We start from the raw sequence: 60,948 nt of genomic DNA on the forward strand, positions 1-60,948 counted from the left end.
TCTCACATTACAGCCTTGACGTCATTGAATTTCATTCAGAGTTGTGCGACAGTCAATTAGTGATGAGAAGTTCGGATCATTTTACTGACTCGGGATCTTTCATTTTGTTCATTTCAGCAGAAAATAATTAAATGTTAATAGCCAAATTTCCTAACACATCTACTTACACAAACGTTGATTACATTTCGAATAAGAAAAACTAATGCAGCCAAGGTCAAATTATGAGAAACAGAAATGATTAATTCATTGCTTAGCTGGGTCATCAGGCTATGCAGTCTGTTAGTTCACCTCACCTCCCGATCCAAGTTGTTCGTTCTTTTGTCACGTCACATCTCCATAAGCTGAAGCTAAACGATCCCAATCTGACTTCTGACCTGTAATGCGGCCTGAATCATAATCATACTCTGTTCGTTCGTTGGCCAGAGGAGAACTGGCACTCCCACTGAGCCTGGTTTCTCCCAAGGTTTTTTTTTTCTCCATTCTGTCACCTGATGGAGTTTTGGTTCCTTGCCACTGTTGCCTCTAGCTTGCTTAGCTGGGGACACTCATTAGTCGTAATATTTTTGATCTGCCTGCTTTGAAAATATTGTAGAGAACTGAACTGAGCTGGAGAATGACATTTTTCTCCAGAGCTGCTGTATCGATAAATTATGTTTTATTAACAAAGTTCGGGAGGAGCACGTTCAGATAATTAGGCTAACCCTAATTAAACACCTGTGGAGTTCATTCTTCAGATAATCAAAGTTAATTAGGCTTAGTGGATCAGATTCAGTTAATCAACCCAATCAACGAGTTAAGAGGTATATATAGCCTACAGCAGACTTACCTCCGTTCGTTGTCAGTTTAACAGCATTTGGCCCCGTCCTACCTTCCTAACATGTCCGACACGAGCTCTCCCGTCCGATGAAGAATCTTTCGTCTTTCATAATTCTCCGTCTCTGGCGTTCCTCTGGTTAACCTTCTTCACTGTCACAGCAGTCCATTCTGCTCCCACAGGAGTCCAGTTTCTCTAGCTAACCTTGCCTTCACTGCCGCAGCAGTGATGTCCCGTCACGCTCCTGCAGGAGCTCAGTTTCTCTAGCTAATGTTCTCCTCTGCCGCAGCAGTGATGTGACCATCGGTTCCCCGCAGGAGCTCAGTTTCTGTCTAACCTTGCCTTCACTGCCGCAGTAGTGTATCCGCTCCCGCGGAGCTAAGTTTCTTTGTAAAGTTCTCCACTGCCGGGGCAATGTCACCTCGGCTCCCGCAAGAGCTCTGTTCTACTGGCAAATTTTCTCCACTGCCGCAGCAGTGATGTCTCCTCTCCAGTACCATACTATTCAGAATTAATATTCCTGTAACTCCCTTGTTAAAACCCCTACTCCACGCATTGCTCGACACCACCCTCCAATTTCCCCCAGAACCATCCAATCCTACGTGACTGCATGGAGATGTTTCAAAGGATTCCACTTTGCATATAACATGCAGTTCCACGATTTTTCTCTCCTTTCAATCACCTAATTCATCTCCCATATCAACAGCATTAAGGGCCTCCAGGTTGGGTCCAATTTTTCCACAAGTTGATTTACGGTGCCCCCTCCCCAGAGATAAATAATTTACAAACCTCCCTCCTAATCAAAGGGATCCAACGAATCCAGCTCACCCGCCCTGACACCAGACAACCTCTCATCGCCAATTCAACCATACCAGTCCGTTCTGGCATATCTTCAATGGAGAAGCTCTCAGGCTAAATCTTTTGGTTCCAGAAACACCTCATATCCATTCTCCAACAGTCAGGCGTCCCAAAAAAACAAAAACAAATCTCCAGTCACTCTTTCCGCATCGGGGCAGCAACCTCAGCAGCCCAAAAAGGCCTCTCCCAGCAGCAGATCTAAGCTCTCGGAAGATAGTACTCAAATGCTTTCCAAAACTAGATCAGGACCAACTGGTTCCACATTAAAAAAGTCCACCAAACCCTCATCGATTAAAACCCTCCGGGTCGTCCAGCGAGCATTGGTCTCCCAGCGGACGTAACATGCATCTGTTTCCTCTTTCTCCACCCTGCGAGCAATGGTTTCCCAGCGGACATAGCATGAATCTAGGTTTCCTCTTTCTCCGTCCAGCGAGCATTGTTCCCCCAGCCAGACTTAAAAAAATGTGTCAATCCGTAGTCAGCTGGTAGGGCCCCAGCCCGATGCCGTGAGCTGCTCCCGTCGGAGGCTACATGGGCACTCTCGGTCGGTCGTCCTTGATCTCGCTGCTCCCCGCCAATTGGTCGGCAGAGCTCACCCCGTTTGATGCCGTGAGCCCTCCCAATCGGGCATTTCCAAATATTGCTGCTCCTCATTCATCAGCCTGTAGGGCCTGTCCGCCCGGTGCTGTGAGCTGCTCTCACGGGCCAACCTGGTCAGGCGGCTTAAATCACGCTGCTCCTCATTCATCGGCCGGTAGGGCTCGCCCATCCGACGCCGCGAGCCCTCCCGACTGGTTGTTCCAAACTACGGCTGCTCCCTGTTCGTGGGCTAGCAGGGCCCGTCCGCCCGGTGCTGTGAGCTGCTCCCGTCTAAGGCAACATGGGCCCTCCTGGTCAAGCAACCAGGCTTATTCTCAAAACTCCAGCCCGCCAAATCTCTGCATTTTGGGGGTCTTTAGTCTGGCGGCTGTCCTTTGCTCTTTTTGCCTTTGGAGGAGTACTCTGGGTTCGTGCAAAAATTCCGAGCTCGGAGCCCTCCCCCCGGCCAGCACGCCAAATACGCATAATCTTTACTCTGTTTAATTTGATGTAAGTATGAAATCGTGAAAGGGTAAAAAAAAAAAAACAACAGAAAAAGTTATTTCTTCTGTATAGATTAGGGCTGCACAATTAATCGCAATTTACATGTAATCGCACTTAAATCGATTTGGCTTATCGCGATTTTGAAATCGCAAAGGCTGCGATTATTTGTTATGCGCAGCTTGTCAGTTATGTACGGCTCTGTAAACGCTGCTCCATCTGAAAGCACTGTGAGTTTGAGTCACTTATAACGTGCATTTGAAAAAACAACACGCGTCAAACATCTTTCCAAACACGAGAATAATTTATGAACCTCGTCCAACAAAAGACAACATTTGCATAAATATTGCATATTTATCGTGTTTGCATGAGAGCGCCCTCTGGCGTTCAGATGGAGCAGTATTTGCTACCGATCAGCCGCACTCCACTGACAAGCTGCGCATAAGATAATCGCAGCCTTTGCCAAATCACGTGCGGTTTTATTGCGATTAATTGTGCAGCCCTAGTATAGATGACAACATTATCAAAATGATTCCCGTTCACATGGATTCGCGAAAACTACTAAAAACACTGTATTATGCATGCCAGACAAGTAATTGGCAATGTCACATTGTAAAGATATACGCACCTGCGCACATACTGTACGCACTCAAATACGCATGCCTATAGACTAAACACGTAATACGCATGCTGTCACCGTTTTCACAGATTCATGTTTTTGAAGTTTACACAGAGATGATAACGATATCGTTTTGTAACTTGATTTTTGAAATCTATTTCAAAGTTTGTGTTCTCAGGCCACCAAAACTGTGTTGATGTGTAAATGACACAACCCATAACCAGAACGCATATAAAGTTTTCTGTTTTCAGTTGAAAACAGTGTCGAGTAAATGGCCCCTAAATGAATAACTAATGATTTTTACAGCGGAAATGAATCAACGCTGAACTTACTTAAACTGGACAATGACTTTCTGAGCTGCTGTACAGCCAAAACAGTCTTTGTTGCATTCATTTTCTGTTATCACTGTAAAGCAGCTTTGAAACAATCTGTATTGTAAAAAAAGCGCTACAGTATATAAATAAAGGTGACTTGACTATGCCGTCTGTACATGTAACAGAAGTGAATAGTTCACCTCCCGAGTCTTCTGTTCATCATGTGACATCCAACTCTTTATTAACACATTCAATGTTATTAAAAAGAAAGGACCATCATGACAGAAATTAACAAATTTATATATTTCTCATTTATTGCAGGGCACATGCAGGAACTGTAACACCTCATACGTTAGCTGAGCAGTAACGTGAATGACTGACTAACATTAAAGTTTGCAAAACAAATCTAGCTCAATCCTTCATAATTTCTCAAAGTAGTACAAACAACAGACAGTACATTAATTGACATAATTTTAGGTAATAGTGGCCCATAGCTGCTTTGCAGAACTATTTCAGTAAGACAGTAATAACGTGAGTTAGCCGTTTAGCCGGAAATGTACACAATATAAAACACAAAACTACGCATTTTGAACATCCTGTTGAAAATATTTACATCAATAATTAATCATATTTACAGGTTGTGATTCTGAGGAGCAAGTTGGTCCAAATAAACTGGGTTCTGACCCATCTTTCAAGAGAAAGTGTTTTGCGAATCCTGTGTTGAACACGAGAGTGTTGTTGAACACATCCAGTTGTCAGTAAAATGACAAGAACACAACAAAAGATTGGAATTGTACTGCTGTGGTATCGTTGAAAAAATTATTTTTAACCACTGATTCTTCGCAGCCTCATCATTCAGAAGTGAAAATAAAACAAATTTTACTTCCACAGCCTAGGACACAGTGTCTTCTCGACATAATGTTAATCACACGACAAAGCTACAGTGTTTGTGGGCGGGTCAAGTTGTTTGCTAGTGGACAACGTAGAACATAGGCGGGCATTATGCAAATGTGTTTCCCAGTGATGTGTAGCCATAATGCTGTTCATAGTCAATTCTTTCTTTTAGGAGACAATAACTTTATTTATCGTGTGCTTTCAACTTTACACAACTTTGCAGACCGTTTACATTTACAGACAGCTATATTACACACTGCATGAAAGGGAATATTTGAAAAACCATAATATAGGCACTTTAATACTAAATGAACCAAACTAATTGAGAAAACACGCCAGGTTCCAAGACAAATGCTCCATACGAGGCAGGTGTGAAAACACTAACTAAACACTTTTGGGTCAATGATGTAAAAGAGTGTCCACTATAAGGAAAATCGTTTAAAAATCTAGTTTAAAACACGTGTGTCAAGTTATTTACTCATAGAAGTCACGTTGGTTTCATATGGTTTTGAAAATGGCACCACATTACCATAAAAGACTGACCTTAACATTTTTTTATTTTAGTAAGTAGTGAAGCAGTTTTGTTAGAATATTTTTTTTCTAAGAAATAATAATAAAACATTATTGAAAGCTACTAAATGTTTTCTTTTCAAGAATATATTTTTATTCAGTGAGGGTTTTCTTCATTATGATTTCTGGATAAATGTTTTACTTTATGCACTGCAAAAATATACAGTATATTGCTCATCACAGAAGAGGTGTATTCGAGTCATTGTATGTATGAACTGCTTTTTTATTTATTATATTTTTTGTACAAAAAAGTGAGTGTCACGTCATTGATCCAAATTTACTGGATAAGCTTAACTTAGTGTTTAGCTTAACTAAACACTTTTGCCAAGAAAGTTCTTACTATAACAATGTCCTCATAAACTAACTGTTCTTGTGTGAGTGGAAAGCCTTAATTCCAATTTTAGACCTCTCTAATGGAAATTCCTGATATGACAAATTGTGTTTAATCAGCATGTAAAAATAGAAATGTTTTGGTTATGATGTAATCTAATTGTAATATTCTTTACAGCAATTCACCCCAGTCTTGGCTGCATGCACCTCTTTGAGTGCTTGATTTACATTGGCAATAAATCAAATCCCACTCCTGATTAAGTTCAGAAAAATCCAACTAAAAATAAGCAGCTTTGAGTGACTTGCCCTGGTCAGTATCATAAAGTCAAAACAGCCTTCACCAATATGAGACATTCCAGAGTTTTACAGTGATATCGGTTTTCCTGTTTTACACCCGTGCCGAGTTAAAGACACAAAAAGCTGATGAAAATACAGGAAATAGACCCAGTCAGAGTTGAGGGTTTTGCGGCTTGTGGAATTGTAACTCTTGCCAAAATGTAAATATACATGATCTGGATTATAATTTTTGGCTCATACAGTATGCAAGAAATTTAGAAAAAAATCTGAATGTGTGCAGAACGCTGTAATCATGCATGCAGACCAGTCAGTCTTTTCTGATTGTAAATACATAGTGTTCGAGTAAACAGCACTCATGACTATTGATATGAGGTGTTCACTGAAAGATTCACTGCTCATTGTCTGCACTTCTCCTTAAAGTTAGATGTTTGCATACCCTACCAAGTCGACTGTTTCCTTACGCTAACGCAGAATGCTTGTAATTACACTGAACTCTTCTGACAAATGCATTTCTTGTAATCTCTCTTCCAATTTCCCACTTACAACATAAATTAATCATATTACAACTGAACGAGCTGTCTGCTTAATACGCTCATTTTTTTCCCTCCATTTCACCGTTGCTTTGCAACACATCCGTCTCTATGATTATCTCAACTGGTGCCAGCAAATGACTGTGACCTCTTTAATTTGGCCTGTGATGAGGGCCCCTCCAATTCTCCACAGTCCCCTTTTAAAGCACAAAAAAAGTAGAGAGTGAAAGCAATGTTGTTGCCATGGCTACCTGCTGGCAGCCTCCTCCGTGTACCGAAAGCCCCCACAATGAACAGCACTGGCTGTTCCCAACCCTGAGCCTGGGTGGGAGGGGTGGAGCTGCTTGGAAACAAGGGGAGGTCTCTCTTCAACCAAACCAAGGCTGCTGGCTGGGGAAAGAGCAACAAAAGGTTCAACAAACCCAATGCTCTCCCTTGTGTCCGTGTGGCTGGGTGATGGGCGCGCTCTGTATACAGTATTTGGCCGCTCAGATGATGCCAGGGGCTGTTATCGGTTCTCATGACAGGTTGATTAGCGCTGCGTTTACATTCAACTCTGCTGAAACTCCCAAAATGAATCCTTATGAAAACGGCCTATAGTTCTTGCATAGCAACTATAGTTCAACTGTGGTATTTGTGTTAATACTACAGCAGGTAAAACCATGGAGGAGTCCTTATTGCAATGCTTTGACCCAAAGTAACTATGGTTTCTGCAGTTAGTGTTACTATACTTCCTATAGTAAAACCAAGGTTAATGTTTTATAAGGGAAGGGGAAGTATGTTTTATATAACCATATTTGATGAACTCTGGGGAGACACACACCTCGCATTTGATTTCAGTAGGTTAAGGTTAGCATGCTGCTAAGCTAAAATACATAATACGCATATATTTGGTTAAATAATCAATACACCTTTAAGGTGTGGTCACATTTACCATTGTTCAGAGATTTTTCTTGAGCAAAATCCATTTAAAAAGGAATCCACACAATTGGGAATTACCCACGCAGATTTCACAACACGTTCAAATTGTTGACTTCTGTCATCAAATTGACTTCTGTCATCATGAGCTGTGGTCCATTCATCGCTACACTATTGGTGATAATAGATGAAGACAATAGACATGACCACACCTTTAGTCTTTTGCAGTAAATTCTGAATATGCCTTCTTTGCAAAGGGCATATGTGATCCTGTCTTAGAATATGACTAAAACAAGGTATAGGTAAGCATAATTACAATGACTACCATTGAAAGCATTACTGTGATGCCTTAAACAGCTGCCTTGGTAGAGAGTCCACTAGGTTTCAGAACATAGCATTTATCTCAAACCTTGCTAGCAAAATTAACCACTGTAGCCTGTGAAATTCCCAAAAAGCAGAGAAAAATGGCTGAATGACTGTATATTATTTATTAATGAAGTTGGGTAGTCGTATCTACGCCCATCGCAATGCTCAGGTGACTTTGGTAGCAGGTTTGCTGGGGGTTAAATGTCAGCCCCGCCTTTGCTAAGTCAGACCCTGTGAGGGAAAACGATCCAGGTAATGGATCTGAGCGGAGATCACATAATACCCAGCCTGGACTCTGAGAACACATCGCTCTCGCTTGATACTTTCACAGCTGTACTTTGCAAAGGTCCATTTCTCAAGTAGTTTTGTGTGTTTGTAGGCTACATATCCATGAAAATCAGCTGTTATCTATATGTTTTAGTGTGTGTTTGTGCCTGTGTTGGCAGTTGCCCACAGTGTGCACACTTCTTCCTTTTGCAGATGCAGTTGCTATTGGACACAGAGGAGGTAGTGGTGGTGTTTAGGCAGCCGCCCCCACTCCTGCCCCTGCTCCTGCCTCTGCTTCTGCCCCGCGGTGATGCGCTGACCTTGGCCACAGCACATAGATGCAGACCCGATTCAGTCCCTGTAGCCACACCAGCCAGAGCCCCCTCTTTCTGTGCAAGTGGACACACACAAACACACACAGTGCCTCCTGAAGAGCCCTTGCCCCCGAGCATGCACAGGCCATGTGCTTCTGAACTCCACACTGAAGAACATTTACTGGAATAATACACTTGTTAGCTAGAAAAAGACTGCCTGGTTAAGCACAGACTTCACCAATGAACATTTAATGTGCCTTCATAGTTAAAGAAAAAAAAATGGACCCCAACAAGTCCCTGATCCTGTTTTTACAGTCATTCTATGGTTTGTGGTCCTTTCTTGGCTTGATGTGGTCAAATTGGTGGAAATTACACTGTAAACCTTCCATAATATTTGAAAGAACTGAATTTCTAGATTTTAATAAACAGTATCATATCTAATAAAATCGCTAAAATTTACGTCGATAATGAAGATAAGCTCTGGACTTCTTTACTTAATATGGATTTTTTCTAACAGCCTATCACACACCAGGAATAAACGCGACAACAGCCATTCAGTGCATGTCGCAAATAAGTGATTTCTGCGTGTCACTATGTGAATGAACGGCGTGGTTTCGTCTGATACACAAACTCACACAAATGTGACGCTCATGGCGTTTTCAGCATCTGCCGTCTCAATATGTAAGCATATGAACACATGAACTTAATCTCCATAGCCGCTCTGAAAAATCACTTCACAAGCTTTTCACCGTTTTATTTGATAAAAACTACCGATAAAAACACTAAAACTGAAACCAAAATGAAAGATCTGCGCAAAAAAAAGTCAGAATAAAAGCGTCGGTTTAATTCTGAGAAATGATGACAGAAATGTGTCACTTCTGTATACTAAAATGTACTTCTCAAAGTAGTAATAGTAAAATGATTATTTCTAAGGAATATTATACAACCAAGATATGTTGTTCATACATGTTTTAAATCTATACAGTTCCGTTGTGCAGCATCTTATTTACCAAAAAAAAAAAAAAACTGTTTTGTTATAAATTGTTATATTTTATTTTTATTATTTTTAAAAGCTTGTTTAAAGTTTCTATTAAATTCTATCAAATCATAAAACACAGAATGGCAAATGTATGAAAATGTTTTTGTGTTATAGATCCTAAAAAGAGTAGTATTTAAAGATTTGAGACTAATCTTGTGTTGAATTAGCATGCCAGTGAGCTTTCTGCCCAGAACCGTAGCATGCTGTTCATCACACTTAAGATATCAGAGCCCATACAAGTGAAGTGACCAGACAGCATGGAGGAACACCCTGTTATAAAAAACCCATCTTTCTCAGATCTTCTGGCTTGATTGGAGCAGTGAACCACTGAGCATGACCTCATCGACAAAAGTTCCCATATTGTTTTAATAACTGAAGCAGGTCAAATTCATTCAATTGTGTTTAACAGAAACAACTTATTCTGAATTAATTACAGCTTATGTCTCACATCTAACAGTTGATGGACCTTGCATTAAAAATATAATTTTGCCAGTTAGTTCTCACATGATTCATTTTGGAATTAATTTATTTTTATGAATTAGATCCTTATGTTAAAAAATATTTATATACTATGGTGATGCCATACTGTGATTGTGTCATATGGCAATAACATGGTACTGTAAAATTTGCATTTTTTCATATACCATTTATTTACATGCAGTACTATAGTATAACCATGTTACAAAAAGAATGCTACTGGATTCAGAATCTAAAACTTTAAAACTGAGAAAGAGCTTTGTCATACGTACATCATTGGTGTTTGATTTTATTAAAATTCAAAGAATATAATCCCCTAATTTTATAATCCACAAAGAATATAATTTACTAATTAGCTGCTAAAGTTACTGTAGATGCTGAACCTACCTCTGTGTAATCTAATTTCTTATCAAGCAATTTGACTATTCACTTTGCATCTCTTTGCGAATGATTTCATTTTGAATTGAACTATAAATAGACTCCTAGTCAGTATGCAAAAAACAAAAATCTATTATTGTAGTGACAGTTCTCATTTACAGCAGTAAAGGATGTGCACATAATGTCATGATGTTTATATTCCAGTCAAATTTGACTGAAATGGTGTGAAGTAATTCCTTTTCTTGTTCTGCGCAGAACGCACAGGGCAGGCTCACAGACAGCGGCAAGTTACCCAGCGGGAGATGCATTTATTGCGCCGCGACGGGTCTCTCATGCAGCCGGGAAATCTGTGTGGCTAATGCGCCATCAACGCATTTCCCAGCTTCTGCACTCTGCCGTAGATCGCTAAGTACTTTGTTTATTGATGGCCCACCATTGCCCTCATCAAAAGCTAGTTCTTCGCACTGGGACATTTCGAAGTCACCTCATTGAGTATTTCTGTCACATCTAAACATTAAAAGGTTGTTTGCTCTAGAATACAAAAAATAATCTCCCATGACATTTTTAAACCTTTTTTCTATTGTGCAGAAGACAAAAGGAGATGTTCAGCATTTGGACCAGAGACAGATGTGGTCACCATTCGCTTTCATTGTATAGAATAAAGCAGCTTGGATAGTCTGCTAAACATCACCTTTTGTGTTACATCCAAGAGAGAAAGTCATACAGGTTTGAACAGCATGAGAGAGAATAACTTGACATACTGAATACTGACATCCCTGAAATGGACCTTGTAGACATGTCTTTTTTAATGGTGAAATAGATTAGGATTGTTGGAGGGACGACAGTCACGGTTTTACTTTGAACAGTGCTGGTGGAACGGAAATCTTTGGTAGCATGTAATTTATGGTTGATGTGTAAATGTGTATATATTGGCCTACATGGGCTTGGTTAATCTTATCACCTTACAACAACTGTTTGCCTGCTGTGCAGTTAACCATGGTAAACACGGACATTGTAGCCCACCTAATCGCCTTGGGTCCTCTCTGTGCCACAACTGTAATCAAGGGTGTTCACTCTTTTTCTATCTATCTTTCTTTCTCTCCGCTTTGCAGGGGAGCTAAGATGGGGCCATGTTCCCTGGCAGAGTTCCATGCACGGCTCACCCTCCCACTGGAACGCCTGATTCCAGTTCAGCCCTTTACAAGACATGCCAGGACCCTTTGTGTGCCAGGCTGGGCTGGGTGTGCGGGCAGAGCGGGACTGCTTCCTCGAGATGTCATTATTGCTGGGTAAATTGCCACTCTTGTCAGAGGCTGCAGCTGGGTGGCATAGCTTTTCATAAAGAAGCATCAGGGCTAATCAGCATTAAAAGCGCGAGCAGAGCGGTATTTCAATGCCCATTTTAGTCAGACACAAGGATAAAGGTCTTTGTTTTTTCTCGTGTAATTCACCGGCATGATCTTGTATTGATATGTCTTATACTTATCTTGTAGTTCTTATGACGATATGGGTTGTCGTTTGCGGGAATCAATATTACATCATTCTTTTTTAGATCTGAGAAATTTCATCTGCATGTCTCAAGTGCAAAAATCTATGATGTGATACACCTTGGCGTTTAAAATTAATCTATTTAGGTAATGAACTTAGGGATGCCACTATACAGCTTTTAATTGTCGAAGTCCCAAATTCAGGTTTCCATCACACACTGTATGATGAATTTCAAACATGAAAACATAGATAATGCAACATAAATAAGCCATTAAGAGATTTTTCAGAAAGAGATTAGGTAAAAGCTAAGATGGGCAGAGTATTCTTCAAAGCACTATCAACCCCATCAGCTTGTGTGTGCGTGGAACACAAAGTCTATCAGAGATGCAAATTAGCTCTTTTTCCTATACATTAATTAGGATTCCCAGAAGAGCGAATCTGCATCTTGAAAACCGTAGCTGCCTCTTCCATCGCCGAGCCTTTGCAACATTCCCTTGTGCATGCTTTCATAAACAGAAATAAATGGCTTTTAGGATTGAATTGTAGTACAGAGATGCGTTCACAATCTAACGGAGAGCAATGTCTGGTGACTAATAGAAATGGAGCCAATTAAGAGCTGTGTGTGGCAGACGGTTTCTTACTAAAACATCTTGTAATACAGACATGAAATGTACTGCTTTATACGTTAAATACATACAGAGAAGTAGCTTAATATTGTTAATAAATATTTTCAAATATTGAGATAAGTGTGATAAATATTACAGTAGGTCAAAATCTGATTTTCCACATAATTGCCAAAAAGAAAACTAAATATAGTAGTAAATATAGTATACTATAGTAGTAGTATATAAAGTAGGGTACTTTTTGTGAGAAAATATACCCTCTATCTCTCTCTCTCTCTCTCGACACGAACAAGATGATGAAGAGGAAAGTCTCTTTAATTAATCCACAGTCATAAATCCAAAACAGAGCGAGAGCTACTCACACACGTAACGTAGGCAATACCCGACAATGAACACAAACAGACCTGAACTTAAGTACACGTGATAACGAGGTAGATAATGAGTGCACAACTGAACATAATGAGTGACCAAGACAACAAACGACTAACTCAGGCAGAAGGTGGAGAAACACAAAAAGTCCAAACTAACAGAACCGTGACACTCTCAGAACGTCTCTCTCTCTCTCTCTCTCTCTCTCTCTCTCTCTCTCTCTCTCTTCCCCTTTAAACGGGGAGGTACTCTAGTGTTTCTCCGCTGCCTGTGCTCAGAGACATGTCGGAAACCTCCCACGAGGGGCCCCGTGTAATTCGATGCATGCTGTTAAAGCTTAGAGTATATTGTCTTCTCTTGCTTATGAAGCCTCCACCCACCGGCCCACCCTACATTTAGCGGATCATGTGACCGTGGTAAGTCATTTGCAAGTACAACAGTTCTCTGTGAGCTCCCATTCATTTCCTGAGAACTGCCCTGAGCAGCTGAGAGGAGCAGAGAGGGGAGGGAGTCACACACAGTGAGAGAGAGAGAGAGTGAGAGAGTGAGAGACAGACAGACAGAGAGGACTGTATAAGGAAGACAGTTTCTGTCGCTCTGCAGCTCCTGGTCAGGTCTGTGTATGTTTTATTCTCTTTCGCTTTTTCTCGCTGTTTTTTTTTTGCCTTTTCTTCTTTGAATACTTCTGTCTCGCTTGTTTGTCTGTGCTCCGTGCATCTTGTTCAGCTGTCACTGTAGAGTTACGCTAAAAAAATGACAAGTCTGATGCTGTCCAGCCTTCTAAAATAATCGTACAATGCAGGTGGTCAAAAACATGATTAAAAAAAGCATGATGTCATTTTTTTTTTTCCCTGTGTTGTCCACTGAGTTTGAAATATGTAGTGCAATGCACAGTATAAATGTACTGTAAAGTGGTTTGAAGTGTCTCAGTAGAGTTTTATTATTTCTCTGGTTCATTAGGTGTGTGTGTATTTTGGAGAAGGTTTAGTTAAAGTTAAAGACAAAGTGGTTTTCTGGGTTAAATATTGACACACTGTCAGAGTAGTGTATGCGAGGAAAGTGAGCCGGAGGTTTCTGAGCAGCCACTGTTCCACTCTCAAAAAAGTTTCATCCCCCCGTTCGGCATGAAAGCATGAGCGTAAGTGAGTGCGAGCGCGTATGAGTGCGTTTGCCGATGGCACGTGTATCTCTGAAGCGATGACAGGCTTCCCGGTGAGTGGAGTTACCGTGGTGACAAACTGGGGTAGGAATCAGAGACTCAAGTGGTGGAGGAAGGACAGCGAGGGGGCGGGAGGCAAGCGTTCGTATGTGTGTGTCGGGGTGTTGCATGGGTGGTGTCGTGGATGTCATCTGCTCCTCAAGGAACAGTCATTGGTATTGATGGCTGGCTGTCAGTGGCGGGCTCCTGGTCTGTGGGCTGGCCCGTGGCTGTTCGTTTCAATTACGCCAGACCTCCGCAACTGACAGCGAAGGCATTTGTTCACGGAGAGAGTGGTGTGGAGGTCGATGTGCATTTGTGTGTGTGTAATTTTATGTGGAGGTTGGATTCCTTATGTGTGTGTGTACTTTGGTACTGTGTCCTGATCTGTGTGACTCTTCACAGTGCTAATGTTGGTCACTCAGCCTTAAACTGTGAGGCAGCCACTGCTGCTTAAGGCTGTTCTGCCAGAGAGATGAGGTTATTTAATGCTTTTCTGGTTAAGACCCTTGATTCAGGACACACTGAGTGTATTGCCCAAAACACTAGTAAACTATACTATTGCTGCTGATACTATAGGTCATGTTGACCAAAAATGGTATTTAATGGCACTTAGTAACGTACCATTATTGTTGTTATATATTGCTACATTTTTTTGGTTAAAGGTTTGAATAATGCCTCAAATTGCTCAGGAGAGTACTGAGTGACCAATTTACGGTTTTCACCTGGCAGACCATAAAACGGGTGGGGGAAAAATCTCTTAGATTTACATTGAAAGAGGGATCTTTGAAGGAGTGTTTCATTGAGGTGGCCTCTCATGTCTTGGGTCAGTAAGTAACCACCTAGCAACCACACAGAACACCTTAGCAACTGCATAGCAACATACTACAAACCACTCAGAACATCCTTAGCAACCGCAACCAAAGCCCTGGCAACCACCCAGAATACCCTAGCATTGTGGCAGTCAGTTTTGCACAGCAGGGAGCTCTTACATTCTTTAGAGAATCAAATGGATCAGTTTTTTATTTTAGCATGTCTATGTTGGTGTTCAAATCTACATTTATTTATAACTGTTCATCTTTAAAACGTGTTCTATTACAATATGTAAGGGATAATGTATAGCGAGGCGGTTGTTATAGCGAATAACAACCCCGACAGGCTGAACGGGATAACCGCCTCGCTATACATTATCCCGCTTATTACATGGCTACCTACAAAATAAATAAATAATTTGGCACAAAGTTTATTGATTTAAAAACGATTGTATTGCTTCCGCTAAAGAAAATAGTCCGTTCCGCGTCCATAGCAACGCGCTGTTTTTCATGGCAACGGTGTGTTATACTTCGCAGCGGTCTGTTATCAAGAAATAACAGACCGCATTCTACATTGGAATTCAACCAAGCCATGTAATATATATATATACATATATATATATATACATATATATATATATATATATATATATATATATATATATATATATATATATATATATATATATATATATATACAAATATATATATATATATATATATATATATATATATATATATATACATATATATATATATATATATATATATATATATATATATATATATAATATAATATAATATAATATAATATAATATATATATATATAATATAATATAATATAATATATATATATATATATATATACAGTATATATATAAAATCACTTTTTAGGGTCACAGTTTCGGTACGGTTCGGTATGTGCTATGTTCAGGGAAAAAGGGTCTACTGTCAAATAAAATAAAGAAGAACAAATACAATAGAGCAAAGATACAAATAAAATAAACCGTGCTTTTCAGGTTTTTCAGGTATAATAGTAGTTTCTAGGTATAGAAATTTAATAAGTAATCTAAAGTTAAACAAAATTGCATATAATCTTCACTGTATAAATTAAATAAAGATGAATCATTATTAAAGTTACACAAGCTATTCGGTCAAGAGCAGTGAGTAATTTTTTTTGTATTTTGTTGTTTGATTAACATTAACCACAGACAGCAGGAATATTAGGCTGCTGTCACTTCAAGACATAATTCACGGATCCAGTACACTGATACTGAACACATGCGTTGTCTTTCTCGACTGTTTACGTTCACTTCACTGTGTTTACAACACTCGTATGTCACGTTCACAGACATAATACTATGTTTGCTAGGATACTTATACCAAGACGGGCATGTTGACAATTTTTGTGTGAATTTGTCCGTTCAAGCGCTAGACTCGAAAGAGTACTCAATATTTGCGTGCTGTCTGAGACGCGGCTTTCTGTGTGCGCTATATATGTGTAAAGCATGTTGGACACTCTCTGATAAAAAATCCAATCTTTAATTTGATTCATTTGATTCAAGTTTAATTGTTTGACTCTATGGTCCCTGTCAAAAGTGTATTGGAGGATTTTATCGGTGGCTTCGAGATAGCAATCAGCCAGATAGAGGGCTCAATAATGGGACCCAATAATCACAGGACAGCGTATCTGCTTATCACCTCAGCTTTACGTTGCGCTGGAGGATTCCATTAAAACGGTCTCTCCAGCCACACAAGTGGGCCCTGATGGCCATGCGGATCGAGAATTAAAAGGTTAGCACCCTTCTGCTCGAAGGAGCTTCACACAGGTGGGCTGGGGATAGTGAATTATTGATGGAACTTGCCTGAGACTGGACACCTTGCTGAAGGGATTATATGGGAAATCCTCAAAAGACACCCCCAGAACACCCCACCCCAGAGGAAGTGGGCAGGGATTGAAACCCAAACCGGCCCCATCTGTACCAGGCTCAGCCCAGGGGACTCAGGAATGCCCCTGTGGTCTACATAGCTGTTGGCTCCAGCTGATCAAATGTTCAGCTTTGCCCCCAATCCCGCTTTAGTGACAAACAGCTAAAGAGCACAGCACATTCAGAGCGGACATGTTGAGTTAATGTTGGGTTTGTCACCGGGCCTGTCCAATGACACAGAGAGCGTGTCGGTTTAATGATACCCTTCACTGCACTGATGGATCCAGGTGTGTGTTTTGTGTAGCCAGACTAAACTGAGCGATTCTGTGGTGCATACTACGAAATATGAAAAATAATTTGTCATTCCTTATTGGATCATGACATACAATATGTGTCTGCGCAAAGGCTGGCTTCATGCATGTCTGTGAGTAAACTGAAGCATGTGACAGAAACAGAGTGTGTCCTTCAATAGTGTAATGACTCATAAATGTTTGCCAACTCAGAAAGTAATGTCATGATTGTTTGGTAATACAAGAGGGATGTGGATGCCACTACTCACTCACTTTCTATTTGATTATTTCCAGATTATTTATTTATTTATAATTAATTCATTATTTCAGAAAACAGCTTCAGTCCATTTTTCATTTTAAATATGTTACGATCATACATTGATTTATTATTTATTTATTTCATGAACAATTTTGGGCCGTTTTCCATTTGCGCTAAGAAAAGGGACAATCTGAGATTATCATTAATATTATTTATCCATTTCATTAACAATTTCAGGCCGTTTTCCATTTGATATGTTTCTGAAAAAAGGGATGGCCTGAGGTAGATTGATTGATTTATTGATTTATTTAACAATTTAAGGCCATTTTCTATTTGATATATGTTTCTAAGTAAGAGGGCGATCTGAGATTATCATGATCATTCTTCAACGTCTGTGAAGACGATCATACAAAAACTAACTAAGAGAAGAGTAGGTGAAAGAAGGAATTGTGGGTAACTACGTGGGTCTTATGATCTCTCTCTTCCTCCTCATTTCAACATTTCGCTAAGCTGACAAAATGTTCTAGTGTGTCCTCTGGTGTGTTCAACCCTTGACCCTCTTGTCCAGCCCTGGTTTGTTTACTGAAGCTGTGTGTGGTGAGGGGGAGGGATGATTGTTGAACACTCTGGCATAGAAAGCAAAACGTGGAATTCTACATCTACTTCAAGTACACATATTATCAATGACACATGACACATTCAGTATCAATAACTCTGGATATACCCTACACTCTTTATTTATGTCATGTATTCAGAGTGGTCTTTATGGCATGAATATCTGTACTGATGTTTACATACGCCTCCTTTCAGTTATTAGTTATTATTATTATTATGGCTCTTCATGACAGTAAGAGAAATCGAAGACGACTAAACCTGCGCTGTACACTATCTATGTGCTGTTCTCTGCCTGTCGTCATGACAACACCGTTAGCGCACCTATCTGCCGTCCCTTAACCTAAGATGACTTTTGGGAACTTAATGGAAAAAAATTGAATCAATATAATCCCTCAAAACGTAACAATACATCCAGGATTTGTTGTGATTTTTTTTTTTAATTGCTCAGTCAGAGGACTCAGAAACCATCAGTAGGACATTCTGAGATATGCATGAACTTTGTTAGCAGTTTTAGGTCCAGCGATCGGGGGGTTGAGAAATTATGCAAACAACATATGGAGTCAATTACGATCCAAAGGCAAAGCACAGCATGCATGGCTCAGCTTTGAGAGACTGGAACGTGAGTCTATGTCATATAGTATAACTTCCCTCTGGCGACTAGCTCAGACTTGTACCTGGCACTTAATGTTGGATATAAGCAGAAAACGTGGAAAAGTAAACTGAAAAGCAGACGCTGCATTTGAAGCATAAATAGAAATCCAGCTGCTTATTCTATTAAGTGAGGCTATGGGTGCCAGAATGGGTCTTTATTTTATTTTATTTTACACTCTAACGAAAGGTTCAATCTAAGATTATCCTGAGTATTTATTTATTTATTTCAAGATAAGTTTCTGGCCATTTTTCATTTGAAATATGCTCTAAAAAAATTACAATCTGAGATTATCACAATCATAATTCTTTTATGTATTAATGCCATGAACAACTTCAGGACTTTTTTTCATTTTATATATGTTAGGTTACAGCCTGAGATTATTACAGTCATAAATATGTATTTCTTTATATTTTTATTATATACACATACATATTTATCTATTTATTTATTTATTTATTTATCTGGATATGCCCAGACTGGGACCTAAATCTGGATATTAGTAGAAAACGTGGAAAAGTAAACTGAAAAGCAGACACTACATGTGAAGCATGAATATAAACCCAGCTGCTTATTCTATTAAATGAGGCTATGGGTGCCTGAATGGGTCAAATTTCAGGACAAAAACACCCTCATGAGGACTTCCTGTTTTATTTAATGTTTGAGTGAGTTGAACTCTTTTTGCTCTGTAGTTGTTATTTTACTTAATGTGGCAAGAGTGCCGGTTATAGATTTGCAGAAAAAAATCGAGAGTGCAAGCGACTGTGTGCTGTGCTTCGTGCATGTTGTGATAGTGTGTTTTCTTGTTTGGCACAAATGCCATTGCGCAATCAGAGAGCGTGTGTAGGAGGTTCTACAAGAGGATGTGAGCTGTGTAAATATGCACGTTCTGAAACTGTGAATCTGTGTGAATCTGAAATTGTGAATCTGGGAGATTATTATGTAGGTCCATCCTGTTCCCATTTAACCTACCAAAATTCTGCTGGAGTTTAGTTTGCAAACTAGTAGCAGGTAAGTTTGCGTTTGTGCATTGATACCTGGTCTTGTTTATCTCAAATGTATGTATTTATGTGTGTAGTGGGAGGGGGCCGGTATGCAAGGCATTGAAAAGCAACAGAGAGGCGTCTTAAAGAACCTCTTCACCATTAAGGCTGGAGGATGCAGCCAGCCCCCCCGAGACATGAGGAGTGGGTTATTGTACTGATGATAATACACTCCACCACCTCCACCCACAGACCTCCAACCCTCCTCCCACCTCCGCAAACACTTAACAGACTCAATACGTTGTATAACCTGCACTGCTATACATAGTACGACTGCACTTATTTCCACATGATGTATGGTGAAAAGTAGAATGACATGCTGTGAATGAAAGGCCTGTAGCTGATCTCCTTATATAGCATTGATGATAGTTGTGTAACTGCAAGTGGCATTCAAGTGCACATTTCAATTGCTATTATTTACAGAAAATCACCAGTCCTGATACAAAAGCATGTGGTATAACTAGACCTCATTTTCTGAAGAGAATGCGAGTGCTGCTAACCTGTGCTAAGCTAACGACTTTGATGTTAACTTAAGGTTTTGCCAGGGCATTGCTTACACAGTTGCTAAGTGTTTTTTAGCTCACTGCTATTCGGTTCCTATGATGTTTTGGGTAATTCCTTACTAGGTTCAGAACCAACCCTTAATGTAAAAAATACTAGTACTGCAAATTGTCATATTAATTTAGTTACATAATTGATGTTGGCTGGTCAAACAGACCACTTTCTTAAATTCATATGGTTAATGTGTATTATTATTGTTGTTATTATTGTTATTATAAATACACTACCGTTCAAAAGGTTTTTTTTTCAGTAAGATTTTTTAAAAGAAATGAATACGTTTATTCAGCAAGGATGCATTCAATTGTTCAAAAGTGACGGTAAAGATATTTATGTTACAAAAGTAACAGTAAATAAATGCTGTTCTTTTGAACTTTATATTCATCAAAGTGTCCTGAAAAATCTCCTCAAAATATTACAGCACAACTGTTTTCAACATTGGTGATAATAAGAAATGTTATTGAGCATATATGAGCAATAATGATGCTGAAAATTCAGCTTTGTCATCACTGGAATAAATAACATTTTTAATAACATAAATAAATAACATTTAAACAAAAACAAAAAACAGTTATTTTACATTTGTAATAGTATTTCACAATATTTCTGTATTTTTGGTCAAATAAATGCAGCCTTGGTGAGCATAAGAGACTTCTTTCATAAACATTAAAACATTTTTACTGAACTAAAAAAACGTTTGAACAGTAGTGTATATAATTTGAATGTACATTTTATAAGAATATGCATCAAACATATGAGTTTAGATGAGTAAGTCACACTTTACTGCTGTAAGTATAAAGGTGGATGTTTGCCCTAAGCATCTGACAGTGCACAGCTCGAGTGTGAAACAGTATTGTTGTTTGCTCATCTGTGTGTGATGTTTTCTTTGGATGGAACTTCTACCTTTCCAGTAAACAGAGCCACCCTGCAGTCCACAGCTGGTACGAACACATATGGCCCTTAAAAGTTAGCTTTGGACACCTTTAAATGGATTTACTTGAATGCTGGGGACAGCTGTGAGCGTCTTCTTAGCAGGCGTAGGATTTGAGAGGAGGGGCAATCTTCTTAAAGGCAGGGTAGGTAGGACTATAAAAAAAAAAAAAGATCCAAATTTGTTAAAACTTTCTATATATATCAATACATAATTAAAATGTAAGTACTCTGAAAAAAAGAGTATAAAAATCAAGTGACTCTAGACCGTTTAATCTGTATTAAACACAGCTCATTATTTCGATTCGGGACGAATCAAAGGATTGGCTTAGGCGACTGTCACTCTCTCTCGCAACCATGGCAACAACCCTTTTGCCACGGGATCTGCCCACTTGCGCGCGGCCGCGCGCACGTTTGATTTGAGGAATTCGAGAGGCACTGAACCTAGGAATAGCAAAACAATGGCAGAGAAAGAGCAATCAAAATTCACATTACCGGCATGCAGTTAGTGAAGGCAAACAAGGCAAAAAAAAGAAGACAGTACAAGAAAAGGTAATGAACAAAAAGTCTTTGGATAAACAAAGAAATAAAACGCGTGTCAATATCAGCGTAGCTTTCCAGCGACCACCCCGTCCTCAGCCTCTACTTCCTCGGACCCTAGTTGCACGCCACGGCTTCTTGCACGACCTCCTCTGCTTCGCCCTAAAATTATTTTTATTTTACAAAAGGACATTTTACAAACCTACATTTTGCGCATGTGCTCCTGCATGCACTTTTCCAGTCACAACACAGCAATCAAAGGAGGACGCGCTGAAAACTGTAATGCTGTTCTCTTCCTTCGAATGTTTGAGTTGCAGAGGAATTTGTGACTGTTTCAGCTGTTCAACCACATCAAAGTTTCGTAATTAGTAAGTCCGTGCTTTTTCTCTTTTTGTTCTTATGTGCTGAAGGGCTGCTGTGCCTTGGTGAAACGGTGTTTGTACGTGAAGAGCTCTTTTCCAAAACGCCATAAACCTAAAAAGCTGCCTCAAAGAACCAGCAAAAGTAATGATTATGAATGTGTAAAATATTGCAATAAGACATTTTAATTGTTTATTAATTTCTGTGTCGGCTGCAAAGATGAAGTTGACGATATTTGACTCGCGATCTTCGCAGTAGGCTAGTGAACGCATGCACCGGAGAAATGCACATTTAGGCTACATAGTTTTATTTTGTTTTGGATGGTTTTGTTTAGAACCAGATTTCTGTAAATATATTCCACATTTTTTAGGCCTGTGAGGCGAGGCTACGGTTCGGTTCACGATGATATAATCTCCAGTTCAAGCACCTTATGTTGTGATTGATAGCCTATATTTACTTTATGTATTTAATGCAGGAATGAAAATATTAATGAATTAATGAAAAAAAAAAATATTAAAATTAAGATACAATTAATACAAAACGAAATTCGTTTTAAAGAAAGGCTTTGTGCTTTCTGTTTTGAGGTCTCTGTTAAAGTTTGAAAGTCTCAGTGCAGCTTTCAGAGCGCTCGCGTCCATAATGGAGAACTGTCAAGTAATATTGTTTTTTCCTCATAAATGCAAACACGAAAAATAAAAGACAAAAACTTTTTTAAAAAGACAAACCATAAATTTAGAAAAAAAAAAAAAAAAGATGGATTTATAGCGTTTTGGGGGAAAAATGAATGGATTTATACCGTTTTGAAAATGTTAATTTTTTTTTACTTTGAATTGATCATCAACAATATTGTTGTTTGATTTAATAATCACTGTTGCAAGAAGTGCCTAGTTAAGTTTTTTTTTTTTTTTTTTTTTTTTGTAAGTGGAAAAAGTAGGGGGTGCCACAGATTCTGTTTAGTTAGCTCCTTTATTGTTTTTTCTATAGCCTAGAATAATATAGGTCAAATGCAGCAAGTCAAAAGACCAACTGGACCTTCTTTGCCAGTTTGCTCACATTTCTTTGAAGGATGGCAAAAATATCGCCTGAATATCTATATCTAGATATTGGAAAAAAATATCGAGATATTCATTTTTGTCAATATCTCCCACCCCTACATGCAGAACACCATATATGTTATGAATCTTACACGAAATTCATCTTCATCACAATATAACTGATGGTAATGTAAAAAAGTGTATCAATGCAACCTGTTTTTAGCTTATATAACTAGCTCGTTAGCGAATCAAAAAATATATATTTTAAATTTACCAATATCAATATGCTAGCTTGATAGTGAGTACTAAAATACATCTTATTTGTTTATATTCATAAGCAATTAGCGTTAGATTTTTTTATTACATGTGATTCTGACATGATGTCACTACATGCACTGTGCTCCTTCCTCTCTGCTTGTCTCAGGTAAATAATGCGTCTTCAGCTCAGCGGTTGGAGTCGCGCGTTCATGTGTTTTGGGGGCGTGGCTTTGGAAGGAGCCCAGAAGGGAGGGGGTGGAGTGAATGGAAATAATGAACTGTCTTTAAAACAGTCCTGAGAGGTCTACAGACACTCGATTTTTATACTTTCTTTTTCAGAGTACTTACATTTTAATTATGTATTGATATGAACATAAAGTTTAAACAAATTTGAAAAAGAAGTTTTTTAGACCATTCCTACCTACCCTGCCTTTAACTGTCAATCACATCACAAGCAATTGTGGTTGGATGACAAAGGGATGTGCGTTTCTAATGGGGAGAGTTTTTTTTTTTCATTTTATGCATTTAAGTAATAGCCAGAGAATAACTTGGCTTTCCCAAATATAGGACTGTTTAACTAGAGCTTATAATTGTAACGGTCAAAAAGTCACACTCTGAGAAAGTGGAGGGGTTTTTTTTAACAGCAAGACTGTAAATATATTGGTCACATGTCAGTGACAAGACTGATTATAATGGGCTGGGTTCATTAAAAGTGTATTAATGGCATGTGAATCAATGTGACATTACCACTACATGACTACTCGTTAGTCATAATGACTTGTCGAAAGAAAAACACAGAGGTTCGATTTATGTTATTTTTTTCACTTCTGTGATTACAGTGCAGCATGCTGTAACACAGGCAGTACTCGCTTTCTGTGGACAGACCATTGTCCATTACCATAAGTGTGTAATTACTTCCTTTTTTTTTTTTTTTTATAATAGGAAATTTTAGACTAGAACAGAATAAAATCTTTACCTTTATAACTCAAATTCATTAAGGCTGTTAACTGTCTGTCAAACTGCTATGCATTATATTGCATAGCACAGCTTTAATTTTTATTTCAGTTTTAGTCATTTTAGTGCTTCAATTTAAACCTATTTCAGGTAGTGGCCAAAACAACATTTCTAATTGTATTCATAATGTATAAAACAGATGTATGTAACTACATTGCTTAGCATAAGGATTATTATTTGTTGTCAATACGTTTTTTAAGTTTTGTTGCTGTGTGTTTATTTCATGAAATTTTGCCGGCTATATGTAGTAACCATTTGATAAAAATAAAAAAAGTCCCGTGAATCCCATTGGGTTACAATGTTTTTAGATAACCCCTTATAGCTCTAAAATACGGCTTCTTGAAGCTTATTCCTCTAATTCCTTCTTCATCTAATATTTGTATTTTGTTTTATTTGAGCTTTATTTCAGTTGCTAAAAATGATTTTTAACAGTTTTTGTTTAAGTCAACAATACTTCTACTACTAAACTAGAAAGGCCCCCGGTTTTCATTTCAGAAATCTGGTCACTTTACAGTACACCAACTGCAGACTTCTGACGTGACACATTCTGAGAAGGAGAGAAAGAAAGCGGGAGCTGTGAGGCATTGCTGGTCAGAGGCAGTTCATTAGCTCTCTTTTCTGAATTGGAGATGAGGTTGGGTTTCCAGTTCCTGTGCAAACTGAAGGCTTGGAGGGAGAAAATAGGGAGTAGGAGCAGCATATCAGCACATGCACATTCTTTATTGATCCAGCACAGATCATCATCAGCATTTAAGTCCACCTCTCCCCAGCTAAATCCCTCTGCGGTGACCACTCCGCCCATTCCATACCTCTTGGAGCAATTGAGGTTTTTGTGTCAGGTCTATTTTAAAGCATGGACCACTGAGACCACAGCACTTTAACTAAAGGGGGAAGGGAAGAGGTGTGCTAGCAGTGGCCAGGGTCTTGTGCAGCCTACAATTTCAGATTATAAGTAGTGTGTATGTAACAGCAGATTTCTTTGTATTTAATGTCAGGTCTAGGCAATATAGCAAAAAGCAAAAAAAAAAAAATCTCATTATTTGAAATGTTTAATATATTGTTAGAAAATCTTGTTAAAGTAATCATATGCATGTCTCCACATCCACATTTCCACAAATTGTATTTTGTTAAAATAAAATAATTTCATTCCATTGTTTTATTTTATATTATTTTTAAAACTCGGTTTTGCATATTTTTATAATTATGTAAAATAAAATAATTGCAAATATATTGTAAATATTCAATATATCGCTCAGCCCTATTTCTACTCTACGCTACTGTTAAAACGGTGTGTCACTGCAGATCATAGACTGTAAAAAAATATGGACGTAGTGTCCGTGACGTCACCCGTAGGTTTCTGAAGACCGTTTTTGAAGCCTAAAGTGGGCGTGGCCGACCGTCGCCATCTTGGTAGCGCGTCACTCCCGAATTTATTTATTTTTACAGTCAGACAATGAGCTGAGGTAACGTGACGGCTAACAAACAGCAGACAAACGGCTAATGATGACTAATGACCACTGCAGCGGGAATCCACCGGTCACTCAAAAGTGGACACCCTTAATTATGCAGAACTTTAAGGCTTAATATAATGTAAACGGATGAGTTATAAAAAAATTCACCCCCCTCACAGTTGTCATGAAGGGAAAAATAAGCTATATAGACCAAAGCCACTTTTTGCACCAGGCTGTAAACGTGTTTTTTTCTGCTGTAAAGTTGGGAATTTTAACATGGGGGAGATACAGATTTGACTCACTTCTGCACCCAGCCCCAAGCGGCCAGTCGATGAATTGCCGTTGAATTCACTTCCGTGTTGGTTTCAAGAGAGAGAGAGGGAGGTTGCCGCTTGAGTGAGATGGACATATAGTACACTGTTAAAAAAATCTGTAGAAATTACAGTATTATTGGCAGCTACTTGCCAGTAACTTACTGTAGATTTAAATTGATGTTATTTACTGGCAACAGTTTGTTCAAAGTTAAATGAACATTAAACATTAACAAGTCTTTATCTTTACAGAATAAAACTAAAATAACAGCCTCATGCAAAGCATTCTGGGAACCAAAATCTGAAGGAAAAAAACAGAAAAAGGTTGATGAAGATTTCTGGTTCCCAGAATGCTTTGCATTAGGTTGTTATTTTATAGTTTTATTCTGTAAAGAAAAAGATTTGTTAATGTTTAATGTTCATTTTACTTTGAGCAAACTGTTGCCAGTAAATAACATCGATTTAAATCTACAGTAAGTTACTGGCAAACAGCTGCAAAACTACAGCAAATTTTATGTGTGAGAACTAGGGTGAATTGGAAATTCATGAGAAATATTTCAGAGGTCATAGAACGATTTGGCTGAAGAACCACAGCTTATGAAGCCAGACTTGTTTACTAGAACCTGCAAAACCACGTAAAAAAAAAAAAAAAAAACCCCTAAACAATGCCTTTGCTTTAGCTGTGAAGACACCTCTTTGCTGAGTTGAAAGCCCATCACTCTGCATCCTGATACTTCAAACTAAATAGCTAAGCTGTGACTAAATGTCCCATGGGTGCGTTTAGCGAAACTAATCCCTTTAATTCTGTTTTCATACACTTTGACAGATTTTTCAGCTGAAAATGCTGATCAGGACCAGCTGATCAGGATGCAAGTCAAGTCACCTTTATTTATATAGCACGTTTTACAATACAGATGGTTTCAAAGCAGCTTTACAGTGATAACAGGAAAATAATGCAACAAAGTTTGTTTCTGCTGTACAGCAGAAAACAGCATCATAGTTCAGTGATGGTTTGTTTTTGTTGTAAAAAAGTTATTAATTTAGTTAATTTATATATAAAGCCGCTCTGAAGAAAACAGTGATGTCATCGTCCAGCTCAGTTCAGTTCTCATTTAATGGTGTCAATGTAGGCAGATCGATAATATTGTTGAATATTAAGATATCGTCAGATATCGTTCTGTGTAAGTAACTGTGTAGGTGATGCATTAAAAAACAAACAAAAAAACAGTTAATTTTAAAATATTAGTATTAGTATTTTTCTTAGCATTGCATTCTGCTGTATGGATTCCACTAAACATTAATTTGAGATGTTTTTATGTTTTAAGTGAAGAATGGACTCTGACTCCTCTTTTCTCCTTTACTCCCTTTTACACAACTCATGACCTCTCACCCCCATAGCACTGACCAATCAGTAAAATAAACCTGGCTGATACTTTATCTCCTAATATTATAGGAAAGGATTTGAGAATAATAGTTTTATGCACGCGTTTTAAATCATACCGGAAGTTTTTATACCAGATTTCATCTCTTTTCTAAATTTCAGAGGAAATAAATGGCTTAATTAGGCATGATTTTTCTTGCTCCATTAGGAAACGTACAACCGTACCAAAGTTTGACTGTGTGCAGCTTTTTATATGCGAGCAGTGCGGACTAGGGCCGTATCTCATGGACTAAGCTGTCTTATCCTCATTGAATCACTGACACAGGATCTCCCTGGGCAGAAATAGCCAGAGCCCAAGGGCATTTTGCTGGACTACGGGTGCTTCCGTCAGCCTGTGTTTTGGAAAGTTGGCCTAGTGTTTACAAGAGCCTCAGCGTTCTATTAAAGGTCTCTCACTTCCTATCAGGTGTGTGAGGCCTAGTGATGGGGGTAGTAGGATAAAATTGATGTACAGTACAGGAGTCTTTTTACAGCTGCCATCTTGGACGGGTCCCAGCATTTGACTCTGCTGATGGTGTTTAGGGCTTGCATGTTTTTCCCTCTTCTGAGTGAACTTTCATCTTGATTGGATTGACATGGCTCTAAAACTGGCATTCGAGAGTAGCGCATTCCCTTGTGACCTCATTTTTTGTTCAGAGGAGTTTATCTGGTCATGTCTTTCAGCACTCCTTCTGTTCGTCTCTGAGTCAGAGTACATTTGTCACACTCAGAAAAATAAAGAGAGCTACAAGACAGCAAATCTGCTTGGTTGGGGGCCCGAGTGAATGACAGGCATTGTTGTGTGGCTGTTTTTAGACAGAGGAAAATGGCAAAGTGGGCTCCCTGAGGTGAAGCGCTACCGTCTGGATGCGCAGGGAGGAGAACATGCACTCAGATTACTTATCCACAAACTCAGCTGGTACTGAAGCAGCACATCTCTCTAGAGCTCGAATCAAAAAAGGTCCCAATAGCGGCCAAAGTCTTAGGGCACAGACTAGCCTGCCAAGGAAAATGCGCCTTATGAAATGGAAAGTCTGAAGTCATTCACAGTATGCCAGAAAAGATTAACCAAAAAAATATAGTCCACTCCGAAGGGTGGGGAGCATTGGGGTTAGAATCCACGATATCTACCAGGAAGAGATATGGATGTGGGTGTGATTGTATTGTTTTCTGAAATTCATTCGCTGTTCAGTTTGTGTGAGGGCAGAAGTCAAGAAGTAAATTCCTCTTAGTGCTTAGTACATACTCTGACACTACCTGAGATGACCTTGACGTTGCACCAGTGAAAAAGTGTTTTTTTGGTAAGTTTATTTGGATTATTTCAGATGGTAGTGCTATGGTACTTGGTTATTTCCAAAACAGTTACTTATTTATTTATTATCAGTTTATGACAGCAGATGTTGGTTAATACACCAAAAAATCTCATGACTTGATACCATGTGCGAAGAAAAGATTCATGATACTTTCCACTAAATACCATCACATCTCCCCCTGCCCCCCGAGGTTGAAGTTACTGTGTCCAGCATGACAGTAAATGGAAAGGCGGTATTTAGCCTGCATGTTCTCTGCTGGTCATGACAGAGTGCTGACTCGTCATATTTGCTGTTTACAGGGGCTCCAAAGTGGGAAGTGAGCTTGAGCTGAGCTCTGTCTTGCAGACATTGTCTGGCAGTGGCGAGAGGAAGCCTGATTCTTATTGCATCATGTGAACTTGTTGAATTTTTGACTATTGTGGTTACAGGATTTTTATTCGGTAGATCAGCATAAATGCATAAATGTAGATGTAAAAAAGTTTGAGTTTGGGCTGGAACTATCTCTTTACAGACAGTCACTTTTTTTTTTTTTTTTTTTACAAACTAGCACTAGTGGTTCAGAAATTGCACACTTCACCTTTAATATTTCCAGAGTGTTAGTTTTTTGCAAATCAAAAGCCAAGGTAATCTATTTACAAGAGCTCAGCGGGAAGCAGCTCTCAATAGCTCTTCTTCTCAGTGTGGAGTCTGATGTTACATAAAATGCTGTTCTTTTTCTCTGGTTGAGTCTGAGGGGCTCTCTTGGCATGTTTGAGTTCAGTGTTCTTGTCTGGTTCTTGGCTGGGCTCCAGTGCTTAAATCTCTACCTCCCTCCTCAATCACCTCCTCCTCCTCTCTTCCCCATCTGCATTTCCCCCTTCGGCCCATGGCAGCAGGACCAGCCTCTGTGCCACAGATGACTGTAGTTGCTCTGGGCTCTCGACATGGGAACAAAGCATTGGCAGGACCAAGGGAACCCGTCTGTTAGTGTGCTACTCCTCCAGTGCAGATATGAATTCAGATATGAAACGCCTCCAAGCAGTAGCATGATCATCCTGCTCCTCTTTCTTTTCTGCTCATGTTCCAAATTTTGTCTTGTTATTTATTCTGAAATTTCTTGGTGTTTTGGAATATTTTATACTAGGATATATTGCTGCCGGTTAATCGGTTTATCGGTTAATGGCTGATATTGGAGATTTTTTCATGGATGTTTAATACATATACAAAGTTTAAGATGAAGTACTAAGATTACTGAAATAAACTAAAATAAATAAATAGAACTATTAATATATAGAAATAAAAAACACTTGCATGAAAGACACTGTTTATTGAAGAATTTTCAGGCCAGTGCTGCTTCGTCAGAATCGTCACAAAGGTTTATCATATGCATGTGTTTTTAAGTCTAGTATATTTAAACATTCAAGTAATTTTTAACTATTCAAGCACAAGAAGATGTGAAAAAGAACACGATTCGGTATTTAAGAGAGGCTGCGAAAGAAGAAATTGAGTTCTCTTTTGCGTCTTGTTGTGCTTGAAATACACACAAAATTATGTTAAGATACCTGTCTTGGTGAGTAAACCTTTGCGAAAGAAAACGCATGTTTAACAGTATATTGGATCCATGCATTAGCTCTTAAAGTGACAGGAGCCTATTACCTGCTGCTCTCTGTGTTCTTAATGTTAATCAAACAACAAAAGACACAGAAAATCACTCACTGCTCTTGACTGAATACCTTTTGTAGCTTAATCTACATTTAATTTATACACTGAAGTAGTGTTGTCAAAAGACCCGGTACTTCGGTACCAAGTCGGTACTAAAAAAACGTAAACGTCACGGTACCAAGTTTTCTTAAGTACCGGTGGTACCGAGGACCCGTTCAAACCCGGTTCCTTGATGCGCACGCATGCACTGAGCGCGTGCTGTTGCGCGTCCTCTTTATTAAAGCGCTGAGACACACACACAGCGCATTGCGCGTGGCAAGCGCGCTCATAATGTAAGAGAGGCCGGCGCGACCACAACATTGCCCAACATCAAATGGCAAACGTAATGCAAGCGGAACGAAACTGCTCGTTATTTTGTGGTTGAAGGACCGTTTATCAGTTTGGACCAGTGCAGCGCGAGACGATCGTGATCATGCGACACTGTTACTACACAGCACTAAGAGATCCAGTAAAGAAAGCATTTGAATTCGCCACTGAAGTAATAACATCGCTGCGAGATCTAGTGAGAAACATTCACATTTCTCCGTTTAACGGATCAAACAGCGCTGACGTGGAAACCAGGAAGAAACATTGTGCCATGAATGAACTATCCAGTGTCCACAGATCAGCAACATTCACCATGGATTTACTGTAGTAACACTAACTGCAACCATGGAAGTTTGGCAGGAATAGTATGCATAATGCCTTCAAGTAACATTACGTCAGTTTTATTTTGACATTATGAATACAATTTATGCCCTCAAATGTTAATCTGAACTAAAATAAACCTTTGTTTATAACTACTACAATATTACATTTCATTTTTTCCAAGGAGCTGTTTTGTTTTATATGCTCCTAAGAAGAGTCAATTATAGCTCTAGAATTGCTCAAAGTAAAAAAAAAAATCATACTTTATGATTTTAGTTTTAATAAAATTAAATCAAGGAAATTTCCCTGGCATTTCTTTCTTTTTGCTGAATCAAAAACGTACCGAACCGAACCGTGACACAAGTGTATCATATATATCGAACCAAACCGTGAATTTTGTGAACCATTACACCCCTAGTAATCATGCAAATTTCCTGCACCTGTCATAGACGTCCAAAAAATTACCCAGTTCAAAGGTCCAATGTTGAACGTCAATATGACGTCCAAGTTGGGTCATGGTTGGACGTCCAAATAGTGGACCTAGTTTGGACGTCGAATAGATGTCCAGAATTGGTCATGGACCGACGGACCCAATATAGACATGATCTGCACGTCTATCCGACGTCCAATGTTTAGTGGGTAGTTCCATATAAGTTCATGGATAATTTGTTGTTTTGACGTTAGTGAAAATCAATATTGACCTTGTATTTGAAAAAGGATCCTCATACTGTATAAAAACAATACTAATTCAGACTAAGTTCAATCGTATTCGGAGATTAACTATTTTTGAAACGGTGCGAACTGCGCTCTCCATGATGACGAGGAATATCAGCAAATAACTTATTGATTTCTAGCCCTTTGGTACCGAAATTGGTACCGAGAACCGTGGATTTTCACTGGTATTGGTACCGAATACTGACATTTTGGTACCGTGACAACACTACACTGAAGACTATGCAGTGTTACTTTACTGCTGATCCTTTAATTTCTGTACATAAATACTACAGTTAGACCTACCTGAAAACCTTTTTCTATTTCATTTTCAATTTTGCACCGTCATTCATCTTGGTTCTATTGTATTTATTTGTGCTGTTGCTTTTAATTTGTTTATTTGTTCGTATTTATTACTGACTGTTCACTTGTCTTCAGTAATAACTAGTACTTTGTATTAGTTAGGCTAGTACTTTTTGCTGTGGCATCGAATTTGAAATCAAGAATTGTGAAATTTCACTGCTAGCCTATCTAAAATGTTGGTTGTCTTATTAGAATATAATGTTACATGGGTCACAACAATGAAAACAATATTTATTTATGCAAATAAAAATTTAAACCAGTGGCCCAACCAGTAAAAAAACCCTTAGCGTTGAGCCCTGCTTTTTCTAATGTAACTTAGTAATTAATCTTTAAAAACACTACTAATTTAGTTAAATGTAATCCTTAGCAAATCTTAAGATGAATACCCACTTTATATTATAATGTAATGATGCCTAAATTCACTTGACACTATTAGTTTTAGTTGCTTTGTATTTTTATTTTCAACATTCAGACAAAAAGTACACAATTTAAATATCTGCCATAACACAAAAATGATTATCGAATTATCGGCATCGGACAAAATTTAAATGTCAGTGCTTCCCTATTTTATACCCCTTGACAAATTGATAGGCTATTACTTTATAATTACTTCAAAACCACTTAAATAAAGGTTCCCACTATACACTGTAACGCCCCTCACATCAATGCCACACCAGGCTTGGCGAGGCAGAAAGTTATACAATGAGGTATGCAACCGGCTCCAGGGGGCAAGTTGAATACTCTTTAAATCATTGTGTAGCAAGGTCAGCGTGGGGTCCAGGAAGGTCAGGCTTTTCCACCCAGGCCTGTCACCTCATATTGATCCGCTCGTCATTCTTTGGGGTCTGCTCGCCGGTGCTCCGTCTGCACCCACGTCCATCGGGGAGTTCTGGAGCTACGGCTGGGCATGGGAGTGCCAGCCAATCCCCTCCCCTGGCTCCCCCATCCTCAGCCGGAATCAAATCCCAGGCGGGCCCCCTCCCTGTTGCCCCGTTTCCAGTTGAATTGCCCTCATTCTTCTCAGGGAGCCTCTCGGGGGACGGCTCCAGCCGTGCATGGCAATGAGATGCCTGAGCACTCAGTTACTGCACCTTCCATGCTCATAACGCTCACACCTGGGATCACCATTTCATTTCGGCGTCCCGGTGAAATGGAAAGGTGATCTTAATCTCTCTCGCTCGCTCGATTGCTCTCTTTCCATTTCTCCAGTTTTTTTAAAGGGATAGTTCACCCAAAAATTTAAATTCGGAAATGCATTACAATAAGGTCTTATTAGTTAGTTAATGCATTATCTTACAAAGAGCAATACATCTGTTATATTATTCATTCATCTTTGTTAACATTACTTAATACAAATACAACTGGTTATTGTTAGTTCATGTCCATTAAATAATATTAGAATGCAACTTTTGATTTTAATAATGTATTAGTTGCTGTTGAAATAAACTTGAACTAAGATTAATAAATGCTTTAGAAGTATTTTCATTGCAAGTTTGTTAACTAGTCAACTAACGTTAGTGAATTGAACCTTATTGTAAAGTGTTTTCGAAAATTCTGTCACACATTTACTCATCCTCATCTTTCTTCTGTGGAACACAAAAGATATTTTTAAAAATGTCTGTTTTTTTTATACATAGAATAACATTTAACGGGGTCCACAGTTGTTTTGGATCCCATTGAATTTTACTGTATAATTAAAAAGACTTGAAACATTCTTCAAACTATCTTCTTTTGTGTTGCGCAGAAGAAAGAAATGCAAAAAGGACCCCTGCTCGGTGTGCTTGATCACACTGAATGCAGGTCAAGGCAAACAAACACACACCCATGGGTCTGTTTTGGAATTAAAACTAAACTTTACATGCTCAAGATGATTAATTATCCATAAACAATATCATAAGATACAAGTCCTAATGTGAAAATTCCTTTGTTAGCGTCTGCTAGGGTAATACACTGACAGTATACTAGACTAGATAAATCGCACAATCTGACCAAGAGCATTTATGCTGTTTGGAGAAGGCGGAGGAAGATGGATCTAGAATTAGTCATCATTACTCTTGCCTCTAGTATCACATTGCCACTGTTAAATACAGTTGGCGAAACACCATCCTCCATCACAACCTCTTGATTAAGTGTTAATCAATTGGAGCTAAGATAGACAAATTGTGCCTAAATGTTAACCTCATGGTGCTGTACTCAATTATGCTAATAATCTGTTCATTTGATGGTTAATGAAACAACTGAGACCTTGCTCTTGGTATTGATTTCCCATTTGGAGCTCTCTTAAGGGACAAGGTTAGTTAGGCAAGAGGTTGGCTCATTTATCTGATCTAATGATCAATGTCTCAGAGTGATATGCTTACACAATACACAAGAGTGTGATGACAGCTCCTTGGACACACACGCACAAAAAATAGCTGGCTGTTGAACAGCGAGTGCCCTGGTCAACTGTGAAATCTCGCATGTCAATCCAGAAGGACAATAACCCTCTGAGCTCCAACTTGAGTTGCCATGGCAACATTATCTCAGCCCACCACTACCTGGAGCCATTGGACATCCTGATCACAATATCAATCCAATGCACACAGATTAACTTGGAAGCACGCTCAGTTACAATTCACACAGAAATTATATTTTGCTTCATATGACTAAGACCTTTGTTTTTTAAAGCTAGAAAGCTTTTTAAATACAGTTCAACTGTGCTACTGCTAAAGGCTAACATGCATGCTAGTGCTGATGTCTGAAATGAAATACTGTTAAATGATGTTTTTTTATTCATTTATTTAGCTATATAATTACAAGACAATATATTAAAGAATAACACTGCAAGATATTAAAGGCACAATATGTAACTTTTTTGCTTTAAAAATAGAAAAAATCACTATATCTATGTTATATATATTTTTTTTTAGTTGTGTACTTACATTATCCCGACTGTTTCCAACAACTTTCAAACCAGGAGAAATTTGTAATTTAATTCGAAGACACGTCCCGTTTCTTTATTTCCGTTTTGTCGCCGTCAATGGCGTAATATCCACGTTGTCCCTGGTTTCCGCTCGTACTGCCATACCAACCAGAGCTATGAACCAGAGCCCTCTGATAGTAACCAAAGCGACAGACGTGGACAACTGTGTAGTTCGCAATGTTCTTACTGATCGTAACCCTTCTTTTAAAGTTATATTGACATTTTCCTCTTTTGTATTTTCTCCGCCATCTCTCTCTTTCTATAGTCGTTCTACTAATGTCCGTCTTGTGCACTGAGCTCTCTCTCCGCCCCCATCATGTGTGGACACGCCCCTTACTGCTGATTGGCTACAGGTGTGTTTTGGTGCTTGGTCTGAAACACTTTTCAACAGCGTTTTTCAAAAACCACTTACAGATGTGCTGCGTAATATTTTAGTGGAAACAGTGATACATTTTTTTCCAGTATATTTTAGCGAATAAAAAGTTCAAAAGAGCATTTATTTGAAATGGAAAATGTAACATTCAGCATTATATGTAACATTCAAAATGTCTTTACTCTCACTTTTAAAATTAATGAATCCTTGCTGAATAAAAGTATTAACAGTATTTCTATCAACAAAAAAAGGAGAAAAATGTTCTGACGTCAAACTTTTGAATTTAAATTTAATTTAATTTTTTTTTTAATTTGGTTATAGTTTTTTATCACTTTGCATATGTTTTTGCCTAATTGTTTTAATTGTATTTGTAATGACTAAAATTAGTAAAGACTAAAATGCTTGAATATGACATGACAAAATATTAACAGATCTTTTTTCACAATAGCTGTGTGAAAATGTACACTGGCTATTTATGCATAACAATGTAGATTCATCCAGTGGACTGTAGTGTTGTCTCATCTTCACCAGAATGGGTTCAGCCCAAGTGCTGAGTCGAGATCTGGGCCTCATTTCGTGCTGCCCATGCCAAGACTGAAGTGTAATAGAGATGTTTAAAGCATATCTGCTTTGCTTGCATTCCATCATGTGCTGCTGCTAAAATAATAAGTGCACAGGTTACTTCAGGACAACTCCCTCTGAGCCACAATCGCATTGTTGTGATTGGCTCTTTTCTGAGGTTCCCCTTTGCTAAGAGTCGTAACAACTCCGAAAGCCACACTGACCGTATTTACAACACCAGTGACAGATGTTCCTACGAGCCGCACACTTCAAAGTAAGTCATTTTGACAGGAAGAGATTTATGTTCACTCCTTTCAATCCTCAAGACAAGTCACCTGTCTGTTTGTGTGCAAACTCATCCCTTCCAAAAGGCGAAACCCAAACAAACACGAGGACACATGAATATTACATTTCCCAAGATGCCCATGTGTCTATTACTGTGCGTTTATGGTGTTAAACATGGTAAATTGAGTAGACGGGGGAGAGAAACTGTCTCTGTGGGAGTTCTGGAGCCCATCATGCAGTGCTCTAAGAGCTATATTAACTTGTAATCAGATTCCACCAGTTCATTAAGGCTGTCTCCTCGTGCATCCCTTGGATGTTGAGGGAGGTGGCCACTTTTTTTATTTGTGAAAGAGTCTGGTAGAGCAATGCCCACTGTAAAGCACAGAGCTGTAACAAGCCTGTAGTCTTTATTCCGAGACTCAAGACGCCTGAGGGGAGTTTGCACAAAGACGTGGATTCTGTTAGAAAGTCTTGTCATTTGTGTGGATATACAAGAAGAGAAATGTCAGGAGACTCTGATAGCAGAGGCAGCCTTGGATGTGTGAATGCACTGTATGTAGCTATACGTATGTGTGTGTGTTGTACGAGTGAGTGCATGTGTTTGCTAGCACAGCTCTACCCTATAGACATGCAGCAGGTCGCCTAGGTGATGCCGAATGTTCTTTCCTATCTACAGGTCCCCTTTACACCCGACATGAATGCATTTTCAGATCTCTGAAATTCGAAGATGGTCTGGAATGGTTTTTGTCCGTATTAAGGACATACATCCTATTATTCATTCAAGTATTTTAGGAATTGCAATCTGATTAACAGAGCTGTATATATGCTTTTTACCTGTATTGGTTTTCTCTCTTTCTCCTTCATAAATAAATACACATTAGGCTACTTATAAGTTAAATGTAATGATGTTACTTTGCAAAGAAGTTGTTCGAGCAGTGGTTTCACAATGTTAAAAAAGAACAACAGATACTGTGGTCTTGTGATTTGCTCAGCAATATCTGATTATTTATGAATTATTATGACTCATTTTGTCTTTTCAAAGAGAGTTAGCCTATACTTAGAGCTATGCTAAGCTATAAACATACTAAACTAAGCTATTAGCTTGAAGGCTAACTGAAAACACAAAAAGGTAAATGTTTTGCTTTAATAATACAATATGTGATATCTAACTAAATAAACAAAAAATAAAAAGAAACATGAAAAATGTTAATTGATGTCTATTTTTGATTAGGCACCAAGAGTACTAAGTACATCATAAAGTGTATTCTTCCAGTTGGAGTAGCTTTGGGATCCAAGGGGGATAGGATTCTGAAGGGAGATTTTGGATCTCTATAATGTTTACCAAAAAACTAAGGGCAAATCTGTATTTTTCCTCTCTAAGTTACTTATTGGTGTTTATTCACAAAAAAAGCTTACTTGATACTGTATTTATCCTGGATTCTCTCAGCTTTCTCTCAGATTTCTTACTACGCTACATTCTGTGTCGCTCACTCTTCACAGCCCTTTTGGTGTAAGATACCAGCCAAAATACAGGCCAGATGCGTTTGTTTACCCTCAGACATAAACCTGAACTGCTTACTGACTGCATACCGTCATGACATCATTGCCTGTTGCATTGTAGCCTGCGCTATTGTTTTGAAGCATGCTAGGTATGACGCAATCACTGAAAAGGTGAGAGGAGTCACACGCAGCTTTCTCATGCCTTTCTCTTTTTCTCTCTCTCTCGGCTCGCAGACGCCATCAATAACAGGATGTTAATGCTAGACGGAATGCCTGCAGTCCGAGTCAAAGCAGAACCTCTGGAATCTGAGAGAGGGGTAAGAGAACAGTTGTTTTTCATACAAGTTTTGTCCTGACCTCTTATCCATTCTCTTGTACCACCCTCCACTTCTTTCACCCCTCACACGCCCACCCTCTCGCTGTGATACCCCTAATTACTCCCAGGCGTGAGTGTGTGTGTGTGAGTGTGTGTGTGTGTGTATGGAGCAGCCCTGATGTGGAGAGCCACAGCTGAAACAGGAATGCTCCCAGGGCTTGCATACAGGGCCACTGCAGCCAGGACAGCCATTTTGGCAGGGCACAAGCACAGATGCAGATACACTGCTGTTGAGAGTCGTTTTCTCTTTTGTGTCATTATTTCTTCATATGCTGCTTACCTAAGTGCACATATGCTCTACATGATCGTCCAGGCACATCTATTAGAATACTGTTCATCTATATATATCAGGGTTTTCAAACAAGCAAGAGGGTGCTAGGGGATCTGCGGAGCATTTCAATGAGAAAAAGTATTTTACATAATGTGTATTTTAAAGTTAAAGTTAATGTGTTAACATATTCATCAAATATGTTTAACATATTGTTTTTAATTAAAAGAAGAAGTTTTGCAAGTTTTTATAGTTACTGACTTTGACATTATTACTTTTTAATTTTCAGTTCTGTTTGGAATTTATTAATTATGATTTTTTTTTTTATTCTATTAACAGCCATAGCTTCTAACGGAAATAAATAAAAACATATTTATAGTTATATATTAAAGAGGCTATATGCGTTTTTCTGAAATTTAAACTCGCGACTGACACCTGTGGCCAAAAAACAGAACTGCTCTTCCTTTCTGCTCGCTCTCCGTGCACACTTAACAAGTCATCTGCTGCAAGGAGGTCAACATTATGTTTACAGAGGTAAGAACAGTCAAATACATATATTGTTTGAGATAAGTGTTCTCTTACACTGATAAGAGTAAGTTTCTCCATTGCACTGCTTGCGAGTGTAGGCTACTTGCTAGTCTCGCGTAGCCAGACCTTCAGACTGACGGCTGAAGGTCTGGAATTCATAGCAGCTTTCTTTGGCCAAGGCCTGCCCATAAGGCCGTTTGACCGACATGTCAAACAACCAATTACAGTTCGTTTCGTTCAGCGTCACGTTTCGGGGCGTGGAAATGTCCCCACAACAACAGACCGGCGTGCAACAAGTCAGTCAGCATAGAAAATCAAAGAAGGAGAAGAAAACAAGATAGATAGGAGGGGACACACAACTAGTAAAATTGGATCTGCTGGGAATCCTTCTAAATGCTGACAAAGGGTCGGCCAGGCTTGGAAAATAATACTCTTCCCAAATCCCGTCGGCAAACAGGCTAAAATATCTCTTTTTGTCTCCACTAAGTGCCTCAAACAAAACTCCTGGACATCTCTTAAAGAGTCTATGCCGTGAACCTCGCATACTTTTGAGAATCCTACGTTTAGCTGATCTTGATAAATGCTCATTGTCACTCATGTAAACACAACAGTTTTTTTTCCGCAATCACACGTCTGCGCTTTGTTTCCCGGCGGACCGAAAATAAACGCGACACTCGCGCCCCCCGGAAATCCGATAAAATTCAACCAATCAGATGACGACTTCGACATTCCTGAAGTGTTTCCAGTTAAGTGTACCATATGCATCAGACGTTTAGCCAACGTTCCGTGGGCGTGACGTCTGAGGCTGAGACTAGCTACTTGCTGACTAGCGGTGGTGGCAGAGTGATCTGAAACGTTTAACATGAACGCGCTTGACGTCACATCCGCAGACAGCGCGGGAAAAATCCGACCCGACAGAAAATAGGAAAAATAGGATACAGGCTTATAGTTGCACCCACTGTGAGCGGACAAGGTGTCAGTATGCTCATCAGGAGATGTTTGAGTCATAAATGGTAAAATAAAAAGGCTATTGTTACGTTTATTTTGGGGAAAAAGTTGCATATAGCCCCTTTAAATACTGTATATGGGGTCATATTAAACATTATGTAAGTTTGTGGTCAGTAAGATTTAATGCTTTTCTTCAGCAAGGATGTATTCAGTTGATCAAAAGTGACAAAGATATTTTGTAAAAATAATTATATTAAAAGTAAAAGTAAAAATATTATGTTTATAATGTTTTCATAAATAAAAATGTTTTTATTTAAACAGTCTATTCATCAAAGAATCCTGAAAAAACTATATATTTAACATTGATAATAATAAGAAATGTTTCTTAAAGGTATACTCCACTTTTTTTGGAAATAGGCTCATTTTACAACTCCCCCAGAGTTAAACAGTTGAGTCTTACCGTTTTCGAATCCATTCAGCCGATCTCCGGGTCTGGCAGTACCACTTTTAGCATAGCTTAGCATAGATCATTGAATCGGACAGGACCATTAGCATCTCTCTCAAAAAAATGACTCAAAGAGTTTCGATATTTTTCCTATTTAAAACTTGACTCTTCTGTAGTTACATCGTGTACTAAGACCGACGGAAAATGAAAAGTTGCGATTTTCTAGGCTGATATGGCTAGGAACTATACTATCATTCCTGCGTAATAATCAAGAAACTTTGCTGCCGTACCATGAGTCCAGCAGGCGTAATGTTATGACACAGCGCCTGAAAATAGTCCCCAGTTCGGTAACTTCCAACGTGACCAGGACTAAGTTTGTCTAACCTATTAGACCTATTTTCAGGCGCTGCGTCATATCATTACGCCTGCTGGACTCATGGTACGGCAGCAAAGTTTATTAATTATTATAGGAATGAGAGTATAGTTCCTAGCCATATCAGCCTAGAAAATCGCAACTTTACATTTTCCGTCGGTCTTAGTACACGATGTAACTACAGAAGAGTCTTAAATAGGAAAAATATCGAAACTCTTTGGTCATTTTTTTGAGAGAGATGCTAATGGTCCTGTCCGATTCAATGATCTATGCTAAGCTATGCTAAAAGTGGTACCGCCAGACCCGGAGTTCGGCTGAATGGATTCGAAAATGGTAGCCTAAGACTCAACTGTTTAACTCTGGGGGAGTTGTAAAATGAGCAATTTCCAAAAAAAGTGGAGTATCCCTTTAAGCACCACATAAGCATATTCAAATTATTTCTGAAGGACTTAAAATATATTCAAATAGTATGCAGTTGTTTGTAATTGTAATAATATTTCATAATATTACAGTTTTTACTGTGTTTTTGATCCAATAAATGTAGTCTTGGTGAGTATTTTTCTTTTAAAAACATTTTTATGTTGTGCATCGTGAAAAGAAATTGGATATTAATTTGTTTCAAAACAGGGATTGCCATATTCTGTGGTTCTTGAAAGTTTTAAAAGCCCTGAACTATATTACTAACCTGTCACATTATCATAAGCTTTTGACTCAGCATAGCTTAGTGTATAAATTTGATTCTATTCAGTGAACTCCACATGAATTTCTCAGTTAATGAAAAGCACAAAAGCAGATAGTGGATAGACGAACCACTTTCTTAAAGAGAGAACCTGTTAATACTGTAGTTGTGTCTGAGAGCCAACAACGTACCCTCGTTATGTTCTACTTCACAAGCCAGCATATCAACACCTTGTTTCCTTCCTGCGAAAGGCTGGTAGACGTATTTATCCATATGCGTCAAAATGCTGTCGAGCGCCAGGAAGTGTGCAACCTACACAATGACTCTTTGAAGTGCATCTCATTGCTCAAACATGGTCGTCATTCCGGTGGCCACTTGCCAAGACCTTGCTGAGAACGGTTTGCCCCAGTTAATGCCCTCACTTGCTAGACCGAGATTTCATGTAGGATCCTCAAATAAAGTAAAAGTCATCAGTAAAGAGCCAAGGTGGAAAGTACGGAGGAGAGAGCGATTGAGGTTTGAAAACCTTTCTACAGAAACAACTTTTTATCCCCTCAAAGCCTTTCATTTACATTTTATTCCACATGAAAGGAGGTCATGCGTGCCACAGTACATCAGTTTACACTTTCAGTCTGCTATGGTTTACGGTTTCATCTTGTTTTCTTTCCTATTCACATTTAATCTCGAAACGTTGTATGTTGTGGATCAGCCAGTGATACCATATGAATAATCATCAGAGGTGTAAAGAGTACCTGAAAACCATATTTAAGTAAAAGTACAGATACCTTACAGCAAAAAAGACTCCATTACAAGTTAGAAGTCACCAATTTCAGTACGACTAGAGTAAAAGTTGTTAATGTTAAGTAATATATATTTAAAGCCTACATGCGCTGGACATGCTGGTTTCTGCCTTATCATCGGCTGCATGTTCTCATCTCATACGTGAAACGCCGGCGATTCAAGGAACTGGTTAGAAAGGGTTTGTCCCTTTTGCTTGGAACACAAAAGATTACAGAGGCAGGTTTTTTCAATTAGATAGCGAGTCTGTTAAGCATGATGCTGATTGGTCATTAGAGGCACCTCCCTTCCCTTTCATACAACCCTCATTAGCAGGGTGCTGATTGCATGCTATGCTAATAGAAATTCACTCACTGGGTTTGATTACTACCCTGTCTGTGCAGCTGTGCAGCATTTTTAAAGAATAAAATACTAAAATTTACTAAAAATCTGACCATGTTCAGCATTTATTACAGCAAAAAAATTAGATGATGTAAAAATAACATGCATTTTATATAAATGTGTTATTTGGTTTGCGATCAGGTTAATGGATGTGTTTAATATGAATCAGGAGGTTCTCTATATAGGCCTATTTACTCAAAACTTTCACCTAGAATGTCTGTTATCTTTTTTCAATTGTTAGCCAATGTTTTCATTTGTTTAATAATGTCTTGGCAATTTGGTTGCTGTTTTAGAACATTTTAATAATTAAGTAATTTTTTTTTTTATCAATATGCTTAAAATACAGTGGAGTTGGGGGAAGGGGTTAATGAGGGTTGGTGTAAAAAAAACCAAAAAAACAGTTACAGATGTTTAAGGAGCGCTTTTAAAAAAATGCAAAATTTAAACTTGTTTGGCCTGCAAGAGAAAACTGACTTGGAGATTTTTGCAGACCCTATAATCCCTTAATAGCCCCACCAGTCATTGAGTAGAGCTGTGAAAAAGTTTCATTGTGCTTTTTCTTTAGCCCAAAAACTCCTGAAAGAGACTAAATCACCAATGAACCATTGTTGTCAGCGCTGTCACACTTTGCAGAAAGGGGTTTCTTTGTTCTGAATATACTGCTCTTTTCCCTGCCCAGTCATATCAGTATTGTAACCCTGACCTTAAGGTCATGTGTCCTGACCTGTGACAATGCCCTCTGAACCCTGAATGACTCCACCTGGGTTTTTACGGGTCATGTCAGCATATTTAATTGCCTGACATTTGTTTGTTTTTGGATTCAAATGCAGTTTTATTGTACCACATTCTGCTGATTCATGGGTCGGTAACGCTCAGAGTGACTCCACTTGTCCGGAGTAAAAATAGTATGAGCTCTGGGGGGAAAACTGTAATTTGCTACAGGCCCACTCAGTCTGCATAAAGAAAAGTGAGTCTATAAACAAAGTTAAGCTGTGATTCTGCAGCAGACCGTTTATCACATCTGCAGTCGCAATTCGAGAACTTTTCCCCTCGTTTTAATGCGCTGCTCTGTCATGATTAGCCGCCTGCTCAGGAGTGATAATTTCACTGTATGCGCTTACTGCAGAATTGAGCGCTTTGTCTGCTAGCACTTTAGGTGTTTTTGAGCAGACAAATGTGTGGAGTTGACAGATCCTGTCTCCAAGATGTAGTTCTGATAGTTGAAAAAGCAAAAAAAAGTGAAGCTATGTTTTGTCCATGTTGCAGACCACAATTTGAATGTGCTGGGAATTGTGTTATAAATTATATTATGAAAAGCTTTTCTTCATATTTTTGATTACTGTATATTTTAACTCTTTCCCTGCCATTGAAAGAATTTTCCGTCGTTTGACACCGCTTCTCCGCCATTAACTTGATTTTCCGATAATCCATGTTTTCACTGTTATAAGGTAGGGGCCTCTATTACGCATATTCTGAAATAGTACTGAATCTCTGGATCTAAAAACAAGCAGAAACATGTAAGCTAACGCGATCAACAAACATTAAACAGCATATAAATCAAAACTGCCTAACGTTAACGAATGAAATGTCGACCCAGGACGAGATATGCGACTGTGCAAGCTTTGGGGGTGTTGATGGACTTGATCTATGTTTTGATCACCGCTCTGAACCGGTGGTAGTCTTTGGCAAAAATGTGAATGTGTCAGCTTTTTTTCAGAATGTTGCTTTTTTTGTGTTGATAAAAACAAATGCATGAAGGTAGAATAAAATGTTTTTTTTTAAAAAAGAGAAAAGAACAGAGCCTTTGCTTTTAAACAACAAAAAATGTAAGAAAATATTTGGGGGCCATTAAAGTTTTGTAAAAAAAAATTTTTTTTTAAATGCTGGCAGGGAAAGAGTTCATATTTAAATACAATTTAAAATATAAAAATTAACATAAAATATAATTACTTTTGAAAATGTTTATTAAAAAAAAATCACTGAATTACTGTCATGATGCACAAAAGAACTCCTCAATGAACATTTGTGTCAGAAATTTGATTGAAGAGATTTACACGGCTTTTATGTATGTCTTCCTTGCAGTCACCCAAAGTGCACGGCTATCCTGATATGGAGGCGGTGCCAATCCTGCTCAGCAAAGTGAAGGCAGAACCTCCAGAAGACCTGCTCTCATCCGAGCAGTTCCAGACCCAGACGGAGCCCGTGGACCTGTCAATCAACAAAACACGGACGTCATCTCCTTCATCCAACACCTCACCCATTACCTCAGCCTTCTCTCCATCCTCCTCTTCATCATCGTCGTCCTCACCTTCCGTCATAGCATCCATCTCCGCGGGAATGCCCTCCGTTTTGACACCCGGGCCGTTGGTGGGCTCTTCTCATGGAGTTAGAGGCAAGCAATTTTTGCACATCATCCACCCTGTTCCCCCTTCGAGCCCCAGTAAACTGCCCAGTCAGGTGCACCGTATCCCTGTGGTGGTGCAGTCGCTGCCCCTCATGTACACCACAGCCGTACGCTCTCCTTCCACCCTCAACTCCACCATCATGTTACCTCTCCTGGACGAGGCCAAGTGCCTGGGCAAAGGTAAGGACCTCATTTTGGATTGATTCCAGTTGATTAATTTTTCATACAGTTATACAGTAAGTTGATTCCTTAATTTGAAAAGTTGGAGGTTTGCAACTTAACAGTTTGAGAATTACTTAATTGATCACCACTGTGCCCCTGGGTGAAGCACTTAACATCAACCTGCCCCAAGGGGAATGCTGAAATCGAAAGAAATTTTGATCACAGGGAAAAGAAATCAGCTGGAATGGGGAAAAAATTAAAGCTGATTAAAAGAATCTGTTCGGATTTGTTTTTAAAAGACTAGCTTCAGACAGCAGAATCTCTCTGTCCTTTCTTAAAGCACCATACTCATAATGACATGCAGATATGGGTTGATTGTCCTCAGCTGCCTGTGTACTTCCTGCTGTTAGGGAGTATGTGATGTGTGTCAGGCCTTGCATACGCACTGCTTCTGGAGGGCATATAAACTAAAAGCCTAATTCCAAATCAAGTAAGCAGGGTGGGGAATCAATTCCTACCACCATCCAAATGCTAGTACTGTTTGGAGAGTGGCGGGTAATTCTGATTTATGTGCCAGCCAATATGGCGGTCGACCTGCAAGCCATCTCAGATTGCCATTTGACGAACAAATACGGTTGCTTTTTTAAAGAAAAGCATGTTTGTTGAAGTAATATTTGATTTAGATTTGGAAGTCATTTGAAAAGCTGACAAGATGCATGTTGTCCCTATATACATCATTCAAGATATTCCTAGCACTTTGCTGCTTAACACACCCAAGCATGTGAGGTATTTTCACACTTGCTTCATTTCATCTAAAATTGCGGTATACAGTGTAAATGCAAAGTGAACTAATAGTCTTTCACATATGAACCAAAAATGAGATGCAAGGAAAAATAAAAACACTAAGAGAACTAATTTCTTTTTCACTTTGTTGAAAAATTTCTTTTTGTGTTTTTTTTTAACATGAAAGGTCAGAATTTCGTTCTTTTCAAGAGGACTCAAATGTGAAAACACAATTGAGATTACAGCTACAGTGTAGATATGTGCTTTTTACATTTGTTCAAGTTCACATATGGTTGTTACTTCAACTTTAGGCACTTTTATATCCCAGTTTTTATTATACGTCTAGCCCACAGTTGCGGTGTAATTTTTTCTTTTTTTTTTACCTCAAACAACAATTTTGCCCATAATAATGTTTTATATATAAGTTTGTGTACTTGTTTACCAAGGACACAACAGTGTTCAGTGAGGAATGAAACATGAGACATGATGTGTAGAAAAAAAACCCAAAAGAAAATGGTATGTACCATAATTTTATTATAGTAATTGCAATTAAATTATGTGTATTCAGGATACATAATGTGTTAGCTGTGAAAATAGCCGTAGCAAGATTAAGGTGTCTTTTTATTTAAAAAAAGGAAGCTCAAAATGTCCTTTCCACCACAAAATTGTGAAATGTTCAGAAAAAAAAAAAATGACAAAAATTGTCCTGGAATGAATGTTTGGCCTCTGTTGGACATTGTTAGTAGACAAATTTACTAGTGAGAGTGAGAAAAGTGTTATTTTCTATAAGTCAACAGGGCCAAAAGTGCCCATAGTTTAAGAAACATCCATATATAGGGAGTTGTATATGTTTATACTGAATAAATAAAATTCCCCACCCTACAGCTACTGTAAGGCCCACAGTTATGCAGAATCTTAAGACACTAATCATCCTGGGATGAATGTGGTTTCTTCAAATGTAGGATCTGTGTCATTGTCTCAAGTCCAAGGTCATGCAGAAAGGTCCCACATGCCCTAATCAGAAGCACACATCTTGCATGGTGCGTTCCCAAACTCTCGAGACCTCACCGGACTGCTGTTTAGGGTTGGTTTCCTGTAGGGCGAGTTTTAATACTCTGGCAGTAAGCCATGATGTTCTGGGTGTTGCTGTCGAATGGTGTTCGGCCCTAGCGGAGGGCACAAGGGAGCTGTTTGTTGCTCAACCTCTTGTTTATCTGGGAAGGGTGTCTGTCCCAAATGGTTGGGCAGGGCTGGGCATCCTGTTAGAAGGAGGATTTAAATACTGGGTGTCTCGCTCAGCTTCAGATGAGGAAAGAAAGGAAAAACAAGGTTTGCATAATGGGGTGGGGCGGATATTGAAGATGGGTGGCACCGTGAGCAGTCAGGCACATAGCAACATGGACTCCACCCAGAGAGCTCCGAAACAGCACAGAGGAAATGGGGTCAGACCTGGGCGGGGTCAACAGGGTAGCAGACGGTGAGATGCTTGCATGATAGTGAGACAGTTGCATTTTACCACTATATTGAGACACCAGTATGCACCGATCAGCACTTACATGTAAATGTTTTCATCATGGCCAATGACAGCTGGAAACACAATGGACAGCGCACACTTTTACATGCTCACGCATACTCGTGTACAGGTTGCCAGGGGGAGGTGGGAGGGGGTGTGCCCTTCTCCACAGCTCTGTCTCCGGCTGAGTTACCATGGAAACAGGCTATGGCTGGAAACAACAGGAGAAAGAAATCATGGGGTTTGCTTCACCACCTCTTATGAACTCTCGCTTTTGTCATTGCCTTTATATGGTCGTTTTTAAGGAATATCCATGCAAGCTATGAACTGTAGGTAGCTTGAATGGATTATGGTGGAAACAGTCAACAGAGGGAGTACAGAGACAGGCCATTTTATTTGTGAATGCTGTCTATAAAATCTGTCTACATATAGAGTAAATTCAAAATTCTTATTTTTTTTAAATACATTTTTTAAAGGTGATTTTCCTCATGATTGCATCTTTTAGTTTAGGTATATAGCATAAAAAGTGCAGCACAAACTAAAAAGACAAAGAAAATGAAATAAAAAAATACAATTTCAAAAATATAATGCAAATTTATCAAATATTTTAGTGCATTAAAAATAATCACAAATATGATTCTGGATCTGTTTTGAACATTGATCTTGTATCATAATAAATGTAATGTAGAATATAGTGTTTTGAATTGTTTTGCATTATACAGATGTTAGAATCTGCAATCATATGCTATAACTGATTTGTGTCTAGCCTGCCCTGAGTAGACACAATGGAGAAGGAGAGAGAAAAGCTCCAGGCTCTTGTAATGTGTCCAATTAATCTTTCAGTGAAATCCTCCGTTAGTTTTTGCTGAGCGTTTGTGGCTAAAGTGGATGTTTAAGCTACCCTTGCAAAAGGCATAGAAACAGCAATTGGCTAACGGTAAAAAGCAATAGGTGTGAAGCTAGACCAGTGCATGTGATGTTTACTTAATGGTTCTTTACTAGTAAGTTGCATGTCAAAAGTGGAGTGCTGGTCTGTTTTCACAGGATTGTATGTACACTACTGTTCAAAAGTTTTGCCTCTGTAAGATTTTTAAATATTTTTGAAAAGTCTCTTATGCTCACCAAGGCTGCATCTACTTGATCAAAAATACAGTATTGCAAAATATTATTATAATTGAAAATATCTGCTAATATATTTTAAAATGTAATGTAATCCTGTGTTGGCAAAGCAGAATTTTCAGAATCATCACTCCAGTCTTCAGTGTCACATGATCCTTCAGAAATCATTCTTATATCTTGATTTGCTGCTCAAGAAAACATTAGAATTGAATAGAATAGAAAGTTCAAAAGAACAGCATTTTGAAATATAATTTTCTGTAACCATGTTAAAGTTTTTAATGTCACTTTTGACCAATTTAATGCATTCTTTCTGAATGAAATAATTTATATAAAATAATAAAATCATACTAACTACAAACTTTTGGGATTTATTTTTTTTTTAAACATTATCAGCGTGTAGTTTGAGTGTTTTTTGCTGAGGTGCATTATCTGCAGTGGCAGCTCAAAAAAAATCATGGCCCTCAAAAAATGTTACATTTTACACCGAAATGCTTCTGAGATCAAATAACTGACATCTTAAGTGTTCCCATCATTCATACAGATATTCATAAACTGGCAGCATAACTATGTCCAACACCCAAGAAACAAAGGGTGAGTGGCAGCACAGCGCTGTTGTCTTTAGACGCTCTCCGGGCATCTGATCGCCTGTGCTGGTGACATGCCCGCAGGACACACCGCCCTAGGCTGATTGGGAGACAGCACGGACACCTCTGATCCGGGATCAGGTCTGACAGACTGCTGAGAGAGCAGCGAATTAGAAGCGTAGCCCTGCAGCCTGGGCTAACCCACATAATATTAACAAAGCTTTGAGTCAGGGAGAATGCTGCTCTCAATCTGTGGGGAATGAGATACAGTAATCAGAGACGGGTGTTCTGTGACCGCCAGTCTGAAACACTGACATACTGCAAGACATATGCAGGTGTGTCTGAATTAAAAACCTGTAATTGATGACAAACAAACACACGCCTGAAATGTATCATATGCTATTAAAATACACGTTGTCTTCGTATTACATTATGTCCGAACCAGGACATGATAAAGCATCAATATTTTTCCATTTATGCATTTGGTAGATGCTTCTATTTAAGGTCTACTTTTTTCCCCCAACATTTTTTAAAATGCTAATAACTATATGTTCTGATTGTCTGGGATTCTGTCACTTCATACCATTGTTGTTACTGTTAACTAAAACTATTAAGAATCCTTTACAATAATTGAAATGAAGCTGAAATATAATAAAATATAAATATTAAATGAAAAACTTACAAAGCAAAAATAAATGTTGCCTTGGCACCTAACTGAAATAAATAAGTGTAAGTACTAAATTACTTAAAACATTTGAAATAAACATAACAAAATTGCTACAAATAAAAAGAAAACTGCTGTGTCGCTGGAAATGCTGTTGTATTGTGGCTGGTTACCAATATGTTTTAATATACAAGTTTTTAGGTGCTGTAAGATGAAGGGTGTTTCTTTTCCTATGGACCCTTTTGGCCCTGTGGACCTTTTAGTAAATAAACCGCAGGGTCATTTCAACCATCTCAAAATGATGTTCTGTGTTTAATATCAGTCTGTGGTGGAAATTATATTTATAACATTTTTGGGCATTTGAAAAGTTGCAAATATAAATAATGAAGGCACGATAATGTTTCCAAGACAGTTAATGTGACCTTAATACAATAAACAGAAAGAAAGTTGAAATCTGTTCGTTTGAATAAAAATCAACCCCTGGGACATTAAGGTGCCAAAAGTTGAAGAAACACCCTGAAATGCTGTGCTAATTCCTGCTCAGCGTCATGTAGCATATTGTGAGCTTCTGAATGGGAATGAGAATGTCCTCGGGCAGAACGCTTATTGCAGTCATGTAACTAACCTCCTCCTCTGTTGTTCTCCCCCTGCGGCAGCACAAACAGACCCCAATGGCTTGTCACCAAGACAAATCAAAAGTGACAGTGATGATGACGACCTGCCAAACGTGACCTTGGACAGTGTTAATGAAACAGGATCCACAGCGCTGTCTATAGCACGAGCAGTGCAGGAGTGAGTATCCTCCAAAGACACACTCTCACAAACACACCAGCATGCACTGGAAATCAAGCTCCAACATATGCAGACTGACAATCTTCAGCTAGAAAATTGTATCGACGTACTGCTAACAGTCAATTTGGAGATTCTGCTTTGTAGTTTGACTTTAAAGTAGTGGATCCAAGGCCCCCCTTAGTCCAAGATTCAAAGGCCCTTCCATCTGCTGATATGCACCTGTTGTAATAAAAAATAAACTCAAAAATATGATGATAGTTTAATGTTGTACATCTGTATTTTTAGTGTATTGTTTTAGCATTTTAACTAGGATTATGTTAATAAAGCTAAGGCCCGGTTTCACATACAGGGTTTAGATTAAGCCAGGAGTAGGCCTTTGTTCAATTAGGACATTTAAGTAGCTTTTATAAATGTGCCTTAGAAAAAAATAAAAATAATTACTGATGTGCATCTTGAGACAAAACAAAGGCACTGACATATTTTATGGTATGTCAGTGCAAGTTGCCTTGTCTGTGAAACCAGGGGTTAATATAAATAATTTGAATACTTATGGGGGCCCCCTGGTTAAGAACCACTGCTTTAAAGAGGTTGTTCACCCACAAAATTATAATTTATTTACGGTTTTGTGTTGTTCCCAATCTGTTTGACTTTCTTTTTCCTGCGAAACATAAAAAAAGATATATTTAAAACATGTATTTGTGTTTATTTTTGTCTGTACAATGAATGTCAGTGGGGTCCAGTCAATGTTGTTTTAAACCTCTTTGACTTTCACTGTATGGAGAAACAGTTGAAACACTCTTGAAAATATCTTCTTTTGTGGTCCCCAGAGAACAAAAAGTCATGCAGGTTTGGAACGACAAGAGCGTGAATTAATGATTACAGAATGGTAATTTTTGGATGAACTATCCCTTTAATTTATTAAAGAGTTGGAAATGAACACCTTCTATCAAAAGACTTGTGCAAACTGTGAAGCGTTTCCTTAAATGCCATTCTTTGAAATACCAGCTCTTTGGTAACATTAGCTGTCATCTCCCATTCTTGTCTGCACAACTCCATGTGTCTTTACTCAGATGAGGTAGTCGTCCCATTAAAGACAGTGACATGATCAAAACCAGAAGACTCTCAAGCCTGCAGGCTGTAAAAAAAAACAGTCTAGGACTTCTCCCAAAGAGTTTTCCATGAGCCAGCCCCCTACCAGCACCCTGTCGTCTGCCTGTTATTTAGGCAAATGGTTTGGAAAGTATTCCTGGATTCCTCTGTATGTCAGAGCTCATGCACTGATACCGTGCAAATGTTTCCCTTTGCTCCGAATGTGATGCGAACGAACGGTACTAGGACTTTGCCCCCCAGTGCAGCAGAATGCCAAAACACAGTTTAACCAGGTTTGCAAGAATGGTGTTATTGGGAGAGCTGCTGCTTTTGGCTGTTTACACAGAGAGAGAGAGAGAGAGATGGAGAAAGAGGTCATGTGTGCAGCTGTGTTCATTCTAGCATGTGAAATAAGATAACATTGTGGGCAGCGTCACCATAAAATACTCTGATAGCATGGCGGACTCAATGGACATGAACAAATAAGCATTTATCACATCAAGGAAGTGTTTGATGAAGAATATTGTCATTTAACTGGGTCAGTGTTTTTGCGCAGTAATCGAAGCAGAAAATTCGAAATGCTGGGCAATAAAATGCAGTCTAAACTGAGACCAGAGCGTCTAACGGTAGGAGTGATGCCTTCCCTTTGAGGGGTGAGTTTGTGGACGCATAGGTTGGCTGGCACCATGAAGCCCGCGGGACTAAAATAACCGGGCTCACGGACCTGTCAGAGGCCAGTCACAGCCGACCCAAAATTACTCAGTCTCCACTATAAGACTGTCCTCAACACCAGACGAGCCAATTTAGGAGACAGAGAACTGCTAGCTCTGCACTTAATTTAAATATCCATGCTGCTAAAGAAGCCGTCCATTACATCGGGGCACTCTGAGCGAGAGGCCAGATGTGTTATGCGCTGATATCTGGCTTTAACTTACTGATATCAGTTTCAGAAGAACAGATGAAAAGCCTGTGCCCAACTTTCACATCTCTGAGTGACAAATGCATCTACTGTACAGTATGTGTGGGTTGCTGTATTTTGTGTGTTCAAAACAGCCTCTGCTAAATCTATCAATCCCTATGGGAAAGGGACTATAAAATCGTTAAAGTGGCCGTGGCAGGTTCATTTGGGTCCCTCGAGTCCCAAAGGGTCATTCGGTCAGACAGGTTGGGAGTGTGGCTACACACACACACAGAGACACACACAACTGCACACTTTCACTTCTTTTAGGACAGAAACACACGTTCTGCATTAGCATGTTCCTGCATTACTGTGGCATTATTAAACTTCAGTATTAAGGATGCATGATTATATTAATTATTATTTACTGCTGTGGCCTATATTAGATATTTATTGACTTATATTGGAGACTTTTGCCATCAACTAGTGCTGACTTAAAATAATATAGTAGATTATTTATTATAAATAATTAATATGAGTATTTTATCAATACTGATTGAGCTATCCTTTTATGTCTAGACTCTAGAGTAGACATACAGTAGTCTAAAGGGGGTCGCACACCGGACGCGCAGCTCAGCGCCGCGCCGCGCCGCGCAGCGCCATGTCTTTTAAATTCGAACACATTATTCTCTATGAGTGTACACGCACCGGCGGCGCCTTTCGGTGTCTGTCCGCGGCGCCCAGCAACGGCTCAGGACCGTGTTCAAAATCCTGCCGCGCCACAGAGCGCCATTTACATAGTTTTATATTAAATTTACATTTATGTGTCTCAAATCGTAGTTAATGTATATACGGACTTCACCCTGTGCTGCAATATACATTTAGTTTTATATTTATTTACAGAAATCATAAAATTGCTGATGTTATTGGATTTTCAGGTGAGAGTTGTCCTAGACGTGGCGTCTAGTTGTCCTAGACGTGGCCCTTAGCCTAATCTCTCCCTCTCTCCCTGGTTCTTCTCTGTCATTCCTTTCTGAAGCCTGCTTTCTCTTTATGGGATTGCAGGATGAGATGCAGGTCTTGTTGTGACAAATGTTTAGGGGAGCGTATCAGAGAACACCCGGAGCCCTCAGCAGAAAGCTTACTTCGCTGGTCACTCTGAAGGGAGAGCTGAGACAAAAGGAGCAAGAGCTCAATTCAGTCTGATTTGAAACATTTCAGAACCAAACAATTCATACACCCCACCCCCAAACACACAGACAAAAGCACAAAGCCAGGATGACAGGTTTATACAGGGTTTACACAAGAGCTGTTTCAAAGGTCTAGGCATCATCTGGGCTGCAAAGCTCTTCTATGTTCTACAGTAAGTGACGGCACTAGCATATGTTGGACATGGATGGATCAGTGGCTGGACATGGACAAAGGCTTTGATTGAACTAAAATTGTATATAAAAGCGAAGAAAAAAGAGGGGTATAAACTAAAAGTAGCTCGGTCCACATCGTACTGGGGGATGTGAGGGTTGGGCTGGGCAAAATAGGGGTCCATCCAACCAGGAGATCATCCTAGTACCCGCCTGGTGTCGTTGCACCATACCTGAATCTAGAGGACACCTGGTGCCTGCAGGGAGGACAGCCGATGTGTGAGACTGGATGACAGTCCTCTTGGCCAGATGTTTATTACATTATAGATTTAAATTAAAGATCTTCTGAAAATGGATTTAGCTGATATCAATATCTAAGCTGAGCCAATTTTTAGATTAATTTCTCTTTCAATTTTTTTTTAAACCAAAAATCCCAAATAAAAGCCAGTAAAAACAAACCAATCAATAAATACAATTATATACATATACACTACCAATCAATATTTATTTATTTTTTTTTATTTTTTTTGAAAGACATTAATACTTTTATTCAGCAAGCGTCAAGGACATTCAATTGTAAAAAAAAAAAGAAAAAAAAAAGTATAATATTACAAAAGTTTTCTATTTCAAATGAATGCTGAATAGGCTGCTGAAAATTCAGCTTTGCCTTGACAGGATTTAAATTCCATTTTAAAATGTATTAAAATAGAAAAAGGCTTTTTTAAATTGTAATAATATTTCACAACATTTTATTGTATTTTTGAACAAGAAAAAAAATGCAGCCTTGGAAAATCTTACCGGCCCTAAAATGTTGTTTGTATTCATTTTAATATTTAGTTTCCCTCACGTGTTTGTGAGCTGTAATTATAAAGCAATTTTTTATTTTATTTTTTTATGTATAGCTTTGGCTGATTGAATAAAATTATATATTGGTCGACGTCTATTGACAATGCACCTGATTTGAAAAGGACAATAAAGGGAAGAGGCTTCATACTGTACAGTACCTGTCAGGTGAATATATATTTTCAAGTCATTTTCCACGATTCAGACTACTGTATCACTATTTATGTCAGTGGCGTCCCCTCTGAAATATATTAGACTGTAAACATCCTGTGAGAGTTCTTTCCACTGTAAATCCTGTCACTCCCTTCATGCTCCCTCACTCCCTCCAAGCTCTCCTTCCAACATCAACCCCCCTACATTTTTATCTTGCCACCAACTTTCATTCTCACAGAAACTCTCTGTGACTCTCTTTCGCTCTCTTGTAATTTATCTGAGAGAGAGAGAGAAAAAAACAACCTGTTTGGCTCATTGCCTCTTTCTCTGCTTCTCTTTGTCTCCTCTTCTCAATTTCACTTCTCCCCTCCTGGGTCTCTTTCTCTCTCTCTCTTTCACTCTCTGTGTGCTTTTGCTCGAGGCAGCGAGAGAGAGTTCAGCCTCATTTCTCACACATTGGCTCATTTCCGCTAGGCCTTCGCTTGGCAGCGCACCAACACCAACAGGTGACCCAGGAGCAGGGGAGAAACAGGAAGTGGGCTGCGTGTGGTGGAGACAGTTCACTGGAGGGGTTGTCTGGCTCCGCCCCCCCCAGGCCCAGCCCATGCCAATCAGCAAAGCAGGGGACATACAGTTCTTATTACCTTAGAAGGGAAGGCGAGCGAGGACAATGTAATGTAATTAGGCGCTCCTCTCTGTCTCTACCTATGGGAGAAATGGAACAAAACGACTAGTACGCTCTCTCGCTTTCAAACACAGCGTGTCCTCACACTTACGTGGCTCTCTGCTCTTCTCCAACAGTTCAGTGAGCTCATTGGTTGATATCATGTACAAATCCTCTCAATGAGAGCCAGCTTTACAGTCTGAAATCGGGCCCACCGTCTGGAATGGCAATAATTCATTTTCCCACAGCAATCAGAACAGACAGTGTGTTAATACTGTGCAGTTTTATGCATCTGATCCTGTAATATTGTGATTTGGAAGTATGTAAAGACATTCTCTTGGATTTTACTAACAGCAAACTAACAGGCAACAAATGTCACATCTCTATAAGAATTATGGCTGGTTTTGTAAGAAAAAAAAGGCATGGTTTTTGGCCTCTGAACAGTTGTCTTGTACTATCAAAATGCAGCTAGCCTACAGCGCCATCTAGTGATACATTTTGAGTAGAACATTAGCAATAAGTTAAAAAAAAATCAATAAAATATTGCTTAGAGCAGGGTTCACCAATCTCGGTCCTGGAGGGCCGCTGTCACTGCAGAGTTTAGCTCCAACCAGCTCCAACACACCTGTTTGAAAGTTTCTAGTATGCCTAGTGAGACCTTGATTAGCTGGTTCAGGTGTGTTTAATTGGGGTTGAAGCTAAACTCTGCAGGACAGCGGCCCTCCAGGACCAAGATTGGTGAACCCTGGCTTAGAGAATAAATTTTTTATCAAATATATATTTATCATATATATATATATATATATATATATATATATATATATATATATATACACACACACACACTCACCGGTTATTTATTTAGGTTATTTATTTATTATTCATGAACAAGACAATCTGCTGAAGTTCAAACTGAGCATCAGAATGTGGAAGAAAGTGGCATGTTTGTCGGTGCCAGGCAGGCTGGTCTGAGTATTTCATATACTGGTGATCTACTGGGGTTTACTCACACAACCATCTCTAGGGATTACAGAGAATGATCTGAAAAAGAGAAAATTTCCAGTGAGCGGCAGTTCTGTGGGCAAAAATGCCTTGTTGATACTAGAGGTCAGGAAAGAAGAACAGGAAACTGAGGCTACAGTTCACACAGGCTCACCAAAATTGCACAATAGAAGATTGGAAAAACGTTGGCTGGTCTGAGGAGTCTCGATTTCTGCTGCGACGTTCAGGTGGTTGGGTCAGAATTTGGAGTAAACAACATAAAAGCATGGCTCCATCCTGCCTTGTATCAATGGTTCAGGCTGGTGCTGGTGGTGTAATGGTGTGGAGGGTATTTTGTTGGCACACTTTGGGGCCCTTAGTACCAACTGAGCATCATTTAAACACCGCAGCCTACCTGAGTATCGTTGTTGACCATGTTCATCCCTTTATGACCACGTGTAAAAATCTTCTGATGGTTACTTCCAGCAGTATATAATGCAGCATGTCACAGTTCAGATCATCTCAAACTGGTTTCTTGAACATGACAATGAGTTCACTAAATAGAGCACCTTTGGGTTGTGGTGGAACAGGAGGTTCACATCATGGAAGTGCAGCCAACAAATCTGCAGCAACTTTGTGATGTTATCGTGTCAATATGAACCAAATTCTCTGAGAAATGTTTCTAGCACCTTTTTGAATCTATGCCATGAAGAATTAAAGCAGATTTGAAGGCAAAAGGGGTCCAAACCGGTACTAGCAAGGTGTACCTAATAAAGTGACCAGTGAGTGTGTGTGTGTGTGTGTGTGTATACTGTGTATATGCATGTATAATATATATGTATGTATAATATATATATATATATATATATATATGTATATGTATGTATGTATGTATTATTCAAATGTTCTTTTAAAGAAATTAATACTTTTATTCAGCAATAACACATCAAATTGAGCAATGGTCACAGTAAAGACATTTATAATGTTACAAAATATTTGTATTTCAAATACATTTTATGACAGTTTCAAATGAACATTCTGCTTCCAACATTTCTAATGATAATGCTTCTTGACCAGCAAATTATTTCTGAAGAATAACCTGACTGAAGACTGGAGTATTGGCTTTTCCATCAAAGGAATAAATTATATTTGAAAATATATTAAAGTAGAAAACGATTTTAAATTGTAATATTGATTCACAATATTATTGATCAAATAAATGCAGCCTTGGCAAGCATAAGAGTCTTCTTTCAAAAGCATAAAAACATTATTAGTGACCCTAGCTTGTGAGGAAAAGTCAGTAGAAAGATGTTTCTTGCCATTATTTACTTATTGCATTACATTAAGATGGCAAACTAACATTCACAGCTGAGGTGAAATATGATTTCATTTGCCACATAACATGTACTACTGACACATGCAAATGTGGTCCATGTCTAAGTACTACTGCTTTAAAATCATGTCACCGCATGGTGGCAGCAATTGGCTTGTGTGCATGCTGCTGTGTTAAGGATTTTGTTTAGGATGCTGAACAAGTTAGTCAGTTGGCTATTTCCTGCAACACTGTAATGTTTAATTCAGTGTGATTAAAATATCTTTCTCTCTGCCTTAGTTCCATGTCACCATTCAGTATTGAGAGCATTCGACGGCCACAGCCACCTGAATCTCCAGACTCCAAGAAAAGACGCATCCACAGGTGTGACTTTGCAGGCTGTAATAAGGTTTATACTAAGAGCTCCCATTTAAAGGCACACCGGAGGACACACACAGGTAAGTGAGCACACAAATGCTGTCCATACACATAGTTTCGCTACTAATTTATCTGATTTGGGGGATTCTAGTTAACCAGTCTTGATTGGTTCAGATTTTACGAATTGCATCTGTGTCTCTTTTTGCTTAAGTGTGATCCATTATCTCCACCAGGTGAGAAGCCATACAAGTGCACCTGGGACGGCTGCACATGGAAGTTCGCCCGCTCGGACGAGTTGACACGGCATTACCGTAAACACACAGGGGTCAAACCCTTTAAGTGTGGGGACTGCGACCGAAGCTTTTCCCGCTCAGACCATCTGGCCCTGCATCGTCGCAGACACATGCTGGTCTGAATCCACACACACACACACGGGAGAGCTGGATCTCCCCCAATAGTGTTCAGCTGGGCTGGATACAAAAATGGCTATCCCTGCCCCTGAGAAAGAAAGAAAGAGAGAGAGAGAGAGAGAGAGAGGAGTACAATGCTTTCCTCACATTTGCAGAGCTAAACAGGGTCCATTCAGGGAAGGGAGGAGGCTCATCTACAGGCCTGAAACATTTGGAGTTCAGGATGTTGATTGTCTCATGTGTGTTCAAAGGAATATTTCACTCGGACAAACTCGGACAAACTGATTTTTCCATTCTGAATCATCCTTGTGTTCTGTTTAAACATGGCTGCTTCTCGGTCGACATCTACAATGTGAAGGAACGCAGAGTGGAAGGGCTTTACGTGTTGTTCAGGCAGATGCAAAGGGGAGCTTGACCGGGAATTGTATGCTTGCACAATTTTTTTACATTTACATTATTGTGGAACATCAAGAGCCAGACACATCTGTGAAGGATCATGCAGTTCTTCTGATGACGGAGACTTTGGGCCAGTGATTCTGGAGGTTTCAGAGGTTGCCATTTACAGGTTAACATACCAGCGAATGAGATTACGCAACAAAAACAACTTATGTTTTGAGTCATTATATCTTCTGTTCCCCACAACTGTTGATTTTAAACTGAAATTGATTCAATTTGATAAACAGACAAAACATGCTTGGGCTTCTGCTGTCTACCATCCACATTTGTCTTAATTTCATCACACTAACTCACTAATTAGAGTAAATCTGGATAATGAGGGTCTACCCAGACTGGTAACTCGAGGTAGAAGAGCAATATACTCATTCTGAGCTGGTCTGGCTCTTAAACTTATACAGTACGTACATATCTGTCTGTCTATCTATCTATCTATCTATCTATCTATCTATCTATCTATCTATCTATCTATCTATCTATCTATCTATCTATCTATCTATCTATCTATCTATCTATCTATCTATCTATCAGTATGTACAGTACGTACTTACATCAGGTGGCTTTGAAACACGGACAAAACTTTGGATTTCTGCCAGTGCCGCTTTGTTTTCTATAATTCCTATACCTCTTTTATTAATAGTGGATTTCTAGCTGCCACATTTTGGAGGTGAAGTCGCTTTGTAGAATATGCAGAGGAATCCTCTGTTTTCTTTTCCTTTTGTGAGATTGCTTTTGGACTATGAAGCCTAGATGTAATTTATGGTCAGTACAGCAGCATTGATAGGCTTTGTCCTTTACTTTGTATTTACTGAAGTACTGTAAGTACTGTGTTAATGCTTCAGTTAAAGTCTTTGCAAACATCAGTGCATTCATTTGTTAATTATTTTAAAAACACTTCAAGTAGTTAATGCATTGGGTAACATTGAACTAACAATGTACACTACTTTTCAAAAGTTTGGTGTCTATAAGAATTTTTTGTTTTTGAAAGAAGTCTCTTATGTTCACCAAGGCTGCAGTTAATTTATCAAATATACAGTAAAACAATAATAATGAGAATTAATATTACAATTTAAAATAAACGTATTTTATTCAATTTGAAATAAACGTATTTTATTCATCAATAAACGTATTTTATCATTTGAATATGCTTGCTGCCCAAGAAACATTTTTTTTATTATTAATAATAATATTGAAAACAGTTGTGCTGCTTAATATTTTTCTGGAATCTGTGATAAAAAAAAAAAAAAAATCAGGATTCTTTGAGGAATAGAACGTTCAAAGGAACAGCATTTATTTGAAATAAAAAACTTTTGTGACATTATTACTGTTTTTATTGTCACTTTTGATCAATTTAATACATCCTTGCTGAGTAAAAGTGTTAATTCAAATAAAAATCTTACTGACCCCAAACTTTTGAAAGGAAGTGTGCAGTACAACAGTATTTAAAGCATTTATAAATCTAGGGAAATGGTAAATTATAACTATACAATTTTCAATGTTCAAATGTAGGCTATTAGTGTATGTAAAATTACCATTAACCCAGATTAATAAGTGCTATTCAGTTTATTTCATGGTTAGTTCATAATACCTTATGTATTAACTAATATTAATGAATTGAACCTTATTATAAAATGTTACCAATGTTTTTAACACATTGCTTTTCATCACACCATTTGAACAATCCCCAAAGTGACCAGTAGAGGGCGCCCAGTGAGCTCAATTTCTCTGCAATGCTGTTTAAAAAAAAAATCTATCTATCTATCTATCTATCTATCTATCTATCTATCTATCTATCTATCTATCTATCTATCTATCTATCTATCTATCTATCTATCTATCTATCTATCTATCTATCTATCTATCTATCTATCTATCTATCTATCTATCTATCTATCTATCTATCTTAAAGGCATTTCTTAACTTATCAATATATAGACACACACACTACAATAACCTAGATACTCAAAAGAAGCAATA

The 60,948-nt window shown here is 38.7% G+C and overlaps 1 protein-coding gene across 3 annotated transcripts; it reads left to right on the top strand.

Moving 5' to 3' along the window:
- Positions 1–12,821: 12,821 nt before the first annotated feature.
- klf12b (Kruppel like factor 12b) lies at positions 12,822–60,710 on the top strand. 3 transcript variants are annotated; one of them, XM_084122153.1, is made up of 6 exons: positions 12,822–12,961; positions 37,847–37,929; positions 44,491–44,992; positions 50,294–50,429; positions 58,031–58,188; positions 58,342–60,204. In XM_084122153.1, the coding sequence occupies exons 2-6, from the start codon at positions 37,864–37,866 to the stop codon at positions 58,521–58,523; spliced, it is 1,044 nt and encodes a 347-aa protein (XP_083978279.1). In that variant the 5' UTR covers positions 12,822–12,961; positions 37,847–37,863; the 3' UTR covers positions 58,524–60,204. The 3 variants fall into 3 exon arrangements, with proteins under 3 accessions (XP_083978279.1, XP_083978278.1, XP_083978277.1); XM_084122152.1 differs by lacking the exon at positions 12,822–12,961 and adding an exon at positions 12,969–13,159 and having other exon boundaries at positions 58,342–60,710; XM_084122151.1 differs by lacking the exon at positions 12,822–12,961 and adding an exon at positions 35,580–36,101 and having other exon boundaries at positions 58,342–60,198.
- Positions 60,711–60,948: the final 238 nt, after the last annotated feature.

Source organism: Abramis brama, assembly GCF_963993115.1.
Source record: "Abramis brama genome assembly, chromosome: 8".
In the NCBI taxonomy this organism is placed as follows: Eukaryota; Metazoa; Chordata; class Actinopteri; order Cypriniformes; family Leuciscidae; genus Abramis; species Abramis brama.

Excerpts from the sequence above, each read along its gene's own strand:
- klf12b (XM_084122153.1), top strand. The coding sequence starts at position 37,864 with ATGTTAATGCTAGACGGAATGCCTGCAGTCCGAGTCAAAGCAGAACCT. Across the intron at positions 50,430-58,030 it reads ATAGCACGAGCAGTGCAGGA|TTCCATGTCACCATTCAGTA; the intron begins GTGAGTATCCTC and ends TCTCTGCCTTAG. Across the intron at positions 58,189-58,341 it reads ACACCGGAGGACACACACAG|GTGAGAAGCCATACAAGTGC; the intron begins GTAAGTGAGCAC and ends TATCTCCACCAG.